This window comes from Pinus tabuliformis, chromosome Q (assembly GCF_031772625.1).
Source record: "Pinus tabuliformis cultivar Carrire ecotype Pingquan chromosome Q, CPIR1, whole genome shotgun sequence".
Classification (NCBI taxonomy): Eukaryota; Viridiplantae; Streptophyta; class Pinopsida; order Pinales; family Pinaceae; genus Pinus; species Pinus tabuliformis.
The window spans coordinates 8,054,920-8,127,008 of NC_142296.1; the positions used below are offsets into that span (position 1 = coordinate 8,054,920).

General features: G+C 39.5%; 1 protein-coding gene across 1 annotated transcript; it reads right to left on the bottom strand.

Moving 5' to 3' along the window:
* Window positions 1-8,158: 8,158 nt before the first annotated feature.
* Window positions 8,159-58,524, bottom strand: LOC149218005 (uncharacterized). The gene is made up of 3 exons (XM_089386456.1): window positions 56,703-58,524; window positions 56,148-56,542; window positions 8,159-8,254 (listed from the first exon to the last, which is right to left on the bottom strand). Exons 1-3 carry the CDS (start codon window positions 58,507-58,509, stop codon window positions 8,159-8,161), a joined length of 2,298 nt encoding a protein of 765 aa, XP_089242582.1. The 5' UTR covers window positions 58,510-58,524.
* Window positions 58,525-72,089: the final 13,565 nt, after the last annotated feature.

The following is a 72,089-nucleotide window of genomic DNA, read 5'->3' on the forward strand; positions in this document are numbered from 1 at the left end:
ATGAAGGGTCGCGCGGGGGGTGAGACCCGTTAATGGGAAAAACCTGCAAATTGCCTGAAAATGCCAAAATTCACCCAAAATTCTCAAAATTTCTTGGGATTTGTGCTGTGGCTAGGCTATTTAGTGCCTTGATCCTTTAGTGAAGCCTCAGCCAAGATACATAGGGGATTGGGCCTCTTTCTCCGTTTTAGTGCCTCGGTCAACCGCCTTTGAAACATTTTCATCTTTGCCTTGCACACATGCATTCTTGCCCAGTAATGGTTCTTCATGTTCCTCAGCAATTTCTTCTCTTGGTTGGCCTTAGCCAACAGCCTCTCCAATTGTGCATTTACTCGGATGAGCATGGACTCTCGGTCAGCGGGCAATGGATCACCGGGTCTTCTCCGGTTCAAAATGCGGTCACTACGAATCCTCCACAGCTCATCAAGTGCTTGCTCATCTTCCAACTGTTTGTTGCGCTGCTCGAGGTATTTGATGGTCCATTGTGCCCCCTCTAATCTCCTCTGCAAGGCATCATTTTCAGCTCTGAGATGCTGAATGATCTCCTTTGCCTCTCGGCTAGGAGAACTGGCCTCAAGATCAACAAGCTCAATATCTGGAACTCCTGATGGCCCCTCATCAATCATGGGCTGTTTTCCCCTCCCTGGTACCTGTGCTGGTGAAGAAAGCGAGGCCCCTTCCACCTGATGTGGAGATAACACTCGCTGAGCCGATGAAGAAGGCGAGACCCCTTCCACATGCTGTGGAGAAAGTACTCGCCGAGCTGCTGCAAATAAGGCCCTCTGGCCTCTCTGATAAGTAACCAATGGTGAGGAGCTGACATGTCTAGTGACGGGGATGTCATGCCGCTGTGATGGTCCTCCCTCCTCACGAATAACCCCAGGATGTGGCGGTGATGGTGCTGTGAAAAGCTCACGAGAGATGAACTCCTCCCATGAGATGCCCTGCTGAGCCAACTGATGCAATACTACAAGCTGAATCAAACCATAATGATAAAGGCTCCTGTACTGCTGTGCCGGGGTCTTCCTTTGCATCATGGACACCATTTTCTCAATGTTCTGATAGAAGAAAACATGGATGTTCATCATCCTCACTCGGGTGAAGTGCATCAAGAGGCGAATATGGTATGAATATACCTGTGAAAATCTGCCCTCACAGGTAAAATAGTGCATGATGAGCCTCATCATGGGAGCATACTCGCTCCTGAGAAACCTGAATGGAAACACACCTGCCAAATGTCTCATGAATGGTGGCCGGACAAAAGGCTCAAAGTGAACACTATCCAGCACCTTGCGCTTATTCCATATCTCCCCGGCATTTGGTATCCCTGTAGCCTGTCCAATCACCTCGGGTGTCAAAGTGAAGTCCACCCCGGCAAGTTTGACATGTCCATCATGCAAGTGTAAAACAAAAAGGTGAGCCAACTCTCGGTGGTGCTGAATCCGAGAGATCCTCTCACAAAATTCATAGCAAGACATGTACTGGAAACATGAGACTGCCATAGGACAAGCTTGTAACTCTGTCAAAGAGGTGGGCTCCTCTTGCCTATGATGATCACCCTTTCCACCCTTATGAGGCCTCCTCTATACCTCAATCTCTGAAGCTGATGACTGGTCATCACTTTGCTCATAGGTTTCGGTTTCTGACATTGTTTAAGGAGAAAAGTGGACAAACTGTGCTGCTGTTTCTGCCTGTAAAAAGCTGATTTATATGCTATTTCAAGGGAACAAGGAACATGAGGGAAATGTTAGGGGAGGGACATTTTTTACAAGGAAAATGGGAATACATGTATACAACAGGGAACTTAGGGAAAAACACTGCAAACATCACTGCACATGCATCATCAAATTCATGTGTTTACATGGGCATATGGAGAGGTAGGGTTAGGGTTTGAGTTTTAGTGTTTAGGGAGAGGGGTAGGGTTTGTATTTATTTTACAATTTAGCAAGGGGAAATTACATGGAAATACAAGGGAAGTGAAAAGGGGAAAGAGGAAAATAATTACAAGGGAAAAAACATGAACAGTAATAAACCCTAGCACATTTTAATAATCAAACATTGCAGCCGTATGGAGCCTCTTCCTCTTGCACAATTTGATCTTTAAACACATTCATGATGTCTTTTAAACATAACCAACAACCATTTTCAAGTTTGGAGAACCTACCTCAAGCAATTTGATGATTTGGAGGGTGCTTGAACGAATTTGCAATGAGTTTGGAAGGGAGGTCGCTGACGGGTCGCGCGCCTCACCCAACGGGTCGCGCACGCCTGACGGGTCGCGCGCCTCACCCAACGGGTCGCGCGCGCCTCACAGGTCGCGCTCGTTATGAAATTACACTGCGGGTTGAGCTATGACGGGTCGCGCGCGCCTGACGGGTCGCATGCCTGGCCTGACGGGTCGCGCGCCTGTCCTGCTCACAATTTCAACCAGTTTTCACTCAAAATCGCTTGGATGCTTGCCCAATCTCTCTTGCAAGTGTCTTGAATGCACAATGAGAGTAAAGGGAGGGAGATTGGGTCTTTATAAGCTTTATTTGAATAAATTTCATGCTCAAACCCACTTTCTAATGTTTCTCTTTGACACTTTATAAAACTGACTTTTTGGTTTCCTTTGTCCTGAAATTGACTCATTTAGTGCTTTGGCTTGATTCTTTTTGCAGGGAGATCATCTGAGGGATCTTGGCAAGGGGACCAGGGTTACATGCTGTCCGCTGAAGTATTTTGAAATTTCATCACTTTTTACAAAAATTTGAAAAATGACCTTGGCTTTAAAAACAGAGTTTTTAAATCCAAGGTGAAAATTAACTGTACAAGATAAAAAATTTCGAAGAAACATCTTTACAATCATCCCTCTAGCTTGCTGAGCACTTATTGACCTTCAGAAACATGACCTTGTAAACATACTTGACCAAAACCCTAGACCTAGGAATTTGACCTCAAGACAAGACAAGACAAGCTTGAAAGAGCTTAATGACTGAAATGACCTGATCTAGCAATGCCAAGAGGGGTATAAATACACCAGCTCCTCCATCAGGGTTATGGCATGCCTAATGGGATGCAAAAATTGACACTGATGAGACACCTACCTATGCAAATGCAAAGAGTTTTGATCGCTGATGGAGGGCTCAAGACCGACTCTAACACATTGCACTTGATTTATTGTCAAAAAGAAATTAATAAAAGCATTTATTCTTATTGTTCATTTTGTGTTCTAAATATAAATGATCTAACTGGTAAAAGTAACAATTGAAAAGAAATACTGATTCACCCCCTCTTAGTATTTCCAACACAAGCTCTTCATGGTTGCAAGAGCTCATCTCAAGCACAGTAAGGATTCACCACCCAATAATAACCCTCAAGTACAACATTCAAATATCTAACATTCAAATAAGCAAAAAGGAAATCCCAATGCATAGGCTCTTAAACATGTATAAATTGTAAGGATCAAACAATTAACACAATTCATAAATTTCACCTCTTGTACTTGAGGTTTCCTAGTTCTAATCCATATTAAGTTTCAACTTTAGGGATGATGTGAAATTTTAAATTATAGTGGCAACATTTCAATTCAACTCAATTTCTCCTAGTAACATAGGAGAATAAATACCATCTTAGCATACTTTAATAAAACAATGGCACATATTTTAGGGCACACCTTTTAAGACATATAATAAATCTAAAATGTCTTATTAGAATATATTATAGCAACAACAAATTTGCAACTTTATCTTTTGAATATATGGTAAAGAACTTAACCAATTCAATGATGTTTTATGTCAAATCAACATGAATTATAAGTGCTGAAATGTACGTAAATCATGAAGATAATTTTCAAATTAAATCCCCATGTACATAGTATGATGTTTTAGTTGTTCAAATATTGTGTACTTGTAGATTTAATTTTCAATTTATGTTGTCTTCATGATTAAGTAGATTTCAATGCCTATTTTACATAGTATGATGTTTTAGTTGTTCAAATATTGTGTACTTGTAGATTTAATTTTCAATTTATCTTGTCTTCATGATTAAGTAGATTTCAATGCCTATTTTTCATGTTTAATTGACATAAATTTCAATGCCTATTGTTCCTGTTGATTTGACATAAATAATTTTTGTACTCTATTATGTACTTATGTAATTAATTATGAAGATAATATAAGTTGAAATTAATTTTACTATTACACGATATTTGGACAATTGGAAAGAAAGAACACACACACACACACATATATATACATTCACTCTCAACTAATACTAGTCATGACACCAAAAATCCTCAACATCCTAATATCAACACCGACAAATTTTCCTTGGTAAATACTATAAGAATGTATCTAGCAAACTCTCTACACTAGCATTTTGGTCTTACTAAGGATTTACAAACCTGAGGCATCTTGTATTGTGCAAGTATATGTAAATACAATTATAGTGCTAACCTTCAAATTTACATGTCCATCCTAAGGTTTGAGTCTTCAAATCCTAGGTCTTCAACTCTTGCATCAATGTAAGCATAAATACTTCTATGGAACATCAAATGTACAATAAAAAAGTCTTCTTCCAAGCAAGGCACCACACCATGCTCAAGATTCATCAAGCTAATATCACTATGATCTAGCCCTAGCTGCACATCCCACAATAACAAGACTCCAAAATAACATAAGATCCTAGCTCCACACTACATCTCTTCTACTAGGTTTGAAAACCTAACGCTATAATAAGAGTCAGTATAACCATTATCATATTCAATATCATGTTCTTCTCTAGGGTTTACATGCATAGCACAAACCCTAACATCACATAAGGGAAATGTCTCCATTAGCATCCAGGACGCCTCACTCTCTCCTTGTCTTCTCCTCAAGTTTCCTCGTGAACTCTAGCATTTACCACCTAGGGTTTTATCATGAACCCTAGCATTTAATTTCCTACAAGACTTCTCCAAGCCAATACAAAAACTAGAGTGCAATGATGATAATGATTAGAAAATATTTGTTCTCCCTTTATATATACAATAGGTGAGAGAGACTAACATAAAAATAAGGACATGTGTCCATACAAGTAATCAACAAAGAAACCCAACATGGAGTCCTCTACATTACAAGCATACATGAGTCATGTAAGGGTTTATTCAACACCTAACTTCAAAATCCATCCATGTTTGATGCTCCTTGGGCTCAATGGCCTGTAAAATCATGCTCTTCAACATGTTGTTAGTCTAATGCTCCCTTTTCCATGGTGGTTCAATTTCCAAGTGTCCTCGTGCAAGGTGCTCCCCCTCTAAATGTGTGCCGCTTATCCTCATGTGCCCATCACTTCTCAACATATGTGCTAATGTGACCATGAAGTGTTAGGGTCCTACCCTAACCCCCTTACTTAGGATACGTTATGAGGACACCTTCTTTGCTTAAGGTCCATTAAATAATTAGTTAATAATTGCTCATTGTAAAAAGGGTTTTCTTTATTGAAAAGGCCCAAATTAGATAGTAAGCCCTCATTATTAGTGGGCTTGTAGATAGTTTAAGATTCTCTATTAATATTTATATTTTGAGTAGAAGGATATATAGTGCTTTGTGAAGACTTGTTATTTTATTTGGAAGTTTGTTCTAAGAGATTTCCCTCTTGAAGAGGCTAGTGAACATAGATTTCTATTTTTATCAGTAATACAAGAGATATATCTCAATGTTTATATGTTTTCTCTTGTGCTCTTTGATTTTTTATGTGATTTCTCTAAATTCATGGGGTAAAGTATATTAGAACTGGTTTTAGAGCTCTCTTGGACCAAAAATGGGAGAACCATTTCTCTTTTGTAAATTTAATTAAAAAAACAAAAACAAAAACAAAGAGGATGGCAACATTAAGATTAAAGAAATGTGGTGAGGATTTTATTCATTAATTCCTCATTAAAATATCTTCTCCACAAACTTTTAGGAATCAATGTTTATATTTCATCAAAATGGCACATATGATTTCTTTTATTATATGATAAATGGCTTATTATATATCTCCACAATTTTTTTTATTACATCAATAGGTGTGTTTATATCAGAAAGAGGGTGCCAGATTTTATACTTTTTTATTACAAATATTACATGTATTTCAAATATTTAATAAAAAAATATTATTCCTTTTTGTGATTAAATTTATTTACTTAATTTTTATAAATGGGATTTGTAATTATTTGCACTATTAAAAGGTTTTTAGACATGTGGTTGACCTCTAACTCTAACATTTGAATTCTTGTAGACTCTATTGCGATAGTTGTCTTTCTTGTTTACATAGATATCCTAAACCTATTGGCATTCATCACCCATTTAACTTATGACTGGATTAATATAAAATATATTTGAGAGCCTTTTCTTCTTTTCCTCACTTCAAATATGAGATACTTCAAATATGGGAAATGAAATTATCTTCATCATGATTTTTGGTCCAATTGTATGAATGAATTCTTTGGAAACCATAACCTCAAGAGTTACTTTCACCCATCTATTTTCTCCCTTCTAGAGAAGGCCAAACGATATTATAGACTCATCACGTTTAGATGTGACAACAATATCATTCGTTTTTTAATGAAGCCTTGAAGATGACCTGCATTATAACCATACCATGTGACATAATATTGGGAAAGACTTGTGGAAGCTTTTCTTGTAAGATCAGCCTATACTTCTCCAAAGTCATCCTTGTAACATACTCTTGCAACACTAGTTAAGGAACCATATCCTGTAGTCTTGATACATAATGTGCATCAAGCATGTTGGTTAAACTATGTCAAAGATGTGATGATGAACTTTCCAATAGTTCTACTCCCCTTCACATCACCTTGTTTCAACAACACCAAATTTGACATATGGGTAAGTGTAAGGTATGTAAAAATTTTATTCACCTTGACAAGTGCCTGGAACTTTAGAAGTTTTTAACATAGATTAGAGCATCCCATATTCTCCAAGAATTTAGATTGAACCGAGCTTGCAAATGTGTTACTGTACTCTTTAACACATTATTCTTCAAATCAATTTTTACAAGCTTTCCTTCCTCTCTAATCGCCCTGAAGGTGGAGTTAAAGTTACAACCATTTTTCACTTTCATTATAAACTTACATTCATTTTTCTTTGACATGAAGTTCAAAATAAATGTCATTTCATCCATTACTGCAGGCCATTCAGGCTTCGGTGTGACTGGAAGTTGTAATCATTGGTCTAGACTGGAAATAGTTGGGTAGAAAGAAGAAGTACTACATTGAGGTATTCAACCCTATGTGTGATCTACAACAAAAAGAGTTCATTGGAGCTAGCATTCCGTGGAGGGAAAAGGTTCTTATTACTCAATTAAGAACCAACTAGCATCAACTTTGGTGTGAAATAGGACGGTGGAAAAGGCCTAAAGAAGTTTGGGAAGAACAGGTGTGTACATTTTGCACATCTGGGGTAGTGGAATCGGAAAAACATTTCATTTTGGAATGTGACACTTTCAAAGACATCAGAGGAATTTATGGGAATATGTTAGTGTCATTTTCTTGGCATTGTCTTTTCAGTGAGGGGGTTGTTGGAAGGTCGGGCCAACTCATCATCAATTTGAATTAGAAAAGGATTGAATTGCAAAAGGTGAAAAGTAGGGAATTGATGGTCCCATAGACTATTTTTAGTCTCGTGGATGTTAAAATATCATTTCATTTCATATAGTTGGAGAGTGTTGAAATGCAAGTGCTTCTCACCAAATGACTATTATGACATACCCTTCTTTAGAGGCCCAGAGAGAACCATGAATTGTGTTTGGTGGGAGCTCCAATGTGACCAGATGGGTTGGGCTACCTCCCTTCCCCATATAATAATTGAATAAAGAGAAATTGATACCCTTCAACACTCTTCATATGCGTTTTTCTTTAAGATCCATATTATGTGCACTAGGAAACCGCCTTAATGGATGGATGTGATACAATTTCAATTTTAGAGATGTTTGAAAGTTGACTCCAATGGCCAAAAAATACAAGTGACCAAAGTGATCATCTTTTAATCAATGACCATCAATGAATTTGGGATTAGAGTTGCATGTACTTTAAAGTTAACTCCAAGGAACCAAAAAAAATTGTCCAAGTGGTGATTTAATCAAGGGTCATCTTCTTTTTTCATAGTAACAACCCTAGGGGGCCCACCCGAATGGATTTTTACCCAGATGGATGGATTTGACGAGGATTGAACCCACGCCTTGTGACACAAGGCCAACAATTTGGCACGAGGGCTTCGACCAACGAACTACCTATCTGGAATAATCAAAGATTAGCTATCAATGAATTGGGAATTAGAGTTGTATGTATTTTGATAGATATGTTTACATTGGAATAGAATTTCCAAAATTTTAATTTAATTATTAATAATTATTAGGTAGATGGTAGAGATTTAACTTCCATAAAATATTTGTAATAATTTTTAGAGAAATTTATCTTAAATGTAGTAATGTCTTTTTTGTTTTTTGATTTAATTAAAAAAATGTCATGTTCACAAGTGTAATTTAACTCTTATTTTTTATTATTGCTTTACTATGTTTTTTTGTTATGTGTGTGTTTTAATGAAATGGTTTTTTATATTATAAACAATTGGTTGCATGACCAAAATTGATTACATTCTTCTGAAAATTTAGAGGCTTTAGAATTCTAGTATATCTAGAGCAAAATTTTCTTGTCTATGTGGGATTTTTGGACTACAATTCTAAATTGATATCTTTCGTAAATTCTAAAAAAAAACACCCTAAAAAGAATGCATACTCGCAATACATTAATTAAACATAGAAAATTTAAAATACCCCAGAGTGACTAGATTCTAAAATAACTACCATACTATCCTCTAGTCCGCAAGGTGCATCATCTCCCTATGTCACTGCAACTTGAAGCTCAAAAGTTTGCAGATCTATGCGTACTACGTGGTCGTTCTGTTAATCGTCGGAATTTCTAGTTGAAGGGTCCATCATGTTGATTTGCAACTTCATTATTAATAAGCTATCTTCTAGAAACGTTAGGTTCTTGTCCATCTTACTCTACCCCACAATTCTTTTCCAACGGCGAAAACCTCGCCTCTTTTTCCTTCTTTGCCAATCCCAACCTCCTATTGGAGATTTCCAACACCCCCATCACTTCCTTGGATAGATTATCAACAAGATCATGACATTTCTCCTAATCGTTCATTTATGACTGCACCTTTGAAACGCGACTAACTCTTTCCTTTTCATGCTCATTTTTCCAGTCCATAAGGAAAGCTTCAACCAACTATTTTTGGCAGTGAGCTCCTGGAAATGCGACATGTGACCAAATTTGTCGATGCCCAAGGGGAAAGTTAATGCCATAGAAATAATGGCTCGACCTGAATTACAAAGCCTTGCATTTATGACCATAGTGCAGAGTTGTGAAGTTTAGATCACCATCATAATGTACAAGCTTATATCTCATTTACTCTATACATTCTTCCCCTACCAATTGTCAAATCAACACAATCATCTTATACTCGTGGAGAGATGGTTGTTGTACAGACCAAAACCATGTGTTGTCAATTTCCTTTGGCATTCTCCAAATATGAGTTGCCCAAGGCCAACGTCACCTCCATTGGAAAAATCATCAAGAACATTATTCTTCCCTTTTTGCAAAGAATGTTGGCCAAGTTGGCCGACATAATCAATTGAATGCAATAGTGGGAACCTCATGGAATTGAAGAAAAGGAGTTTTGATTTTGGTTTAGCTCTAATGTTCTTTGCCTCAACCTTGCTCCTTGATTGGAAAATTTTCCCGCCTCCATGTTTAGTTGCCTATATATGTGGATGAAGGCTATCTCTTCAAATTTATTTAGTTGCAAGGTGATCCTTTTCAAAATTGTGGAATTAGGAATTCCTCGCTCGGATTTTAATTTGAAATCTTGCCTTATGACAATCATTAAATCTCCTAATAGCATAATTTTCTTTATGCCTTTATTGATAGCGAGCTGCAAGCCTTTCCAAAGTGCCAAATATTCAGCTTGATTGTTAGATAGTGTACACAACCCCCAAGCGCACTTAATCTCGGTTTGTTCTTTGGGGTCAAAAATCACCCCTCCCGCTCCTACCTCCTCTTATATATATATATATATATATTAAAGTTATCATTAATTAATTAATTTTTATGACTTTTTTTAATTTTGGCAATGTGAGATGTATCATGAGGTAAGTATTTTGATGCATATTATAGGTTGATGTATATCAGCATTTACCAACCATTTAATTTATCTAATTGCTTTAATCTTAGTGATAGCTTCTAAATTAATCTGCACTGAGAGGATAGAGACAAATCACATAAATTTTAGCATCATGTACCTTATTACATGAATAAGCATTGTTGTTGTACACATTAATGAACTAAAGCTTGAGAGAAAGCTTAGTCACAATTCCCTTTTTTTCCTATCGTGGTGGATAGGTGCCAAACAATTTTTTTTGTCATTAAGTTGTCAGGATTTAATGGTCTACTTCCAAGATTAGGTTTATGTATTCTCCTCTGTAGATTAAAGTGTATCCGCTTGTCAAAATATTAAAACATTCTTCAAAGAGATTGTGAGACTTTAGGATTTCATTGCATCACTTCCTTTGTTGAAAGGCTAGCCTTTTTCAATTCCCACATTGCTTGTATATCTGAATGGAGAAAGTGTGGAATTAAAAAACAAAACAAAACAAAAACTCCCACAAGAATTCCTATATTTCAAAGAAATAAAACTTTTTTGAGTATGGTGCATTCTTCTCTAATATGAAGCACAAATTCCCATTGTGAAAACATTTTTCCTTTTCTCAATTCCAATGCTAGTGCTAAATTAGACCCATCATTGACTTAAGTGTAATTGCACTAGTGATTTTTCATGAATCGACCATGCGTCCACTTGTTTTATACTGAGATTTGTGTTTTTAACTACATGATTTTTTTCTAATTGCATGAACTGTAGTGGTAAGTCCAGGAGATACCTATGGATATGCACCATGTAGGGTCCACTCAATATTCATAATTAAATGAAATTAAATTAAATGAATGATTTTAATGACGTCCATGAGGTTGAGCATCCTAAGGGACCAAAATAATAACAACCTTAACTCATCTTCATATTCCTTTTGATGTTGGATCTTATGCTATGAGTCTTGACTAGAATGCTAGCAATTTGATTGATCTTATCTTTTTCAAATAGATGGTGCATGTTGTCAACCTTTATATTGTTTTCATACTAAATGTGGATATCCTTATATGTTGCACACTCCATGACAAAGTGCTATTCCGTCTCCACCACACGCTTATCACAAAAAATTAAAGTTCTCTCTTCCCAAACTTCCTTGGGGATCTTCCACCTACCAGTCTCACATCTAAGGTGATGTGACACTATCCTCAACTATGCCACTAGCATCCTTGTTTTTCCTTTAATAGTTGCTCCTAAATATGTTTTCTTACCATGGTCACAAGTTGGGTTGAACTCTTTGGTGTAGTATGCTTTTTTATGACCATTGTGATTGGTCCACATGGAAGTCCTAAATTTTTCAATCATAAACTTTTTTATTTCTTCGTTGGTGCTAGGGAATTCATGCAGCTTGATATTCCACTTACTCAACCACTTTTTGTTTTGCTTCATCCAAGTTTTCTTCCTACGATCTAATTCCTCTTCCATAGCTATCTTGGGTCAGCGTTGGTTATCTATGTTTCTAGCCTTATTTAAATAGCATATTAACGTTATTATCGTTGTTTCCTCCAATGGAAAAGTACATGCTTCAGCCAAAAGGATTTTGTATGAGATTGTGGCTTTAACTTTGAGATTGCTAGTAATTAGTTTTTATGTATTCTTTCTAATTGCCTCTAGCTGCAAGTTGACATGCTACTTCCCCATACTTCACAACCGTAGAGAACAATCGGTGTAACCAACAAACCAAAAAGGGTTTTCTTGGTTTTCCAATCCCAAAGTTCAGCTTTTCTGCACCTATTTTGGAGTAAGTATGAGGCTCTCCATCCTCCCTGAATTCTTTTCATCCTACAAGTCTCCCAACTGAGCTTCTGGTGGAACTCAATCCCAAGATATTTGTATTCTTTCACTATCTCCAGAGGACTACCTTCGAAAACAAAAGTTCTTGGTTTGTCTTTTCTACTTAAAGAGAAAATCGTGATATTGGTCTTCTTAATGTTCACTTGCATCCCAACCTTCTAACAAAAGTGTTCTAAGGCCTTTAAGTGTTCTCTTAATCCATGCATTTTTTTTAAGATTAGGATAAGATCATTTGCGTATAGAAGCAACTTTACCACATAGCTTGCTAGATGAACCGCTTCTCCATTCGCTTTGCTTAACCAATCTTCCAGCTTATCAATATATAAACCGAACAAAGTGGGGGATAGATGACATCCTTGTTTAACACCAATATCGCTACCAAAACATTCATACATTCCTTCACTTGTTCTGATTTTAGCTCTAACCTTCTCATAAAGCCTATGAACTACTGCTCTATACTCATCTGGGATACTCAACTCTTTCATCCTATTCCATAGTTTTTCTCTAGGAACTTTGTCAAAGGATTTCTTAAAGTCCACAAAACAACAATAGGTTGTTTTGCCTTGATTTTCCCAAACTTTCTCTATCAAATGTCTAAGGGTGACATAATGGTCAATGGTAGAGTGTCTAGGTCTAAAGCATGCTTGTCCTTTTGCCCTTTTTCCCTTACTTTTTTCCCAACTATTGATTCTTCGCTCTATCATGCTCCCAAAAATCTTTCCCATGAGGGGGTTGACCATAATAGTGCAGTAGTTAAAGGGGTTATCGATATCTCCACTCTTAAAGAGAGGAATGACCACACTAGTAGTCCACTCTCCCGAAAAGTCATCCTAGAAAATCCCATTGAAAATTCATTTTATATGATGAGGAAGAAGCTAAAATACCAATTGTAGGAATTTATAGGGTAAGTTCCTCAGACAGAACACCAAAGGACACCGCTCACACACATATCACAGATCAATACACCAGTATTTTGGCGTGGTTAAAACCCTCAAAGAGGGAAACAGTCCACGGCCTGAGCCAATGCGGCCACTTCAGGCAATTTATTAATAAAAGAATGAAAATTTACATATGCTTCTCTCATAGACCGATTACCCTACAAATGACCCTCCATGCTCTTTAAATAGAGATCATGGACCAATCGAGTGTTAAGCCACGGATCAAGTGTCGGTAATACCGAGGAGAGAATGAACCGTCGGATCACTACATATCGTGACCGTTGGATTGTAAGTTACAAAATGTACATGGTAAAGAAACACACTTTACCTAACTCTATACTAGACCAAGTTGTACTTAACTATTTCCTATGTGTCGGAATATCCTAACATCCCCCCTTAAGAACAACTTGGGATAGGATTGAAGGATTTACAAATATGACACAATAGGAGAAGGAAGGAGGCACTAGAGCCTATCCCCCCTTGGTGACAACTTCTTGAACTCCAACCATAAATCGAAGTTTAGTGAACTTCGCCTCTGTGAGAGCCTTTGTAAAGATGTCTGCAACTTAATCATCTTTTGAACAATATTGCACTTCAAGAACATGGTCGTGAATGAGCTTTCCGATGAAGTGCATGTGCAGTTCAATGTGTTTGCTACGCTGATGTTGGACTGGATCTTTGCATAGCTGAATGGCACTTTGATTATCACACCAAAGTGTAGTCGGATGCTGCTGCTGAAAGCCAAACTCTAACAGGATCTGACCAAGCCACAAGGCTTCCTTACTAGCTTCTACGGCACCACGATACTCTGCTTCTGCTGAAGAAAGATAAATGGCACCTTGTTTCTTGCAAGCCCATGTAATAGGTCCTGAACCAAGAGTGAACACATAACCTGCAGTAGACTTCTGATCATCAGGGTCTCCAGCCCAATCGGAATCAGTGAATCCAACCAATAGAGGAGCTGCTTCGGCACTGTAATGAATCCCAAACTGAACTGTACCTCGAACATAACGAATTATTCTTTTAGCTTCTTTCCAATGAATTTCACGTGGGTTTTGCATAAACCGAGCAACAAGGCCAACAACAAAGGAAAGGTCATGACGAGTATGGGTTAGATACAAAAGTTTTCCTACAAGTTGACGGTATAAGGTAGCATCAACTTCAGGAGAAGTACAAGTGACTGAAAGTTTGACTCCAAACTGAAAGGGAGAAGGGGCTGGCTTACAGTCTTCCATGTGAAAATGGCGTAGAATATCACACGCATACTTGGATTGGGAAAGGGAAATACCTTCCTTGGATTGCAAGACTTGAAGACCAAGAAAATAATGTAAGTGTCCTAAGTCTGTCATTTCAAACTTCCTTTTAAGGCTAGACTTCACATGGTTTATAAGGTTGGGATCACTACCAGTCAGGATAAGATCATCAACATAAAGAACAAGAATGATAAGAGACTTGCCCACTTTCTTGGTGTAGACAGTATTGTCAGAATGACACCTAGAAAAGCCATTTTCTAAAAGAAAGTTATCCATTTTGGCATACCAAGCTCGAGGAGCTTGCTTGAGACCATAAAGGGATTTCTTAAGCCGACATACAAGGCTGGAGTCTGTTTGTATAAAGCCAATAGATTGTTCATATAGATTTCTTCATGCAAGTCCCCATGCCAGAAGGCAGATTTAACATCCATCTGATGTACTTCCCATTTGAAAGAGGCAGCAAGGGAAAGAATAAGGCGGATAGAGTTCATTTTGGAAACAGGGGAGAAGGTTTCAGTATAGTCAATGCCTTCAACTTGTGAAAAACCCTTAGCAACAAGACGAGATTTATGTTTATCAACTTTCCCATCTGGTCCATACTTGGTTCTGTAAACTCATTTGCATCTAACAAGTTTTTGTCCCTTTGGTAGAGGAACAAGATCCCATGTATCATTTGCCAATAATGAATGATATTATTCATTCATAGCTTCTTCCCAATCTGGATGGCCTGAAGCTTATACAAAGGTGTCAGGATCATAATTCACTGAAGCTTGAGCCAGTAAAGAAGAGGCTCTCTCGAATTGAGAACGTGTATGTCGCTGATCTATAGGATCACCGGCAAGATCACCTGTTGCATCCCGAGTAGCATAGACCCATTTTGGAAGCTGAGGAGCTGAAGGAGGATCCTGAGAAGTTGGGAGAGGATTTTCCTCCTCGCTTTCATCATCTGAAGAAGAAATATTTTCAAAAGTAGAAGAGATAGGGAGAGGTGGCACATCCGCCGAACTAGGCTCATAGGTCAATATATTTTCAGCAAACTTTACATCTCTTCTAATGATAACATTTTTGGACTTAAGTGGAATAAGTCTATATCCTTTGACATCTTCAGAATATCCAACAAAAATACCATTTTCACTCTTAGGTTCTAAAGCTTTATGTTTCTCATCTGGAATATGGGCCCATGCTTCACTTCCAAAAACACGAAAGTGACTTACATCGGGTTTGATTGAGCTCCATGCTTCTTCTGGAGTGATATTCTTTAAAACCTTAGTAGGAGTGTGATTTATTATGTAATTTGCACAGTTAATTGCTTCTGCCCAATAATTAAGACTAAGTCCTTTAGATTGAAGCATACAATTAGCCATTTCCTTTAAGGTGCGATTCTTCATTTCAGCTACACCATTTTGTTGTGGAGTATATGGAACAGTATGTTGCATTTGAATTCCATTCTTAGTTGATGAATGTGTTTTTAACATATTCTCCACCATTATCAGATCTTAGCTTAAGAATTTGATGTCCAGATTGCTTTTCAACAAAGGCCTTAAAGGCCAAGAACATGTTAAATACTTCACTCTTGAGTTTTAAGAAGTATACCCAAGTGCGTCTGGAGAAATCATCAATGAAAGTTAAGAAATACTTGTAGCCAGAGAATGAAGCAACTGGAAGTGGACCACATAAATCACTATGCACGAGCTGTAAAGGGGCTGAGGCATGCCAAGAGGCATGTTTTTCAAAACCGTCCTGATGATGTTTTCCGAGTACACATCCGGAACAAACACCATCTCTGCAATATACCATTGGAAGACCTGTCACCATGTTTTCTTTACATAGATTCTGAAGAGAGCGATAGTTTAAGTGACCAAATTGCTCATGCCAAAGTTTGCTCACTTCATCATTATGAGCAACAAATACTGAGGGAAGATTTGATGACCCAAAGTTGTGAAACTTATACAACCTTGTAGAATCATCAGCAATGCCAGTAGTTAAAATCTGTCTAGGATCTCTTAGGTCCTTAATTACAACATCGTGAGGTGAAAATTCAACGATTTTACCTTCACCTGAATGAGTTATCTGATATACAGATAGAAGGTTGCAGGATAAGGTTGGAACACATAATACATCATTAAACTGACCATTGTCTATATGAACAGTTCCAGTCCCTACAACACTAAGAGATCTATCATCACCAAAATATATATTTTTGGTGTTACAATCATTTTAAAGAAGAAAACATGGCTTTGTTTTTGGCCATGTGATAAGAAGCTCCAGAATCAATGAGCCACTCATGAGAATGAGAAGAAGAAGATACATTTAGTGCATAGCGAGACCGAGATGCTTGACAACCACATGCAGAAAGTGCCATTCCTGAAGATGAAGTTGAAGTTGAAGAGTGCTCCAAATGGATGTTATGCTTCTTCATTGCTGCTTCCAAGGCTTCCATCTTCTTAAAGCATTTGGATTCTAAGTGGCCATCTCGATTACAAAAGTTGCAATGTCTATCAGTCTTCTTCCTTTTGTTTTTATTTGTCTTATCGTTTTGTTGAAATGATTTTTCATTTTGAGGCTGAAATTGCTTAGGACCCTTGTTTGGTTTAGGACCATTCTTTTTAGGATACAACTTCTTAGGATTCTTTGGATTTGGTTGCTGCTGGGTGGCTAACGCTTTCTTAGAAGAGTTTCCAAGATGAAGAAGACCAAGGTGTAAGATTTTTTCTTGTTCTCTTATTAAAGAATCACAAAAGGAATCAAAGGAAGGGGACTTGTAGGTTTGTACTTGAGAAATGAAGGCTCCTCTTGTAGAATGGAAGGTGGAAACAAACACAGAATAGGCTGGTCCCAACTTAGTAAGAATGGAGTAGATAAGGCTACTATCTTCTTTCTTAACCTTAACACCTTCCAAGAGAAGTCTAAGGGTCTTGAACTTGGACAAAAAATCTTCAATGCAAGAAAAATTATTGAGGTCCAATGTAAGAAATTCATTTTCAAGTTGATGGGCTTTAAGTTCATTTTTAATTCCAAAGACTTTAGTAATTTGTTTTATTGCTTCATCAGGAGTATCAAGTTTTGCAATATGGAATCTAAGATCTGGAGAAATAGACATTCCTATCAACCCACATGCCTGGTCTTGCCTATTTTCCCGTTTAGCTACCTTGTCTTCATCTTTCAGTTTGGTCTCTTGGCCTGTGGCTATTCTGTAAAGACCTTTACTTCTAAGTAAATCCACAATGTAGGACCACCATTGGAAGTAGTTGGTGCTGTCAAGAATAACTTGGCATGGAATTTCCATTTTTTTTTAAAACTGAAGTTATAGATGTTTAAACTAAGTGTTGCAATGGAAAGATCTCGAAAAATTAGGCTGTTTAAAAAAAACGGTTCTGAAAACGGCTTCTGGATGAAGAAGTTATGGCTTTTTGAAGAAAATTTGATGAAGTCGCCGACAAAGTGCGGGAATGAAAAAATCCGCCCTCACAAAATGGAGACTTGAACCCAAGACCTCTACTCTCATAACTTAGCTTTGCACCATGTGAGCTGTTAGCGCTTGAAATTTCACCTCAGGCTGAGAAAGGTAAACCTCAAGGCAACATCAAACCACTTAGCCTCGTAGCTAGCCCTACGGGGCTGGAGAGGGCTCTCTCCGGTCTATCTCGGTGAAATCTTTAATGGATGAGATGACCAATAGGGTAACACTGATTTTAGGCTAGTAAACTGATCAAAAAGGTTGATTTGGGGTTTTTAGGGTTTTTGGTGGCAAATTGAGGGGATGGCAATTTTGGGTGCGGGGATTGGACACAGTTTCTGCAGGGGGTTCTTTGGGGCGAGGTAGGAGACAGTATTGATGCCTTTGATTGAGGTGGATGGTCAGGAATGACAGGTGAGGAGCTAAGGAGAGCAAACAATAACTTTGAATTCTCCTTAAACAGTAGAAAACATTGAAATTAAATAAACTTAAAAGCAGAGCATGACAGTCATGAATTCTTACTTTAACACTTCGTTTGTTTAATGTGCAGAAGGAAAAGAAAGGAAATGATTCACATAACACACTTACAGGTACATAGAGAAACACACCATCAATACATGTAACCACAAGAATCCCAAAAAGGACTGCAAAACCCTGGTCTTCCTTAGCCAAAAATTGCAGAGATACAGTGAATAATACAATGATAGATTCTCCCTCAAGAGTCCAACCTTTCAACCCAACTGGAATTTTTCAATTTGGAGTTGATTTGACCTGTCAAAAATCAAATCTCCCAAGACTGGTCAAAATGTGCCAAATGAGGCTGCTTCAAGGAAGAGTGTTGTTGCAGTCAACTTTTGAATGCCTTCCTCAACCCCAAATTGAGCTCATGATAGCTCATTGGAAAGCTCTTTGTGTCTAGTTATCATTTTACCCATCAAGAAAATCATTTGGCCAACCAATCTAGGAGAAAACTGGATTTTCTAAAGGTCACTTCAGAGGTGTCTTTGATTCTCCTGAGGCAACGGTATTCTTGACATTTCTCTCAAACCATGACACCTGTGAAAAAAGTGAAAGAGGTTTTTTTTCCTTGGCATGTTTTAAACAAAAACCTCTCTCATTTTTCCAAAATTCATCTTTTATTGCTCTGAAACATCTTTTGAGTGAAACTTATCCCGATGTGTGAAACAAGGAATTTTGTCGAAATGAAGCGAAATGAAGGGGATAGGGGGCTTCTAAATTCTTGGGGAAATTGTTGGGAGTGGGGAGGGATGTTAGAAAGTAGGGGAAAGTGGAATCTCAAAGATTGAGCGAGGGGAAGGGGTCCAAAATGGAAAAACACAGGCCCAACCTAGAAAATTGCCAAGTTGTAGCTAGAAACTAGGGTTTGTGCAAAAATGAGGAATTTGGGGGATCTCAGTGATGGGAAGCATTTGGTAAGGTAATTTAAGGATAGGGGAAGGTGTATGAACATCAGGATACAAGTTTTGCCGATGATTTGACCGTCCAAGAGAAATTGCCCTCAAAACCCTAGGAGAGGAAAATGACCTTACCTAGGCGCAACTGAAGCATGGACAAGATGTAAAAAGACTCATTAGACACTGAGATGATAATGAAAACCCTATGAATGATGATAGACTCAGATGAATGATGACATGGACCGCCATTTGGACAACTTTAGAAGGAGTGAAAGCAAACCCTAGACCTAATGCCTAGTGACCAAATTTTGCTTGAAAACTCTTTGAAATGACAAAATTTGACCTTGACACTTCAAAATCACTTTGTAAGAGCATGTTTGATCATTGGAGGAAGGCTGGGAAGACTAACACTAACATGAGCTATACAAAAAGTTTGTGAGAGAGAGAGAGAGAGGGGGGGTTGATGCTTTGGGTTGCGTGCTTGCTTTGAGAAAGCTCTTTTTCCCTACAAAACAAAAAACACAAAACCCAACATGGAAATACAAAAAAAAAGAACCTTGCGGCTCGAAGTTAGCTTTAGCCGGAAACTAAATACTTTCCTCAATGTTTCTAATTTTCCGAGATCACACTAAGGCGCAGCAGAAAAGAGCATACGCATGAGAAAAATCCTTCCTTTCTGTTTCTGATTTGCCCAGATCACACAGAGTCGTAGGGCAAAGAGCATACGCAAAAATGAAAGGTATAGATCCAGTAATAAAAAAAAGCTAAATAAACCGAAAACCGAAATAAACAGAGAGAAAATAACTGTAAACTGCAAATAAACACTGTATACCTCCAGATCTTAAAAATGACGCAGCTAGGGCTACCAAAAAACTTTTCGCGTGAAACGAAAGGGGTTCCTCACTGGAACAGATGCTCCCAACACAACAGAGCAGTCCTCTCGGCCCAAAAGTAGTCAGAAACAATAGATCTAGGAGACGGTAGACGGATGCATTTCTACCGGCTTCAGATTTGGATCACCAACGGACGCGGCCCTCAAATAGCTCTGATACCATGTAGGAATTTACAGGGTAAGTTCCTCAGATAGAACACCAAAGGACACCGCTCACACACAGATCACATATCAATACACCAATATTTTGACGTGGTTAAAACCCTCAAAGTGGGAAACAGTCCACAGCCTGAGCCAATGCGGCCACTTCAGGAAATTTATTAATAAAAGAATGAAAATTTACATATGCTTCTCTCATAGATGGATTACCCTACAAATGACCCTCCATGCTCTTTAAATAGAGATCATGGACCAATCGGGTGTTAAGCCACGGATCAAGTGTCGGTAATACCGAGGAGAGAATGAATCATCGGATCACTACATATCGTGACCACCGGATTGTAAGTTACAAAATGTACATGGTAAAGAAACACACTTTACCTAACTCTATACTAGACCAAGTTGTACTTAACTATTTCCTATGTGTCGGAATATCCTAACACCAATTTTAGGAATTCACCTTTAATCCCATCTATGTCTTATGCTTTATTGCTTGATAAATTATGTATTCCCTACTTGATATCATCCTCTATGAATAGTTCCACTGAAGTGTTCACTGTGGGGGGGGGGGGTATTTTTTTCATGCACCCGCTCATAGAGGGGCCTTGCATACTCCAACCATTGGCCACCTGTGATATTCTTTTCTTTTTGTTTTCTCCTTTGTTGTAGCTCTTTCCAAAATCCCTTGGGGTTGTGCTTTCCAAGAGAGATTAACTTCTTTCTTCTTCCATTTACATATTCTTTTTATTTTTTTAATTAATTTTTAACATTTCTTCTTGTTTTCTTTGCTTCGCTTTCTCTCTTGTAGAGATCTCTTGGATGCCTTCCATTCTTCATCATACCATGGATTTGTCGAAAAAGTATTTGCAGTTCCCTTGTTAAGGTGGGACCTTTTGCATGCACTTAAGACCTTATGAATTGTTGGGATCAGCAAACTACAATGAACATGACAACCCACCTCATTGGTTGTCTTATCTTCCATGCCATGCTCTATAGTCTGAAATTGTTGCTTAAGAGCAACACTAAACCTTTCCCTGTTTTCCTGATTTATGAGGATTTTTCCTTTATAGAGAGCTTTCTTTTGTATTCCAAGAGTTTTCCTATTATGTGGACTACTATGGGAAAAATCCAGCTTAACAACAAAGGGGCATGGTCATATTTCATTTTGATAGGACAACCCCCAATATCGAACTTCAATAGTCTAGAGGTGAAACTTTGAGAGCATATTACATAATCTACCACACTTTGACCATTATAAGTTTTGCATGTGATACCTCTTGAAGCTGGCCACCTTCTCATTCCATTGCAAATAACCATGCCAAACAAACTACAAAGCCCCAGTAATTCTGCCCCAAAGTGCGTCACACCCCCATTTTCATCTTGTGAATCCCTTTCCCAACATTTACCACCCCCCTCTTCCAACCATAGGGTATTGTTTTCTCCTCTTTCTTCGTTACTCAAATGGAGGGATTGATTGTTAGTTGTCCTTGCCTTAAAGTCACCTATTAACAATATTTCCCCAAGAGAGTTCAATAAAGGTATATCTCTCTTCAATGAGGCATACAAGTCTTCGTTGTCAAAATTTCTTCTTTTATAGATCTTATAGTTTTTTGGGGCAAAGTTACAAGCTGCCAACCTGAAAGTAACCTTCTTCTCTGTTATTTGCAGCCAAATATATTGTTTATTTGGATTCTATTTTTCTAATTTTACAATTCCACCCCATTTTTCAAGTATTAGCACTATGACTCCCTCGTGTCCTTTGCCTGTCTCATTCCCTTTGTTCCAAACTAAAATCTTCTTGTAACTCTCCAAATTTGGAACCTTGCATCCATCATGTTCATGTGTTTCTAAAAGAATGATAATATCCTTTCCCTCTACTATGGGCCTATTAGGCCTTATAAATGTTCTAATTCTTACCTAAAAACCCTTGCCTTAACCTCTATTTTACAAGTCAAATAACCCTCCATGCATATATTTTTGACCTTTTCTATGTTTCTTTGGGTTAATGGATAAAATGTTGCTTATTTATACTAAAAGGGTTAATTATATTGATATTTTAATTAAAATATTACCTTTGTATTACCTAAAGAACTTCTTGCAGTAGTTGTCACTAATCTTAAATTGAAGGATTGTGGTACAAGAAGATATCTCGAGATTCCTGCACTAATCTCGGTTCCTACACTAAAGGAGGGAGACTGTTGGATTCGAGAAGTTGACTAAGGATTTGATGTGATTTGTCAAGGAAGAACCACGTTATTCTACCCCTGGTCTTTAGCACGATTTTGTTTATTGGCCTCTTGCAAGTGGTTCAAGAAAAACAAAAGAACGCAAGGGTTTCTATTGATAGAAGTCAGTTGGTAACCAAATATATTGTTGTAACTAGTTTGATATGGTCGAGAGCCTGTACAAGATGTATATATACCTAGTTGCAGGAATAGATAGGTTAGCGATATTGTGGATAAGTATTAGTGTTGATATTTTTGAAGGCTTGTATCGCCATAACCTCCTCTAGAGTTGGATCTATCATTTTACTGAATGTATTGAGCAGAGACTTTTTATCAATAAAAGGAGCTTAATGTTAGGTTCATGAAATTTTTTTGTTCTTTTGTAGATGTTTAATTTGTTTCATATAAGTTAATTTATTTTTCAAAGGGAAACAAGTTGGTTGGATAGGGCCCAGCCAACCCAACTCGTTCTCCCTCAAATCGTTTCATTATGTGGTGTGTTATGTGTTGAAGCTGGAGTGAGCTATTTTTCTTTTGATTGCTTTTGTTGGGTGCGCATGTAAAACAAGAGACCTTGTGTATTTCCTTTTTTTGAGAAACGAAAATAGCTCAGATCTGAAGTTTGTTTCTTTTTGAAGAGTTATTTCTTGAATGAGATGTTCAGAAATTATGTATGTTTCTTACAATGATTCAGCTCTGAATGTGAACTTTATTTCTAAAGTTGTTTCTTGAACCAAGTTGTAAACCCTAGCTTTTAGATTCACAACAGTTCTTTTTATTTGATAACAAGTCGGGACTTGGAGATTGGGTTGTTATGAAGAAGATTCTCTTTGCATTAAAAAACTTGTTTCACAACTGAGTATACAAGTTTAAGTTTGATCGACTTATATCGAGTATTGTTTTTGGTGCATGATTGATGGTTATGGGATCGTGTTAAAAACCCTAATGACTTCTATGTAAGATCAAACATTGACAAAGGGTTATTCTTTCCATGAAAATATAATGATTTAAATGATACATGGTGATATTGGTTTTGTGAAACCTAGAATAAACAACTTGGATGCCTTGAGGTCTTTAGTATAGGAACAAAGTTTCCTCTTTTGTTAAGCTATCAATCTAAGCTCGGGGTGATTTATAGTATAATTTCATATAAATTTCGATTGATTTTGAGAGAGGGTTTCGATTAAGAAAAAATTAGTCAATGATTAAATTTGGTCAGTATTTATTTATTTTACAAATATAGATGTTGGACATCTTTATTTATTTTGTGTTCATTGTTTAATGCAATTTCCTTATGTTGAGTCAATGTTTGATTGTTGAGTTATCAGATAGTTTGTGTTGAATATGAGAATACACCTTTAACTTGAGCAAACTTTCTATTTTCACACCAGAATAGCAAGTGTGTCACACAGTGCAGGAATAGATTTTTTTGGAAGTGCAAGAACAAAGTCTGCTTTAAAGTGTAGGAACAGAGTATTTCAAATGGATTCCTAGTACAGGAATAGAATTTGTATTTGATTGATTATGCCATTAAAATCCTGAGTTATTTTTCTTTGATGTGAGATGTTTTTGAAGAGTCTTTGATTATTTTTGTGAGGAGATCTATTTTATGGGAGTGGTTTTGGTGTTACTATGTAAGCAGTGCAGGAATAAAAGACAAGGATTTTACCTGATGATGAGTCTTGTTGTAGACTCGAAATGTCGACACAAAAATGGTTACTGTGGAATTTTTGAGCACTAAAAATTCTGAAGATACCCACCATAGAAATCTACAAACAAAGAAGGATTTTATTTGAATCTTGTTAGAACTTGATTAATTGAATTTTTGGGATAGAGATAGGATTTACAGAATTTCTCCATGACCTTTAGCATAAATTTTTCTACATCTCAAAGTCTACGAGGCCCTAGTTTGACAAGTAAATGTTGTGAATTGAATTTACAATTCCATCAACCAACATTTTGGAGTCATTGTCAAGGAGGCGTTGAAAGGAATTCTAGTAAAGTTCTAGATTTTATTTTCTAGAGTAGAGGTAAGTCTACTTTGTTTTTTAGTGGAGTGTGCTTCTATTGCTTGAAGGATTTTTTTTGCATTAATTGTGTGTTGTAGACATATTTTTTAATTAGTTGCAACATTTTATTTTGAACTGATTTGTTCCAACAAGAATTTTTACAGTTTTGTTGATTATTTTTTGCTTGATTTCTTTAAAAAAACATGACTAGGAGAGGTCGCAGCCTGAAGCCCAAGAAGGGAAAAGGAAATATTTATAAATCAATTTCTTTGTCTCACAGTGGGCCTTCTATTGTAGGAAATAATTTCAAGCAGACGCAAACTAATCACGCTGGTACCCTTTACCTAGACTCTGGTAACAGTAGTCCAAGAATCTCATAGCCAATAGAAGGGAAGAAAGAGATTGTTTGGATTGAGAAGCTAAATCAGAAAAATAGTCAGCCCTCACAGTCTGTAGAATTGGTTGTTTTGGTAGAGGAAATATGGAAGATAATGAAGAAGTGCATGGTGAATGGATGGGCGAGAATAAGCCACTAGAAGAACAATACACTTTTGGGTTTCCAATTGTGGAACCAAATGCAATTGTTCAAATGAAAAATATTCCACCTTCCGTTCTTCCACACTTTCACGGTAAGGTGCATGAAGATCCCAACTCTTTTCTTTTTGAGTTTGATATACTTTGTAGAATTTATGGCTAATATTTGGATGCCTAGAAGGTAAAGTTATTCCCTTGCAACCCTTAAGGACTAACCATTACGTTGGTCCATGGGGTTGGGAGGAAACACTATTACTTCTTGGGAACAAATGAAGAGGATTTTCTTGACTAAATATCAGGAATATTGCAAAACATGAGAAATGCAAGATGAAATCTTTACCATTTCACAAGGTGATGATGAAACTTTGGAGGATTATTTAGAGATATTTTTATACATCCTTCAAAGGTCAAAGCATAAGTTTGATATGAGCATTGTTAGAACCTTGTTTCTACGTGGGATTTCTGATGATTCTAGGAATAATTTGAACCTATTAGGGAAAGGGGACATTGCTCAAAATTATTTTGATCAGATTTGTGAGGGAATTAGAAGCAATTATAGGAATAACATATTTGGATTGATGGATGTTGTGATTATTGGTTTGGAAAATAAAATGGATAACATGAAAACTGAAATTATGAATATTGTTAGTAAACAGATAGATTCTTTAAAATTTCAACAGAAATTAGTAGAAGAGCAAGAAACATTATCCATTTATTGTCCAAAATGTAGAAAAAACATATTTTATGTGAGTGTCATGCAGATGTTAGAAGTTTTGATAGTTGTGTGATATGTGTAGGAAAGCATCCTACCGAGGAATGTCCATCCATACCAGGATTGAAGGCATCATTTGAGGGAGAGCATTCATTACCTAAGCCTTGGCATTCTATGGGGGCATGAAATTCATGGCTACAGGTAAGTACAGGTATGACTTTTGAACTTGCTGTTGGCTTATGTTATATTCTTTCCATGACTAGCTGACCTAGTTAACCAGGGGGTTAGAGGGGGGGCGAAGCCCCTCCTTCGTTGTGACAATTGCGCAGTGGGGGGGTCACAAGGGGGAGCCCTCTGTCCAAGGGGGTTGAGGGGGGTGGGTAGCCCCCCTCTACGGGGTCTGGGGCAATGCCCCGGGGAAAAAAAAATTGGACCCTATATTAGGTTGGGCGGACCTACATATGGTTTTGTGCATGGATTTTGGTCCACGGTATTAGATGCTTCGGCATGTATAAATATGTATTGTAACATTGAAAGGAACATAATGAAAAATCAATCTGGTAGTCCCGGTTCTGGGATCCAAGGGAAAATATTTGTGTATATGTGTTTTATGTGTTATGCTCTCGCAATGTTTATTTTCTGTGTTTTAGAATTTGTATGCAAGTAATTTCTGTACAGGGTTAAAACCTACATTTGGTATCAGAGTTGTTTTGGTTTCAAGGGGATGCCTATGTTGCTAAGGGGTTTCACTTGGGCCTGTGGTAGACCCTGTTCAATAGGAGATCTACGAGATCGATTCTGGTGGTGAAAGAAGATGGCGAGCAGTGGAAAGATAGAGATTGAGAAATTTAATGGTCAGAGTTTTGAGTTATGGAAACTCAAGATGGAGGATCTGTTGGTAGATAAAGATCAGTGGATCGTGGTAGATATAGTTACTAAACCAACGAGAGTGTCTGATAAAGAATGGAAGAAGTTGGATCGGAAGGCAAAGAGCACAATACGATTGTGTGTCTCAGATTCAGTATTTCTTAATGTATCAGGGGAAGCTATGGCTAAGGCTTTATCGCTGAAGTTAGGGACTTTGTACCAATCTAAGTGTTTAGTGAATAAATTGTTCCTACGGAAAAAGCTGTATAACCTGAGGATGAAAGATGGAGACTCAGTGACAGAGCATCTGAATGCATTTAATACTATGGCAAGTCAGTTATTATCTGTTGATATTAAAATTTCAGATGAAGATAAGTGCATTAGTTTGTTGTGTTCTCTCCAGATTAGTGGGATAGTCTGGTTATTACAATAGGTAGCAATGCAACTGCCTTGCAGTTTGATGAAATAGTCTCATCCTTGCTGACGGAGGAGATGAGATGGAAAAATATGGAGAGACGAAATGGTGATGCCTTGTCTGTACGAGGACAGTCCCAGAATAGAAACAAAAATAAGTCATCGCTTTGGAGATCTAAATCTAGAGGGAGATCTAAATCTCCAGGAAAACCTGTAAAGGTGGTGTGCTGGAAATGCGGAAAGGAAGGGCACTACAAAAGAGACTATAAATCTAAAGCTCCTGACAAAGGAAAGGGAGCTGATGGTGCTCCTTCTACAGAGGTGAAAGCCACCTCAAATGAAGGTGGGGATATGTACTTGGCTTCTTCAAGTACACACGTAGATCATGAGGCATGGTTGATTAACTCAAGTGCATCCAATCACTTCACTCCCCATAGAGAGTGGTTCTGTGAGTATGAGAAATATGATGGTGGTGATATCTTCTTGGGGGATGACAAGAAGGCTAGAACCATTGGTCGTGGAAAAGTCAAGTTGAAGTTGTAAGGTGGAAGGATTAGAACGCTTTCGGGTGTTCTACATATTCCTGCATTAGCTATAAATCTGATTTCTGTAAGCAAGATGGATGATGCAGGTGTAAAAACAGTGTTCGAGAAAGATACCTACGAGATGGTTCAGGGAGCACTAGTATTGGTGCGGGGCATTCGGATTGGAACTCTTTACAAGCTACAAGGTAGCACTATTACTGATGGGTGCAATAGTTTTGTGGTTCCTGAAAGTGGAGTAGAAAATCTAGTGGTCTCTGCAGAAAATACCATGTGGTGGCATCAAAGGCTTGGACATATTAGAGAGAAGGGCCTTCGAATACTTCATGGTAAAGGTATGGTAGAAGGTATGAATAATAGCTCTCTCGATTTTGATTTCTATGAAAATTGTGTATATGGGAAGCAGAATGGGGTGAGTTTCCCTTCTAGTGGTAAGAGGGCGAAACATATATTAGAGCTTGTGCATAGTGATGTGTTTGGACCTGTGAAGGTTCCATCACTGGGTAAGTCTGTGTACTATGTATCATTTATAGATGACTTCTCAAGAAATACATGGATATATTTCCTCAAGAAGAAATCTGAAGTCTTTGACAGGTTTAAAGAATCTAATGCTTTGGTGGAAAACCAGACAGAGAAGGAGATAAATGTACCGAGGACAAATAACGGTGGAGAGTTTTGCAGCAAGGAATTTGAAGAATTCTGTAAGAAGTGTGCTACAACACGATATAAGACTACTCCATACACACCTGAGCAAAATGGAGTTGCAGAAGAATGAACAAGACATTGATGGAAAGAGCAAGGAGCATGCTCAGTGGTGTTGGGTTAGGATAGGAATTCTGGGCAGAGGTGGTGAAGACAGCATGTTACCTGGTCAATAGATCACCTTCATCAGCATTGGAGGATAAGACTCCATAATAGGTATGGACTGATAAGAAACCCTCTCTTTCACAACTGAGGGTATTTGGATGTGATGCATATGTACATGTTCCAAAGGAGAAAAGAACAAATTTGGATAGTAAATCTGAAAAAGTGCATCTTTATTGGCTATAAGGATGGTTTAAAGGGTTATAAGATTTGGAGCCTAGTAACAAGGAAGATTCTGTACAGCCGATATCTGGTGTTCAGAGAGGTTAAAAATGTTATTAAACATGAAGTCCCATCAAAGGAACCTGAGAAGATAGAGTTTGAGCTAAGGGAGGAAGAATTAGACTCTATAGCAGAAGAGGAATCAGAAGATGAAGAGCCACAAACTCCGGTTGTGAGAAGATCAATTCAAGAAAGAAGGCAGCCAGAAAGGCATAGTCCATCTACTTTCAGTTCAAATTTTTCTCTATCTATTACTGATGATGATCCCAGAACTGTGAAGGAAGCAGTAGATTCAGAGGATGGAAAACTCTGGAAAGAGGCCATGGTTGATGAAATGGCATCTTTGCACAAAAAGGAGGCTTGGGATTTGGTGGAGTTTTCGGCTGGAAGGAAACCCATTGGAAGCAAATGGGTGTTCAAGAAGAAGACAAATGCAGAAGGAAAGGTGGAGAAATACAAATCTCGGTTGGTAGCAAAAGGTTATTCCTAGGTGTCGAGAATTGATTTTGGTGATATTTTTTCTCCTATTGCCAAGGTAGCTTCTATTAGCTTACTTTTATCTATTGTTGTTGCTTTTGATTTTGGGGTAGAACAAATGGATATGAAGACAACATTTCTCCATGGGGATTTGGAAGAGGAGATCTACATGAAGCAACCTGAAGGCTTTGCGGTGAAGGGTAAGAAAGAATTGGTATGCAAGTTAAAGAAGTATCTGTATGGGTTAAAACAGTCACCAAGGATGTGGTATCATAAATTTGATACATTTATACGGGGACTTGGCTTCACCAGAAGCAAAGCAGATCACTATGTGTATTTTAAATTAATTGGTGACCGTGTTATTTATTAGGTCGTATATGTGGATGATAAGTTGTTGGTTGGAAATGACAAAGAAATTATCCAGGATTTGAAGACCCCGTTGTCCTCCAAATTTGACATGAAAGATCTTGGTGCTACAAACTATATTTTGGGCATGGAAATTAAAGAGACTAGGCAAAGAGGAAGCTTTGGTTAAACCAGTTGAGACAATACTACAGAGGTTTAATATGCAAGATAGTAAACCAATGAAGGTTCCTATTCCTGTAGGTGTAAAGTTATCTACCGAACAATGTCCCAAGAAACAAGAAGAGGAAGAGAACATGTCTCGTGTTCCATGTGCAAGTGCATTCGGTAGCTTGAAGTATGCGATGGTATGTACTAGATCAGACATTGCACATGTAGTGGGAGTATTGAGAAGGTTTGTCAAAACTAGGGAAGGAGCATTGGACAACAATGAAGCGGGTTTTCAGGTATTTGTGTGGCACTAGTGATTATGGTTTGTGCTACTAAGGAAGACTAGGATTGGATAGAGTTTTGGTTATTTGTGGCTTTGTTGATGCAGACTGGGTTGGAGATCTAGATTAGAGTAGATCTACAAGTGGATATGTGTTTAACCTATTTGGAGGTGTAGTCAGTTGAATGAGTAAGAAACAATTTGTAGTGGTACCATGAACTACAGAGGCAGAATACATGGCAGCCACTCATGCAAGCAAGGAAGCAGTTTGGTTGCAGAGATTGTGTTCAAGTATGGGGTTAGTGCAAGGAGTTATAAGGATAGACTGTGACAGCCAAAGTGCAATTTTCTTGGCAATGAACCCTACTTATCATTCAAAGACAAAGAACATTGATGTTTAGTATCACTTTGTGAAGGATATGATAGAAGACAAAAAGGTGTTGCTAGTAAAGGTGGACACTTTGAAGAATACTGCAGATGCATTGACAAAATCTGTGAGCTCTGAGAAGTTCTCTTGGTGTAGAGAAACAATGGGCATTGCAGGGCTGGATAAATGACTAAGTTCTCCTATGGCCCCTTGTGGAAAGAAAACAATAAGTGGGAGAATGTTGGGTTGTGTTATATTCTTTCCACGACTAGTCGACCTAGTTAGAGGGGAGTTAGAGGGAGGGTGGAGCCCCCCCTCATTATGGTGATTGCATAGCTGTGGGGTCACAAGAGGGCAAGTAGCCGACCTCTGCGGGGCCCGGGGCAGCGCCCTGAGGAAATTTTTTTGGACCCTATATTAGTTTGGGTAGACCTACCTATGGTTTTGTGCATGGTTTTCGTACATGGTTTTAGACGCGATGTTTTTCGGTCCATGGTATTGGATGCTTCGACATGTATAAATATGTATTGTAACATTGAAAGGAACATAATGAAAAATCAATCTGGTAGTCCCGGTTTTGGGATCCATGCGAAAATCTCTGTGTATATGTGTTTTATGTGTTATGCTCTTGCATTGTTTATTTTTTATGTTTTAGAATTCGTATGCAGGTAATTTTTGTATGGGGTTCAAACCTACACATGAACTGCATTTTCCTGGTTATAATGCACCACAATATTCTTATTAAAACACAAATTATCCTTAGCCTTGGCAACATGGTTATCATTCTCAGTATGGGTAGTCTCCTCCTCCCCCTTAGAAATAAGGATGGAGGGGACCACCACACTCTCATTATTCTTATCCCATGCCTACTTTGTCATATCCTACATAATATGCACCTTATCCCATGGCACAACCTACACTACTAGTTGTGTTGCCTCAATAGACTCGGCCTATGCCACCACCACTTCCATTTCCACATCCATTCTCACCACTTTAGTTGCCAGCACAGCCAGTGCCCAACCCAAATAATAAATCAGTACAAATTATTCACTCCATTGGACCACTCCCTTTCCTTATTTATCGGACCATGCCAGTTGGGGTCAATGACCTCCAGCTAAGATCGGGAAGGGTAATAAATTCATAAAATCAAAAATAGAATAAAAAACAACTGACAATAATCATTGAGGAGAAAACTAAGGAAACTCCTAATATTTCCAACAATGATGTTGTCTCTCAACCTATTCCCATACACTCAAAATCCTTACTTTATTCTTCGAACCAACCCCCCTTTCCATAGAGGCTGGTTGTGGAGAAATTTGACCCCACCCCGGAGTATGACCTAGCTTTCGAGTTGAAGAATCTTTTTATAAAGGTTCCTCTACTGCATGCTATAAAATATATTCCTAGTTGTACCAAAATTGTTAGGGAACTCTATCTTAAAAATCTAGGAAAGAAGATATTTGAGCCCCACACTATCCAGTTTGTTGGGAGAGCAGCTGAGTTGATGACAGGATGTGTTCAAGTTGAAAAATATATTGATCTTGGAAACCTAGTTGTTTCTGTTCATATAGGTTACACCCTCATTCCCAATGTGTTAATAGATCTTGGAGTGGCTATTAATGTCATGACTAAGCAAACCATGGATAAGCTTTGATTAACTCACATTCTTCCTACCCCCATTGTGCTTGAACTTATTGGTAGATCTAAAGTCAAGTCGGAGGGTGTGTTAGATGATGTGGTTGTCTCAATTTATTCATGGGAGTTGTTAGCGCTTGAGATTTCACCCTAGGCTGAGGAAGGTAAACCTTCAAGGCAACATCAAACCATTTCACCTCGTAGCTAGCCCTACGGGGTATGAGAAGGCTCTCTCCGGTCAAACTCGGTAGATCTTTCAATAGGATGAGCTGACCCAATTAGGAACACTGATATTAGGCTAGTAAACAGATAAGGAGGGTTGATTTAAAGTTTTTGGTGTTTTTGCTGGCAATTGGAGGGAGTGCAATTAAGGGTGCGGGGATTGAGCTCAGTTTCTGCAGGTGGGTCTTTGGGGCAAGGTAGGAGTTTGTGCTGATGCCTTTAGCTGAGATGGATGATCAAAGAAGAAAAAGAGAAGCTAAAGAGGGCAAACAATGACTTTGAATCCTCTCTAGACAGTGGAAAACATAAACATTAAACAAATTTGAAAGCTGAGCATGGCAAGCATGAATTCAAACTTTATCACTTCATTTTGTTTAATAAGCTGCAGTAAAGAAAGAGATGGAACACATAAACACACTTACAATTACAATAAGAGAACACACCATCAACACAATAGTCCACAAGAATCCCAATGATGTCTGCAAAACCCTGGTCTTCCTTTTCCTCAAATTGCAGAGATACAAGTAAAATATACAATAGGAGCTTCTCCCTCAAGAGTCCAACCTCTCCAACCCTGAAAATGATTGAGAAAATACATAATATAGGCAAGCCAACCTCTTCCCTTGCCTCTAGGGGTCGAGCTCATCCTTCTAGGAGCTGTTTCAACCAATTCTAAACTGAGCCCTAAAACCTAGGCAGTCAAAACAACTTGCCTCTAAAACTTAGGAAACCTATCCATGCATTAAATTTTTACCATTTACATTCAAGAATCTTCTAGAAGTGACCAAGGAGAGTAAAAAAATCATAGAGCCATGAAAATTACACAAAAATCCATCATTTACATGCCCAAAACATTAAACCAAGTGAAAATAGTGTTTTTCTGGCCGAACTGGTCAAAACAGGCAAAATTCCCTAACATGCAGCGCACATGTGCCTGACACGTAGCGCACATTGAGAGGCCTGTTTGAGGGCCTTCCCGGTGTCCAAATCAGGTGCAAGATAGCTCATTGGAAAGGTCTGCGAGTCTTCTTTCCAACCCCACCGGAAATTTTGAATTTGGAGTTCATTTGACCCCTCAAAACTCAATTCTCCCAAGACAGCTTTCTGCAACTCAAAATAAGGGCAGAAAGTCAAAATTTGCATGTGTTTTGACCTTTTGGAAGCCCAAATCTCCATAAAAACTGAAGTCCATCCATAGGTAGGTGTAACTTTGCATGAAAATTCCAAAAATGCTGAGTTTTTCCCGTTCTGAGTTGCCCCCATGTAGCGTAGCGCACGGGGCGCTGCATGTCAAAAGGCCAAACCCTGTCAATTTCCCAAAAATGCCAAAAATGCCTCAAAACTTTCAAAATTTCTTGTGCTGGCTGCTAGGAAGAGGCTAATGAGTATCATGGTGAGTGAGAGAGGCCTCAGCCAAGATACGGAGTGGGTTGGTCTTCTTCTTCCTCTTGAGGGCCTCGGACAACCTTCTTTGGACTTGGGGGAGGGATAGGGTTTACATATTAGGCCATGGGGGGAAATTTACATTTCTTTGCAAATAATAAGGGCAGAGACATAAGCATGACTTTGTGAAGAAAAGGGGGAACAAGGGAGGGAATCAAATGGGACCAAAAAACCTTGAAACAAACAAAAAACCCTAACATTCTGCCCACATTGACAAACAGTTACAAATATCTTTCCCTTGTATTTTTGGAGGCATAATCGCAAGCATGTAGACCCATAACCATCATCAACCCATCAAACAACATGTATAGAGCCTACCTCAGCCCAATTTGAAAATTTGAAGAATATTTGAGTGAGTTTGAGGTGATTCTGGCTTTTACAGCTCAACGGGTAGCGCACCTCCCAACATGTAGCGCCAGTTCAAAATTAACACTGCGAGCAGCCTCTCAACGGGTAGCGCACCTCTCAACGGGTAGCGCACATTCACATCCTTGTTTGAGGGCCTTCCTATTGTTGGAATCGGGCGCAGGATAGCTCGTTGGAAAGGTATTTGAGTCTACTTTCCAACCCAAGTTGAATTTTTCAATTTGGAGTTGATTTGACCTATCAAAAATAAAATATCCCAAGATTGGTCAAAAAGTGCCAAATGAGGCTGCCTGAAAGAAGAGTTCTGTTGCAGTCAACTTTTGAATGCCTTCCTCAACCCAAAATTGAGCTCATGATAGCTCATTGGAAATATATTTATGTCTAGTTATCATTTTACCCATCAAGAAAATCATTTGGCCAACCCAGCTAGGAGAAAACTTGATTTTCCCAAGGTCACTTTACAGGTGTCTTTGATTCTCCTGAGGCAACGAAATTCTTGACATCTCTCTCAAACCATGACACCTGTGTAAAAAGTGAAGAAGGTTTTTCTTCTTTGACATTTTTTGGACAATAACCTCTCTCACTTTCCCAAAATTCATCTTTGATTGCTCAGAAACAGCTTTTGAGTGTCACTTGTCCCGATGTGTGAAACAAGGAATTTTGTCGAAATGGAGCGAAATGAAGGGGATAGAGGGCTTCTAAATTCTTGGGGAAATTTTTGGGAGTGAGGAGGGATGTTAGGAAGCAGGAGAAAGTGGAATCTCATAGATTGAGTGAGGGGAAGGGGTCTAAAAGGGCAAAACACAGGCCCAACCTAGAAAATTGCCAGGTTGTAGCTAGAAACTAGGGTTTGTGCAAAAATGAGGAATTTGGCGGATCTAAGGGATGGGAAGTGTTTGATAAGGTAATTTAAGGATAGGGGAAGGTGTATGAACATCAGGAAACAAGTTTTGCCGGTGATTTGACCGCCCAAGAGAAATTACCTCCAAAACCCTAGGAGAGGGAAATGACCTTGCCAAGGCACAACTGAAGCATGAACAAGGCGTGAAATGACTCATTCGACACTGACATGATAATGAAAACCCTCTGAAAGATGATACACTCAGTTGAATGATGACATGGACTGACATTTGGGCAAACCCTAGGCCTAATGCCTAGTGACCAAATTTTGCTTGAAGACTCACTGAAATGAAAAAATTTGACCTTGACACTTCAAAATCACTTTGTAAGAGCACATTTGATCACTGGAGGAAGGCTGGAAAGGCTGACACTAACATTGGCTCCAATGGGGATGGTAGCTCCTTGGAGGTACCAAGAACCATAGACCTCTGGGAGAGCAGACCAGTGCCTTACAATCATTGGGCAATGGATTCATAAACTCAAGCTGAAATGCATGACTGAAAATTGACACAAACTAACTTAACAACAAGACTAAAAATTGACTCATAAAAGACTCATGACTCAACTAAAAACTGACTCGATACTTAAACGCAACCGACAAACTGAAAATGATGCTCAAAGTGGAGCTTATTCATCAAAACCTACTCTAACGGTTTCATTCATCACTTGATCAAGTGAAATGAAACAACCAATGCAACCAAGTAAGCATCCCATCTGCTGTTCGAATTCTCCACAAGTGCTTGCTTATGAACAACAAAAGAGAACTATTCAAAGGCAACTCCCATGACAACTTAGAAACAGACCCATTGAATGATATGAATTCTCTATCCACCTCCAAAAACACTGCATAAGGATCTTGAAATTCAAGCACACTGGAACTTAGCTCATCGAATGGATTACTTCTCTTTTCCTCATACCATAAATGCAAACTTTGATTTGAACCTTGTGACGAGACCTCTGCTGAAAATGACAAAGAAACCGGCTGCCGGATCAAATTCATATCAGCACATGTTTCAAGCTCACATGTAGTCAATGGAGAAAGACTTTGACTGCAAACCTCATCCAAAACATCAGCTATTGGATCATGAAAAACTTGAAAAGACTGCTGCAATCCCATTTCTATTGGTTCCATTGTGATTACATGATTGCCTACATGCTGCTCATCTTGTTCTTGAGAAATTTTACGAGAATTCTGCCTTATAAACTGAAATGCTTCAAAACAAAAGGGTATAGAATCTTCCTGTATCATCAAATCAGGTATTTCGGCTGCCACACCTTCATCTATAATCTGCCTTTCAATTTCATTTGGTAACTGCAAATCTGATGTTACAGGCTGCTCAAGAATTTTGTCATCTGTCTCATCCTCAACATTAAATGATTTACTTTGCAATCTACCCTTCAAAAACTGAATTGATTCAAAACAAAATGGTATGGAGTCACCTTGAATCATTTGATCAAATATGTCAGCTTCCATGCTTTCATCTGCAACTTGAAAACCAATGGCATTTGGGGGCTCTAAATCTGAATATGAGAAGCCTGGAACAAGGTTTTTATTGCCTCCAAGATGGTCTAGATCAAGACTTGTTGACAGCTGATTTCTAATTGCCTGGAAGTTGTCTTTAATGAAGTGACATGAATCAAAACAAAAAGGCAAAGATCCTTCACTTACTTCAAAATTTGCTGCACTTTCCTCGTCACTGTCATAGCTGATATGTGGTGGCTGAACATTGTATTCAAGCTGCTGAAAATGAATTTCTTCCGCGCACAAACTAGCTGCTGATTCATCTGCAAGATTAGCGTTTGTTTGGAGAACATAATCATCATCATACTCATCATAATGAGGCAAATCATCAGTATAAAACATATCATCAAGCATGCAGGTCATATCAATAGATCTCTCTTCTCCAAGGTGATCTACAAAACAATCATTATTAGATCTATGACAACTAGGATGGGAAACAAAATGTTTTGGATCAGCAACTTGTTCTTCTTCAATCAGCGAGCCATGAACATCATAATCATTCCTTGTGGTGATCTTCTTCATCATCTCTTCTACTGCACTTACCAAAATGTCAAGTTTCACCTCTAAAGATGTTGATTCGGCCGGATCTATGTTTTTCATCTCTTCTTCCTTCATTCTTGCTCGTCGGATTAGCAGATGTGCCTCTACATTTACTGCACTGTTCTGCATCTCGTGAAGTGTTGCAATATCCCTTTCTCTCAGCTGAAACTCCATCTCCAGATCAAAGGCACCCGGATAGTGCAAGAGAGCTGATCTAGGAGTAGGCCTTATATCAACTGGCAGCGAATAATAAACTTGGTTAAATCTGGCCGAAAACTGTTGTACTGTCTCCCCTGGCAATCTTTTCAGCTGGTTATACTCTTCTACAATCAAGAGAAGGTTTTGCCCGATCATCCACCTATCGAGAAAAACTTTGACAAACTGCTGGAAATCTGAGATGCTTGCATCAGGCAGGGTTTTGAACCAACTCTTCACTTTGGCTTGCAAAGAAAGAGCAAAAAGCCTTATACTAACATCTTCTTCATCAACTTCAAAAAGATCTAGAAAATTCTCAAAATTCTGGACATGTTGCTCAGCGTTGACATTCTTACTTTCACCATCAAACATCGGCAAGTATAGATCATAGTTTTTGGGGAAAGCATGAAGAAAAGAAGGTAAAACAAGAGGTTTATACCGATCTGGAATTTTACAAGGTGTAGGGGTATGTACAGCAGGTATAGAATTGGTCTTTTGAGGCTCATCAATCTGAAGATGGTTGTCACAAAATTCGGAAGAAAGGTCTTGATCAAGCTCAAAGGTATGCAAATCTTTGGTATTCACAATCTTCAAAGGGAAAGAATCAACTGCAGGCCTGGGATCTCTTCTCAAACATAGTATACTTTGCAACGCAGTCTTGACATTCTTGGGAAAAGAGAAGAAATAGTTTATGACAAAGAACAAAATATCTTGGATGAAATTCCAACTTGAGTACCTGATCTTGCCATATTCTCCTTTCATGTTTCTGCTGGTCGGGATCATCCTCCAGTGGAGTCTTTGGATCTGATCTTCGAAACTGATTTAGAGTCGCCAAGTGAATGATTTCAGCCTCTCAAGTGTCTGATCGTTGCTCACCATCAACAATCAGATCTGAACTTGATACATGTACTGGGGTAAAGTGTCAATGAAGCGCTACGTTCACAAGCTCACGGAGATTGACTGAAGCAGCGTTTATCTACTAACGCTGATGTAAAACAAGAGCGTTTTCGAAGGCTACCTGGCGTAACTTCAGGCTCCGTCTAAGACTTGTGAAATAACACGTCAATGAGCAAACGATCAGTTGTTCTCCCCAGTATGGTCGCCACTATGTTAGCGCTTGAGATTTCACCCTAGGCTGAGGAAGGTAAATCTTCAAGGCAACATCAAACCATTTCACCTCGTAGCTAGCCCTACGGGGTATGAGAAGGCTCTCTTCGGTCAAACTCGGTAGATCTTTCAATAGGATGAGCTGACCCAATTAGGAACACTAATATTAGGCTAGTAAACAGATAAGGAGGGTTGATTTAAAGTTTTTGGTGTTTTTGGTGGCAATTGGAGGGAGTGCAATTCAGGGTGCGGGGATTGAGCTCAGTTTCTGTAGGTGGGTCTTTGGGGCAAGGTAGGAGTTTGTGCTGATGCCTTTAGCTGAGATGGATGATCAAAGAAGAAAAAGAGAAGCTAAAGAGGGCAAACAATGACTTTGAATCCTCTCTAGACAGTGGAAAACATAAACATTAAACAAATTTGAAAGCTGAGCATGGCAAGCATGAATTCAAACTTTATCACTTCATTTTGTTTAATAAGCTGCAGTAAAGAAAGAGATGGAACACATAAACACACTTACAATTACAATAAAAGAACACACCATCAACACAATAGTCCACAAGAATCCCAATGATGTCTGCAAAACCCTGGTCTTCCTTTTCCTCAAATTGCAGAGATACAAGTAAAATATACAATAGGAGCTTCTCCCTCAAGAGTCCAACCTCTCCAACCCTGAAAATGATTGAGAAAATACATAATATAGGCAAGCCAACCTCTTCCCTTGCCTCTAGGGGTCGAGCTCATCCTTCTAGGAGCTGTTTCAACCAATTCTAAACTGAGCCCTAAAACCTAGGCAGTCAAAACAACTTGCCTCTAAAACTTAGGAAACCTATCCATGCATTAAATTTTTACCATTTACATTCAAGAATCTTCTAGAAGTGACCAAGGAGAGTAAAAGCATCATAGAGACATGAAAATTACACAAAAATCCATCATTTACATGCCCAAAACATTAAACCAAGTGAAAACAGTGTTTTTCTGGCCGAACTGGTCAAAACAGGCAAAATTCCCTGACATGCAACGCACATGTGCCTGACACGTAGCGCACATTGAGAGGCCTGTTTGAGGGCCTTCCCGATGTCCAAATCAGGTGCAAGATAGCTCATTGGAAAAGTCTGCGAGTCTTCTTTCCAACCCCACTGGAAATTTTGAATTTGGAGTTCATTTGACCCCTCAAAACTCAATTCTCCCAAGACAGCTTTCTGCAACTCAAAATAAGGGCAGAAAGTCAAAATTTGCATGTGTTTTGACCTTTTGGAAGCCCAAATCTCCATAAAAACTGAAGTCCATCCATAGGTAGGTGTAACTTTGCATGAAAATTCCAAAAATGCTGAGTTTTTCCTGTTCTGAGTTGCCCCCATGTAGCGTAGCACACGGGGCGCTGCATGTCAAAAGGCCAAACCCTGTCAATTTCCCAAAAATGCCAAAAATGCCTCAAAACTTTCAAAATTTCTTGTGTTGGATGCTAGGAAGAGGCTAATGAGTATCATGGTGAGTGAGAGAGGCCTCAGCCAAGATACGGAGTGGGTTGGTCTTCTTCTTCCTCTTGAGGGCCTCGGACAACCTTCTTTGGACTTGGGGGAGGGATAGGGTTTACATATTAGGCCATGGGGGGAAATTTACATTTCTTTGCAAATAATAAGGGCAGAGACATAAGCATGACTTTGTGAAGAAAAGGGGGAACAAGGGAGGGAATCAAATGGGACCAAAAAACCTTGAAACAAACATAAAACCCTAACATTCTGCCCACATTGACAAACAGTTACAAATATCTTTTTCCCTTGTATTCTTGGAGGCATAATCGCAAGCATGTAGACCCATAACCATCATCAACCCATCAAACAACATGTATAGAGCCTACCTCAATCCAATTTGCAAATTTGAAGAAGATTTGAGTGAGTTTGAGGTGATTCTGGCTTTTACAGCTCAATGGGTAGCGCACCTCCCAACATGTAGCGCCAGTTCAAAATTAACACTGTGAGCAGCCTCTCAACGGGTAGCGCACCTCTCAACGGGTAGCGCACATTCACAGCCTTGTTTGAGGGCCTTCCTATTGTCGTAATCGGGCGCAGGATAGCTCGTTGGAAAGGTATTTGAGTCTACTTTCCAACTCAAGTAGAATTTTTCAATTTGGAGTTGATTTGACCTATCAAAAATCAAATCTCCCAAGACTGGTCAAAAAGTGCCAAATGAGGCTGCCTGAAAGAAGAGTTCTGTTGCAGTCAACTTTTGAATGCCTTCCTCAACCCCAAATTGAGCTCATGATAGCTCATTGGAAATATATTTATGTCTAGTTATCATTTTACCCATCAAGAAAATCATTTGGCCAACCCAGCTAGGAGAAAACTTGATTTTCCCAAGGTCACTTCAGAGGTGTCTTTGATTCTCCTGAGGCAACGGAATTCTTGACATCTCTCTCAAACCATGACACCTGTGTAAAAAGTGAAGAAGGTTTTTCTTCTTTGGCATGTTTTGGACAATAACCTCTCTCAGTTTCCCAAAATTCATCTTTGATTGCTCAGAAACAGCTTTTGAGTGTCACTTGTCCCGATGTGTGAAACAAGGAATTTTGTTGAAATGGAGCGAAATGAAGTGGATAGAGGGCTTCTAAATTCTTGGGGAAATTTTTGGGAGTGAGAAGGGATGTTAGGAAGCAGGGGAAAGTGGAATCTCAGAGATTGAGTGAGGGGAAGGGGTCCAAAAGGGCAAAACACAGGCCCAACCTAGAAAATTGCCAGGTTGTAGCTAGAAACTAGGGTTTGTGCAAAAATGAGGAATTTGGCGGATCTAAGGGATGGGAAGTGTTTGATAAGGTACTTTAAGGATAGGGGAAGGTGTATGAACATCAGGAAACAAGTTTTGCCAGTGATTTGACCGCCCAAGAGAAATTACCTCCAAAACCCTAGGAGAGGGAAATGACCTTGCCAAGGCACAACTGAAGCATGAACAAGGCGTGAAATGACTCATTCGACACTGACATGATAATGAAAACCCTCTGAAAGATGATACACTCAACTGAATGATGACATGGACTGACATTTGGGCAAACCCTAGGCCTAATGCCTAGTGACCAAATTTTGCTTGAAGACTCACTGAAATGACAAAATTTGACCTTGACACTTCAAAATCACTTTGTAAGAGCACATTTGATCACTGGAGGAAGGCTGGAAAGGCTGACACTAACAGGAGTATCCCGTAGATTTCATTATTTTACAACCAATGAATCCTATTAGGGACACCCTTTGATCTTGGGATGAATCCTACAGCATATGCCCATATAGGTTGTCACTCCAGTGACATGTATATTGACCATGGGGATGCTAGGAAGAAGGTGACCTTATACCCACCTACCAGATCTATCGAGGAGTTTCCTCACACCTTGTGGGATTATGATAGTATCGACGATGACGCTCAGTCCTTTTCTATGATTCATCAGTACACTGAGTCGAATGAGGAGAGTGTGATCCGGTATTTTCTAGATAACTCAGACACTATACAATATTTTGAATCACTTCATCAAATTTTTAGTCCAAGTTTCCAGGAGAACTGTGATCCGAAATCCTCATCATCATCCTTATAGAGTTTGGTAGCCACTATAGATGTTCATGATCCTAACACTACTCTTGTTGAGGTAAGTCCAAGGAAATCCCTACACATTGGTTTAGACCTACACCCATCCAAGGAGGAGCAACTTGTGGGCATGTTGTGAGATCATCTTGATGCCTTTGCTTGGAGTTACGAGGACATGAGAGGTATTTCTCCTTAAACTTGCGCTCATTATATTTATATTTAGGAGGGTTCTTGACTTTTCTGACAACCCCAGAGGAAAAAGAACCCTACACTAAGAGATGTTGTTAAAGAAGAACTCAAAAAAATCTTAGATGTTGGTTTATCTATCCTACATTTGATAGCCAGTGGGTTTTTCCATTGGTAGTAGTCCCGAAAAAGGATGGTAGATGGCACATTTGTATTGATTATAGAGAACTAAATAAGGTCACTCTCAAGGATTACTTTCCCCTTCCTTCATTGATCAAGTGCTAGATACCCTTACAGGTAAAAAGTATTACTCATTTTTAGATGGCTTCAGTGGATATAACTAAATACAAATCTCATATGAGGATCAGGACAAGACTACCTTTACTTGTCCTTGGGGGGCATTCGCTTACCGAGTGCTTCCCTTTGGACTCTGTAATGCTCCTGCTACTTTTCAAAGGGAATTCTTGGCTATCTTCGCTGACCTCGAGTGTGTAGAGTTTTATATAGATCACTTTTCAGTATTTGGTGATTCTTTTCAGGAAACCCTTCAAAATTTAAAGAAAGTACTAAATAGGTGCCAAGAGGTTCACCTTGCTTTGAGTGATAAGAAATGTAGATTAATGTACAAAGCAGGGGTTGTGCTTCCCCGTCTTTTTTCTAATAAGGGTATCCATGTAGATATGGCCAAAGTAGATGTCATTATACACATTCCTTCACAAAAAAAACAAAGGGAAGTGAGAGGATTCCTGGGTCATGCGGGTTACTACCAAAGATTCATTGAGAATTTTTCTAGGATAACAACCCCTCTTTTTTTTATTATTAGCTAAGACAATGATTTCTCTTGGACCGAAGCTTTCCAACAAGATTTTGAGAATATGAAGGAGAAATTAGTACATGCACCAGTCTTGAGGGGGCCTAATTGGTCCCTTCTGTTAGTGTCAGTCTTTCTAGCCTTCCTACAGTGATCAAATATGCTCTTACAAAGTGGTCTTAGAGTGTCAAGGTCAAATTTTGTCATTTCAGTGAGTCTTCAAGCCAAAATTTGGTCACTAGGCATTAGGTCTAGGGTTTGCCCAAATGTCAATCCATGTCATCATTCAGCTGAGCCTATCATCATTCAGAGGGTTTTCATTATCATGTCAGTGTCGAATGAGTCATTTTATACCTTATTCATGCTTCAGTTGCGCCTTGGCAAGGTCATTTCCCTCTCCTAGGGTTTTGAAAGCCAATTTCTATTGGACGGTCAAATCATCGGCAAAACTTGTTTCCTGATGTTCATACACCTTCCCCTATCCTTAAAGTACCTTATCAAACACTTCCCATCCCTTAGATCCGCCAAATTCCTCATTTTTGCACAAACCCTAGTTTCTAGCTACAACCTGGCAATTTTCTAGGTTTGGCCTGTGTTTTGCCCTTTTCGACCCCTTCCCCTCACTCAATCTCTGAGATTCCACTTTCCCCTGCTTCCTAACATCCCTACCCACTCCCCAAAATTTCCCCAAGAATTTAGAAGCCCCTTATCCCCTTCATTTCGCTCCATTTCGACAAAATTCCTTGTTTCACACATCGGGACAAGTTTCACTCAAATGATGTTTCAGAGCAATGAAAGATGAATTTTTGGAAACTAAGAGAGGTTTTTGTCCAGAACATGCCAAATAAGAAAAACCTCCTTCACTTTTTGCACAGGTGTCATTGTTTGAGAGAAATGTTAAGAATATCGTTGCCTCAGGAGAATCAAAGACACCTTTGAAGTGACCTTGGGAAAATCAAGTTTTCTCCTAGCTTGGTGGGCCAAAGGATTTTCTTGATAGGTAAAATGATAACTAGACACAAATATCTTTCCAATGAGCTATCATGAGCTCAATTTGGGGTTGAGGAAGGCATTCAAAAGTTGACTGCAACAGCACTCTTCCTTGAGGCAGCCTCATTTGGCACGTTTTTACCAGTCTTGGGAGATTTGATATTTGACAGGTCAAATCAACTCCAAATTGAAAAATTCTAGTTGGGTTGGAAATTAGACTCACAGACCTTTCCAACGAGCTACCCTGCACCCAATTCTGACACCTGCAAGTGCCTCAAACAGAGCTCCCAATGTGCGCGACCCGTTGAGTAGATTTTGCCAAATTGCATTGTATAGCCCAGAAAACGCAGATTTGACTCAGTTTGACTTTTTGGGGTTGAAGATGATTATCTTTGATGTAATTTTTGTAACTCTAAGACACTTTTACTCTTGTTTAACACTTCTAGAAGATTCATTCATTTCAAGGGTAATATTTAATGAATGGATTGGTTTCCTAGCTAATAGAGGCAAGTTGTTTTGACTGCCTAGATTTTAGTGCTCAGTTTAGAATTAGTTGAAACAGCTCCTAGAAGGATGAGCTCGACCCCTAGAGGCAAGGGAAGAGGTTGGCTTGCCTATATTATGTATTTTCTTAATCATTTTCAGAGGTTGGAAGGTTGGACTCTTGAGGGAGAAGCTATCATTGTATTATTTCACTTGTATCTCTGCAATTTTTGGCTGAGGAAGACCAGGGTTTTGCAGTCATCTTTGGGATTCTTGTGGACTCATGTGTTGATGGTGTGTTTCTTCATGTTCTTGTAAGCTTTGTTATGTGATTCATTTCCTTTCTTTACTGCTGCACATTAAACAAATGAAGTGTTAAAGTATGAATTCATGCTAGCCATGCTCTGCTTTTGAATTTGTTTAATTTCAATGTTTTCTACTGTCTAAAGGGAATTCAAAGTCATTGTTTGCTCTCTTTAGCTCTTTGTCTTTCATTCCTGACCATCCACCTCAGTTTAAAGGCATCAACACTGTCTCCTACCTCGCCCCAAGGAACCCTCTGCAGAAACTGTGTACAATCCCCGCACCCAAAATTGCCCTCTCCTAAATTTGCCACCAAAAACCCAAAAAACCCCAAAACAACCTTTTTGATCAGTTTACTAGCCTAATATCATTGTTTACCTTGTTGGTCATCTCATCCCATTGAAGATCTGCCGAGAGTGACCGGAGAGAGCCTTCTCCTGCCCCGTAGGGCTAGCTACGAGGCTAAATGGTTTGATGTAGCCTTGAGGTTTACCTTTCTCAGCCTGAGGTGAAATTTCAAGCGCTAACATACTGGCGACCATACTGGGGAGAACAAATTAATCGTTTGCTCATTGACGTGTTATTTCATAAGTCTTAGACGGAGCCTGAAGTTACGCCAGGTAGCCTTCGAAAACGCTCTTGTTTTACATCAGCGTTAGTAGATAAACGCTGCTTCAGTCAATCTCCGTGAGCTTGTGAACGTAGCGCTTCATTGACACTTTACCCCAGTACATGTATCAAGTTCAGATCTGATTTTTGATGGTGAACAACGATCAGACACTGACAAGGCTGAAATCATTCACTAGCGACTCCTTCACTGAAAACTTCAGAGATCAATGCTTCATGGTGACTTCACTGCAGGAAGATCAGTGGCTTTGAGCTTTTCAAGATGGACCAAATCACAAGAAGATATGCTCCCTTGAGCCGAGATCACATTCCAGGTTTTCCAAATAAAATTCCAAAGGTAGATTGGTCAAGGAATTTGCCTACATTTAATAATGATGGTAAGAAAGATGCTGCTTTACATCTTGTTAGATTTCATATGCATATTCACAAGTTAAAGGTGGATTTTCCTGAAGATTGCTTGATGAAGATATTCTTGGCCACTCTGGAAGGTAAAGCCCAATCATGGTATGAAAGTTTGCCGCCTTCTTGTATTTACTGTTTAAAGGATTTTCATGCTATGTTCATTGAACGATATAAGGACTCTTATCCATCATTAAATTTAGTTCAAGGCTGTTGCAAGCATGCTTATAGTTTTATTGAAAGCCTAGAGAAATATTATGAAGATGATAATTTTATGGATGTTGAGATCATGGAAGCATTGTATGAACATCCAATTCAGCAACATGAAGAGAATCTAGTGGATACCCATCAAGATGATCAGGAAATTTTGCAGCAGAATCAAGATCAGCAAGCTGAAGATGGTCATATGGTGGAAGATGATGAAAAAGAAGAGCTTGTTTCAGATTTGCCAACAGAAGAAGACAGCATGCAGATTGTAGATTGTGATAATGCCCAGTCAGCTACTTTAGAACTAGATTCCGATTGTGATGACCAAGCATACCTTGTGCTGAAGCCCATTAAAGAGAGCTCTACTGTTGAGATCATAGACAGAGTTTTGGATTCAGCTGTTCATGAACAGCAAGGTGAGATCTTTGTGCAAGTAAGTGAATCTCCTTTCAATAGCTCAGTAATAAATGATAGTTTGAATGCCTTGTCATATGAAGATAATTATTGTTTAAGCAGAAGAAAACAAAAGGCATTGTCTCCTTTGTCTGAAGAGGAGATAGATCAGCTTTTGAAAGGTTTTGTTACAGCCCAAGCTACAGCAGATTTGCGGTGCACACATAGTCAGGAAAGTGTTGAGGAAACTCCTTCCTCTATTGAAGAAGATGATTGTCTTGTAGATCAGCAAACAGATAATGTTTTTCTTCACAAAGATGATAATCCGGCTGTCATATCATATGAAGATCACCTACCATATTGTCTGACTACCGAAGATCATAGCATACAGGATTACCTTTCAGATTCTTCATATGTTTCATGTGCTGAAATGCTTTTCCAAGAAGAGATCTGCCCATCCATTTGTTCAGAGTTTTTTGAAGCCCATGAGCATTCTTTTTCTAAAGCACATGATGAAGGAAGATCAAAATTTGAAACAAAAGACACCTTGTTCTTTCAGCAGGAGGTGGCAGTGGAAAATCTTCATGTTTCCCACGATCCAATGGCAGATTTGTTACAGTCGGCAGTGAAAGTGATTATTGCAGTGTTCAGTGATGAAGGAGATCATGGTCAGCTATGTTTTTGGATGCCTAGTTATCAGTTTGTATTGTTGACCAGAAAATCTGATCAGGAGAATCAGTCAAGAAGCCATCTTCTTGATTGGTTGCATTGGCATTTTGATATAGTTTGATGTATATTGTCTTGTAAGAAACAAGGTGGTTGTCATCATGATTCCAAATCTTGATGGATTGCTGCCGTTTTTCCAAAAGCTTTGTAAAGTTCTGTTTTAAGTTGGTCATGAGTCATTTGTGTTTGGTCTGTTGAGTGAGTTTTTTCAAGTTATTTCAGTTTGCCATCGAGTCGGTTTGAGTCAAGTTTCAGTTAAGTTTCAGTCAGTTTTCAGTCAAGTTTTCATTCAATAAATGAGTCAAAGTCTTGTGTCGTTTGCCGAAATAATGACTCCATTGCCCAATGATTGAAAGGCACTGGTCTGCTCTCCCAGAGGTCTAAGGTTCTTGGCACCTCCAAGGAGCTACCATCCCCATTGGAGCCAATGTTAGTGTCAGTCTTTCCAGCCTTCCTACAGTGATCAAATATGCTCTTACAAAGTGGTCTCAGAGTGTCAAGGTCAAATTTTGTCATTTCAGTGAGTCTTCAAGCCAAAATTTGGTCACTAGGCATTAGGTCTAGGGTTTGCCCAAATGTCAGTCCATGTCATCATTCAGCTGAGCCTATCATCATTCAGAGGGTTTTCATTATCATGTCAGTGTCGAATGAGTCATTTTATACCTTATTCATGCTTCAGTTGCGCCTTGGCAAGGTCATTTCCCTCTCCTAGGGTTTTGAAAGCCAATTTCTCTTGGACGGTCAAATCATCGGCAAAACTTGTTTCCTGATGTTCATACACCTTCCCCTATCCTTAAAGTACCTTATCAAACACTTCCCATCCCTTAGATCCGCCAAATTCCTCATTTTTGCACAAACCCTAGTTTCTAGCTACAACCTGGCAATTTTCTAGGTTTGGCCTATGTTTTGCCCTTTTCGACCCCTTCCCCTCACTCAATCTCTGAGATTCCACTTTCCCCTGCTTCCTAACATCCCTCCCCACTCCCCAAAATTTCCCCAAGAATTTAGAAGCCCCTTATCCCCTTCATTTCGCTCCATTTCGACAAAATTCCTTGTTTCACACATCGGGACAAGTTTCACTCAAATGATGTTTCAGAGCAATGAAAGATGAATTTTGGGAAACTGAGAGAGGTTTTTGTCCAGAACATGCCAAAGAAGAAAAAACTCCTTCACTTTTTGCACAGGTGTCATTGTTTGAGAGAAATGTTAAGAATACCGTTGCCTCAGGAGAATCAAAGACACCTTTGAAGTGACCTTGGGAAAATCAAGTTTTCTCCTAGCTTGGTGGGCCAAAGGATTTTCTTGATGGGTAAAATGATAACTAGACACAAATATCTTTCCAATGAGCTATCATGAGCTCAATTTGGGGTTGAGGAAGGCATTCAAAAGTTGACTGCAACAACACTCTTCCTTGAGGCAGCCTCATTTGGCACTTTTTGACCAGTCTTGGGCGATTTGATTTTTGACAGGTCAAATCAACTCCAAATTGAAAAATTCTAGTTGGGTTGGAAATTAGACTCATAGACCTTTCCAACGAGCTATCCTGCACCCAATTCTGACACCTGAAAGTGCCTCAAACAGAGCTCCCAATGTGCGCGACCCGTTGAGAAGGGGGGCGCGACCCGTTGAGCAGATTTTGCCAGATTGCATTGTACAGCCGAGAAAACGCAGATTTGACTCAGTTTGACTTTTTGGGGTTGAAGATGATTATCTTTGATGTAATTTTTGTAACTCTAAGACACTTTTACTCTTGTTTAACACTTCTAGAAGATTCATTCATGTCAAGGGTAAATATTTAATGAATGGATTGGTTTCCTAGCTTATAGAGGCAAGTTGTTTTGACTGCCTAGATTTTAGTGCTCAGTTTAGAATTAGTTGAAACAGCTCCTAGAAGGATGAGCTCGACCCCTAGAGGCAAGGGAAGAGGTTGGCTTGCCTATATTATGTATTTTCTTAATCATTTTCAGAGGTTGGAAGGTTGGACTCTTGAGGGAGAAGCTATCATTGTATTATTTCACTTGTATCTCTGCAATTTTTGGCTAAGGAAGACCAGGGTTTTGCAGTCATCTTTGGGATTCTTGTGGACTCATGTGTTGATGGTGTGTTTCTTCATGTTCTTGTAAGCTTTTTTATGTGATTCATTTCCTTTCTTTACTGCTGCACATTAAACAAATGAAGTGTTAAAGTATGAATTCATGCTAGCCATGCTCTGCTTTTAAATTTGTTTAATTTCAATGTTTTCTACTGTCTAAAGGGAATTCAAAGTCATTGTTTTCTCTCTTTAGCTCTTTGTCTTTCATTCCTGACCATCCACCTCAGTTTAAAGGCATCAACACTGTCTCCTACCTCGCCTCAAGGAACCCCCTGCAGAAACTGTGTACAATCCCCACACCCAAAATTGCCCTCTCCTCAATTTGCCACCAAAAACCCAAAAAACCCCAAAACAACCTTTTTGATCAGTTTACTAGCCTAATATCAGTGTTTACCTTGTTGGTCATCTCATCCCATTGAAGATCTGCTGAGAGTGACCGGAGAGAGCCTTCTCCTGCCCCATAGGGCTAGCTACGAGGCTAAATGGTTTGATGTAGCCTTGAGGTTTACCTTTCTCAGCCTGAGGTGAAATTTCAAGCGCTAACACCTTCCATTCCATATCTCCTCAGATGCCTCAAATACTACTATTAGTGCACCATTGGGACTGTTAGCGCTCGAATTTGCCTCAGGCTGAGGAAGGCGAAACTCAAGGCAACATCAAACCAAGCTCAGCCTCGTAGCTAGCCCTACGAGGACAGGAGAGGGCTCTCTCCGGGTCTATCTCGGCAAAAGGTCTTAAAAGGGGCTGAGATGACCGATATGAATACTGATTTTAGGCTAGTAAATTGATAAGATAGTTTGATTTAAGATTTTTAGGGTTTTGTTGGAAAACAGGGAAAGGCAATTTTGGGTGCGGGGATGTGACACAGTTTTTGCAGAGGTCTTTTTGGGGTAAGGTAGGCAATCGTCTTGATGTCCTTAAAGGAATTGAATGGATAGAAATGACTGGTGAGGAGCTAAGGAGAGCGAGAAACTTTCAGGAGTTCTCCTTAAACAGATGAAAACATAGATATTAAACAAACTTAAAGGCAGAGCATACAAGATTATGAATTCTACATTAACACTTCATTTGTTTAATTTGCAGAAGAGAATAGTAGGAAAATGATACAAATAACAAACTTACAAGTACATGAGAGAAACACACAATCAACACAAATAACCACAGGAATCCCAAAAAGTGTTGCAAAACCCTGGTCTTTCCTTTGCCAAAATTGCAGAGATACAATGTGTAATACAGTTTAAGCTTATCCCCCAAGAGTCCAACCATGAAAATGACTTAGAAAATACATAATATAGGCAAGCCAACCCATTCCCTTGCCTCTAGGGGTCGAGCTCCTCCTTCTAGGAGCTGTTTCAACCAATTCTAAACAAGGAACTGAAAACTAGGTAGTCAAACAACTAACCCCTATATGCTAGGAAACTGATTCATTCATTAAATTTTTGCTATTTTGTGAATGAATCATCTAGAATAGGTAATATAGTGCCAAAATTACATCGTATATATCAAATTACATCAAGGAAAACCAAAAATTACATCAAGAGGTGAAATTGGTCAAAACTGGCCAAAATTCTGAGCTGGAAGGTGAAAAATTGGCCAAAATCCTCAATGCGCAGCGCCCTGATCTCTACGCGCAACGCACTTTTCAGGCTGATTTTGAGGCACTTCCCGGCATCCAAATTGAGCTCAAGTTGGCTTGTTGGAAAGCCCTGGATGTCTACTTTCCAACCCAAGTGGAATTTTCCCATTTGGTGTCCATTTGCCCCTCCAAAAGTTCATTTTCCCAAGACTGCTTCCTGTGTGTCCAACAAGGGGCAGTGAGGTCATTTTTTGCATGTTTTTTGACCCTTTGGGGACCCAAACCTTGATGAAATGCCTTGGCAATAGCTGATCAGGTATATTTCATCATGAAAAATCCAAAAATGCAAACCGTTTGTGATTTGGAGCTCCCAATCTTACGGGCAGCGTGCTGCGCGCTGTGCGTTGAACCAAAAAGCCTGTTTTTAGGACAAAATTTTCAAAAATGACAAAATTTTCTCCAAATTTGCCCAAATTTGGAGTAATGACCCTCTATCATGTATGTTGCCCCACCAATGAAGCCTCGGCCAAAATTTGGAGTGGGTCGGGCTTTTTCTGCCGTTTCAGTGCCTTGCTCAATCGCCTCTTAAGGATCTTCATCTTCGCTTTGCAAACATGCATGCGGGCCCAGTAATGATTTTTCATGTGACGAAGCAAGTCTTTGTCTCTATTGGCCTTCGCCAGCAACCCCTCCAAGTGTCGGTTGACCCTCTCAAGCCAAGTCTCCCGGTCAGCTTCTATCTCCTGCTCAATGGGTGTCATCTCATGTATCTGTCTTCGGGCAGCTTATCGGTCTTCACGGATTTTTCGCAGCTCCATAAGTGTGTGTTGAAATCAAAACTTCAATGCATACTCAAAACCCAAATATGTTTACCAAAGCATCATGAAAACCAAGCCATAATGGTAATGCTCCGTTTCAATGAATTGGCATAAAACAGTCACTATTTGACAAATGAGCAAAATACAATGTGTGCTCTTTGGAATGTTTGACTAGGGTGCACAAATGAACAAGGAGCTGGTTTTTTCATCAATGGAGGATGAGGGACATCTTACTAAACCACCCACACATTTTTTAAAACAATTTAAGGGATGCCTCTGTTATGAACCTAGGGTTTCATTTTCCCAAAACCCAATACATTAAATCCCCTCTTTGAATCATATATTTAACACCCTAACATTACTAGGCAGCAAGAACATACCTATTTGCAAGCTAAAAGTAAGTTTGGTTGAGTTCTGGACGCATAGACAAATGGTTCCTGTGGCTGAGATCCAACGCGCAGCGCGCAACCCCAATGCGCAGCGCACCACCCAACGCGCAGCGCCTGTGTAATTTTGCACTGGCTCAAACTGCCCAATGCGCAGCGCACCACCCAACGCGCAGCGCACACTTCCTATGCGCAGCGCACTTTTGCAGGAGGCTTTTGGAGGCCTTCCTGATGTCCAAATTAGGCATGTGATAGCTCGTTGGAAAGGTCTTTGAGTCTACTTTCCAACCCAATTGGAATTTTTAAATTTGGAGTTCATTTGCCTTGTCAAAAATCAAATCTCCCAAGACTGGTCAAAATGTGCCAAATGAGGCTGCCTCAAGGCAGAGTGCTGTTGCAGTCAACTTTTGAATGCCTTCCTCAACTCCAAATTGAGGTCATGATAGCTCATTGGAAATATATTTTCTCGTAGTTATCCTTTGACTCATAAAGAAATTTATTTGACCAACCAAGCTAGGAGAAAAATTGATTTTTCCCAAGGTCACTTCAGAGGTACATCAATTCTCCCAGGGCGATTGTATTTTTTGACATTTCTCAAAAAACCGTGACACCTGTGTAAAAAGTGAAGAAGTTTTTCTTCCTTGGCCTGTTTTGGACAAAAACCTCTCTCAGTTTTCCCAAATTCATCTTTGATTGCTCTGAAACATCTTTTGAGTGAAACTTATCCCGATGTGTGAAACATGGGATTTTGTCGAAATGAAGGGGATAAGGGGCTTCTAAATTCTTGGGGAAATTTTGGGAAGTAGGGAGGGATGTTAGGAAACAGGGGAAAGTGGAATCTCATAGATCGAGTGAGGGGAAGGGGTCCAAAAGGGAAAAACACAGGCCTAGCCTAGAAAATTGCCAAGTTGTGGCAAGAAACTAGGGTTTGTGGAAAAATGAGGAATTTGGGGAATCTCAATAATGGGAAGTGTTTGATAAGGTACATTAATGATAGGGGAAGGTGTATGAACATCTGGATACAAGTTTTGCTAATGATTTGACCATCCAAGAGAAATTACCTCCAAAACCCTAGGAGAGGGAAATGGACCTTACCAAGGCACAACTGAAGCATGAATAAGCTGTAAAATGACCCAATGGAACTTGACATGATGATGAAAACCCTCTGAATGATGGTACATTCAGCTGAATGATGACATGGACTGCCATTTGGACAACTTTGAAAAGAGTGAAAACAAACCCTAGACCTAATGCCTAGTGACCAAATTTTGCTTGAAGACTCTTTGAAATGACAAAATTTGACCTTGACACCTTAAAATCACCTTGTAAGAGCATATTTGATCAATGGAGGAAGGCTACAAAGGTTGACACTAACATTGGCTCCAATGGGGATGGTAGCTCCTTGGAGGTGCTAAGAACAACAGATCTTTGGGAGAGCAGACCAGTGCCTTCATCCATTGGGCGATGGAGTCATTATTTTGAACGGATAACACAAAAATTTTGACACATTTAAATGATGAAAACTTGACTGAAACTTAACTGAAACTTGACTCAAACCGACTCGATGACAAATTGAAATGATAGAAAAAACTTGACTCTAACAAACTAACTCAAGACCTGAACTTAAAACAAAAGCTTGGTTGCAGTACATGGCAACCTGTGTTTCTTACAAGACAATATATCCTCAAAATATATCAAAATGTCAATGCAACCAATCAAGAAGATGGCTTCTTGACTGATTCTTCTTATCAGATCTTCTGGTCAACAGTACAAACCTATCACTGGGCATCCAAAAACATAGTTGACCATGGCTGCAACAAAACACTGTAATAAATACTTTCACTGCTGGCTGCAACAAACTTGCTAGAGGATCGTAAAAAACATGAAGATTTGCCATTGCCACCTCCTGCTGAAAGATCAAGGTGTCCTTGTTTAAAATTTTGATCTTCCTTCATCGTGTACTCCAAAAATAGTATCTTCCTGGTCCTCAAAAAATTCTGAACAAGTAGATGAGCAGATCTCCTCTTGAAATAACATTTCAAAACATGAGACATATGAGGAAGAATCTGAAATGAAATCCTGAATGGTCTGATCTTTTGTAGTTTGAATATATGGTAGGTCATCCTCATATGATATGACAGCCAAATTCTCATTACATTCATCAATCATGAGAAAAGAAATTTCAGATGTTTCGTGAAACCCAACACTAACATTTCTATCAGCTACAATAGATTCATTCAGAGAAACCTTTTCACTTACTTGAACGAAGATCTTGTCTTGTTTTTCACAGAGGAAATGAACTACCTCCTCATGAAGATCTAGTGCTAGTGAGATGAGAGCATTTAGGTTTGCTACTCCGTTTTCTTCATTTGAGGTAGCCGTGATAATACAACTCTCTTTTATGAGGTCCAGAACAACATGTTTTGCCTCATCACAATTTATCTCTTGATCTGATTTATCATCATCACTTTCTGAGATTGGAACATTACTTTCCTGTGTTACCTGCATGCTGTCTTCTTCTATGGACAGATCTGAAACAACATTTTCTCTTTCCTCATTTTCAACCATATGGAAATCTTTAGCCTGCTGATCTTGACAAGTATCCTCTAAGATTTCTGTGTGCTGCTGAAACGGATTTTCATACAGGGCTTCCATGATCTCTTCATCCATGAAATTATCATCTTCATAAAACTTCTCAAGGCTTTCAATAAAACTATAAGCATGCTTGCAACAGTCTTGAACTAAAGTTAATGATGGATAAGAGTCCTTATATCTTTCAATGAACATAACATGAAAATCCTTTAAACAGTAAATACAAGCAGGCGGCAAACTTTCATACCAATATTGGGCTTTACCTTCCAGAGTGGCCAAGAATATCTTCATCAAGCAATCTTCAGGAAAATCAACCTTCAACTTGCGAATATGCATGTGAAATCTAACTAGATGTAGAGCAGCGTCCTTCCTACCATCATCTTTAAATGTAGGCAAACTCCTTGACCAATCTACCTTCGGAATTTTATTTGGAAAACCAGGGATGTGATCTCGGCTCATGGGAGCGTATCTTCTTGCAACCCGATCCATCTTGAAAAGCTAAAAGCTACTAATCTTCCTGCAGTGAAGTCACCATGAAGCATTGATCTCTGGATTTTTCAGTGAATGAAGTCGCCAGGTGAATGATTTTAGCCTTCTTATGTCTGATCGTTGTCCACCATCAACAATCAGATCTGAACTTGATACATGTACTGGGGTAATTAACAAGTTAGATGTCACGTTTACAAGCTAGACCGGAGATTGACTGAAGCAGCGTTTATCTACTTGCGCTGATGCAAAGCAAAAGCGTTTCGAAGACTACCTGGCATAACTTCAAGCTTCGTCTGTAGCTTATAAAACAAATGACATCAACAAGTAAACCATTTTCTTCCCTAGTATGGTCGCCAATATGTTAGCGCTCGAATTTTCCTCAGGCTGAGGAAGGCGAAACTCAAGGCAACATCAAACCAAGCTCAGCCTCGTAGCTAGCCCTACGAGGACAGGAGAGGGCTCTCTCCAGGTCTATCTCGGCAAAAGGTCTTCAAAGGGGCTGAGATGACTGATATGAATACTAATTTTAGGCTAGTAAATTGATAAGATAGTTTGATTTAAGATTTTTAGGGTTTTGTTGGAAAACAGGGAAAGGCAATTTTGGGTGCGGGGATGTGACACAGTTTTTGCAGAGGTCTTTTTGGGGCAAGGTAGGCAATCGTCCTGATGTCTTTAAAGGAATTGAATGGATAGAAATGACTGGTGAGGAGCTAAGGAGAGCGAGAAACTTTCAAGAGTTCTCCTTAAACATATGAAAACATAGATATTAAACAAACTTAAAGGCAGAGCCAATGTTTTACAACTCGGACTCGGACTCCGACTCGGTCGAGGATCGACTCCGACTCCGTAATGACTTGGCCGACTCGATTTCAATGACTCGGTCGTTGTAAAAAATACATTAAATATTTATTTTTTTCATAAAAAAACATAATTTTAAATATTTTAAACATAATTTTAAAGATTTTCATTCAAGTTTCCAAACACACAACATTATAATATACATGGAAGACAACATATGATCAAAGTAGGCTCATGAACCAATCCATTATATCAAAATGGTACCCAATGGCAATAGTAAATACATAGTCAACTGTAGTCTGTCATACATGATCAAAGACTCAAGAGTCAAAACAAAATACAAATAACCAAGGAGGCTAGTAGCTACTGCCAGAGGAGCCAAGATCATCTCGACCAATCTCTGGATCATCATCATCAGAGTCAGACAAGGGGCCCCATGGCTCCTCCTCCTCATCATCGTCTCCAACTGCAACTGTAGAAGTGGTGCCAGTACCACTAGGTTGTGCAGCAGATGCAAGCTGAGATAGAGTACAAATGCGGCTGCGCTTCTGTCGTGGCTGAGCAGAGGAAGGCGAAGCACCTACAACTGGAGTCCTACTAGCTGGCTGTGAGACTGAGGCTGGTGGATCGGGATCTGCATTCAACTGAACAGGTTGCAGTGGATGTTGAACATCAAGTTGATCAATCTCAAGATCCTCATCAGGATCAAACTCTGGTAGACGACTCTCCACTACCCAATCTGATGTTGGATCAATGTCTTCCAACACAATGGGATCTGAATCAGGTCTTTTGTTCAGCAATTGGTTCCGTCTGAGCCGAAGGTTGTATTGGACAAAAACTAGATCATTCAACCGTTTTTGCTCCAAACGGTTTCTCTTCTTTGTGTGAATCCTCTCAAATACAGACCAATTGCGCTCACACCCAGATGCACTGCAAGTTTGACTCAAAATACGAATTGCAAACCTTTGCAATTCAGGGCACTGGCCACCAAAGGCCTCCCACCATTGTGCTGCAAAAAACATAGGAGTGTAATGAATTATGAGTTAGATGAAGGCTGAAGCTCAACAAAATTACAAATTATATCTAACTTTCAAATTATAAATGATTTAACAAACTTTAATAAAAAAAGTAAAACCATTAAGAAATTGAAAATTGAAATTTTTGTTTACCTGGCTCATCTGCTTCTCTTGCAATCTTTGCTAGGTTCTTCCCAAAGGTACCTGTTGCATTGCTGAAGGATGTGACCTGCTGATGTATCAGCAGCTGATCAGACTCCGATGGGACCATGCGCTCAATGCAATCAACCAGTCCATCTCTGACCTCCCCCCTCAAAGCTCCTGACTCCTTAGCTTTATAATGATACCGTGGGTTCAAAAAATACCCAGCTACATGTATAGGGCGATGGAGTTGATTGTTCCATCTTTCATCAATGATTGCCCAAATGGGCCCATACTTTGCCACTCTATCCTTGTATGCTGTCTTTATTTGCTCCTTTGCTTGATCCATAGCCTCATAAATGAAGCCCATAGCCAACCTTTCCCCATCCACCAACCGCAACACCTTAACTAGTGGCTCAGCAAGCTTCACAATCTCTGCTGCCTTTCTCCAAAAATTTTCATCATGGACTTTCCTTTTCAATTCTCTGCCTTCTGGTTTGTTAGACCAACTGCTTTGATTCCATTCATCACTGGAAAACATCTTTTGCAAGTTTCTATGTTGGGAAAGCATAGATTGCAATGTCAAAAAATGTGTAGCAAATCTAGTGATGGCAGGCCTAATAATATCCTTGCCTCCAGTGTGTTTCCTCATGAGACTCAAAACCAGTGTATGATTGTAGATAAATTTTGTTATGCTTTTGGCATTATCTACAGTGTTTCTGACCCAATCTAATTTTCCAATATCCTCAAGCATGAGGTCTATGCAATGTGCAGCGCATGGGGTCCAAAAGATGGTCTTGTGTTTTTCCTCTAACAGTCTACCAGCAAGAACATAGTTAGAGGCATTGTCTGTGATGATTTGAACAACATTAGCCACCCCCACATCCTCAATAACCTCATCCAATAGCTGAAACAACAAGTGGCCATCTTTTACCTTATCAGATGCATCAACTGATTTTAAAAACATGGTTCCCTGTGGGCAGAAGACAAGAAAGTTTATGATGGTACGGTTTCTTTGATCAGTCCATCCATCTGACATGATGGTACACCCTGTTCTTGCCCATGATTCCTTGAAATCTTGCAAATACTCATTAATTGATTGAATTTCTTTCTGCAAACGAAACCCCCTTAGCTCTTGCATAGTAGGGCCTTTGAAGCCTTTTCCAGCAGCATGTATGGCCTCAAACATAGGCTCATAATATGGTGAACGAGCAGCATTAAAGGGGATATCAGCATCATACCACCATCTAGCTATGTAGTCACAAGCAGTCTCCCTCAATTCTTTCTTCCAATGGTCATCTAAAGTGGGCTGAGCAAGACCTTTACTAATACTAACTTCAGGACCATGTGCATCTGATGGAGAGGAGCCTGAGTGAGTGAAAAAACTTTTGATAGTCCCATCACCCTTCATTCTACCCTTTCCCTTATCTTGAACAGAAGCAAAAGAGGGAGGAACATAACGGAAAGGGTTTGATGCATCAGTTTGAGGGATAGAGGAAGAACCCTCAAACTCATAGTGGGGGTTGGCAGCCATCCTTCTTTGTATCTCCCTCTTCCTCCCAATTTCAGCCTGTATCTCTTTTTGCCTAGTCTTTTCTTCTTTAAATTTTTCAAAGCTTTCCAGCAAATTCTTTCTAATCTCCCCAATTTGATCAGAGGGACATGCAGTAATATTGCCTTTAATCCCTGCCAAGTGTTGTTTCAGCCTATGAATCCCCCCAGGACCTGACTTAATTTTCCTATGGCAAAACTTGCAACACATCTCACTATCAACCATTTCAACATATGCCCAAGCAGGATCTTTTGCTCTAGGTGCCATTTTTTGACTAGGAAAACAATCTGAAAATGAAAAAAAATAAAAATAAATTGATTCAATGTTCATTTATTTGACTAAAAACACTCTCTAAGTTATCTTGATATGCACCTAAAATTTACTAAGTAAAAACAGATTTATAGAGGTGGAAAAAAATACCTCCAGGCACAAACTGCCTCCTCAAGCTTGCTCCAAGAATCAGCTCCTCAATGCTACTCCAAATGGCTGCCCAAGAAGCTCCTCACTCCAGCTACAATGCTCCTCCAAGACTCCTCACTGCTGCTCCAAAACAAGCTCAAGAACTGCTCACTAACTCTCAAAGAAGACTCTCACTCAAATGCATAAGACTGCTGTGAGTGAAATGAGAGCATTTGGCTGTCTTAAATAGAGTTTGGGAGGGGGAAATGGACCCAAAAAGCATTTAACAATATTCCATTACCCTTTGGAATCCACAAACCCTACTTAACTTTACCAAATATCAGCAAAAAAATGAATTTTTTTTATAAAAACCGCTGCCCAGCCGTCCTTTCCATGACTCGGCCGAGTCAATACGGACCCGGCCGGGTTGACCGAGTCAGCTATGACTCGGCCGAGTCATAGCTGACTCGGTCAGCCGAGCCGGGTCATGGGCCGGGTCATTGAGCTGGCTATTGAAACGGTCCGAAACGGCCGTTTCGGTTTCAACTCGGCCGTTTCGTAAAACAGTGGGCAGAGCATACAAGATTATGAATTCTACATTAACACTTCATTTGTTTAATTTGCAGAAGAGAATAGTAGGAAAATGATACACATAACAAACTTACAAGTACATGAGAGAAACACACCATCAACACAAATAACCACAGGAATCCCAAAAAGTGCTGCAAAACCCTAGTCTTTCCTTTGCCAAAATTGCAGAGATACAATGTGTAATACAGTCTAAGCTTATCCCCCAAGAGTCCAACCATGAAAATGACTTAGAAAATACATAATATAGGCAAGCCAACCCATTCCCTTACCTCTAGGAGTCGAGCTCCTCCTTCTAAGAGCTGTTTCAACCAATTCTAAACAAGGAACTGAAAACTAGGTAGTCAAACAACTAACCCCTATATGCTAGGAAACTGATTCATTCATTAATTTTTTGCTATTTTGTGAATGAATCATCTAGAATAGGTAATATAGTGCCAAAATTACATCATATACATCAAATTACATCAAGGAAAACCAAAAATTACATCAAGAGGTTAAATTGGTCAAAACTGGCCGAAATTCTGAGCTGGAAGGTGAAAAATTGGCCAAAATCCTCAATGCGCAGCGCCCTGATCTCTACGCACAGTGCACTTTTCAGGCTGATTTTGAGGCACTTCCCGGCATCCAAATTGAGCTCAGGTTGGCTTGTTGGAAAGCCCTGGATGTCTAATTTCCAACCCAAGTGGAATTTTCCCATTTGGTGTCCATTTTCCCCTCCAAAAGTTCATTTTCCCAAGACTGCTTCCTGTGTGTCCAACAAGGGGCAGTGAGGTCATTTTTTGCATGTTTTTTGACCCTTTGGGGACCCAAACCTTGATGAAATGCCTTGGCAATAGCTGAGCAGGTATATTTCATCATGAAAAATCCAAAAATGCAAACCGTTTGTGATTTGGAGCTCCCAATCTTACGGGCAGCGTGCTGTGCGCTGCGTGTTGAACCAAAAAACCTGTTTTTAGGACAAAATTTTCAAAAATGACAAAAATTTCTCCAAATTTGCCCAAATTTGGAGTAATGACCCTCTATCATGTATGTTTCCCCACCAATGAAGCCTCGGCCAAAATTTGGTGTGGGTCGAGCTTTTTCTGCCGTTTCAGTGCCTTGCTCAATCGCCTCTTAAGGATCTTCATCTTTGCTTTGCAAACATGCATGCGGGCCCAGTAATGATTTTTCATGTGACGAAGCAAGTCTTTGCCTCTATTGGCCTTCGCCAGCAACCCCTCCAAGCGTCGGTTGACCCTCTCAAGCCAAGTCTCCTGGTCAGCTTCTATCTCCTGCTCAATGGGTGTCATCTCATGTATCTATCTTCGGGCAACTTGTCAGTCTTCACGGATTTGTCGCAGCTCCATAAGTGTGTGTTGAAATAAAAAATTCAATGCATACTCAAAACCCAAATATGTTTACCAAAGCATCATGAAAACCAAGCCATAATGGTAATGCTCCGTTTCAATGAATTGGCATAAAACAGTCACTATTTGACAAATGAGCAAAATACAATGTGTGCTCTTTGGAATGTTTGACTAGGGTGCACAAATGAGCAAGGAGCTGGTTTTTTCATCAATGGAGGATGAGGGACATCTTACTAAACCACCCACACATTTTTTAAAACAATTTAAGGGATTCCTCTGTTATGAACCTAGGGTTTCATTTTCCCAAAACCCAATACATTAAATCCCCTCTTTGAATCATATATTTAACACCCTAACATTACTAGGCAGCAAGAACATACCTATTTGCAAGCTAAAAGTAAGTTTGGTTGAGTTCTGGACGCATAGACAAATGGTTCCTGTGGCTGAGATCCAATGCGCAGTGCGCAACCCCAATGCGCAGCGCACCACCCAACGCGCAGCGCCTGTGTAATTTTGCACTGGCTCAAACTGCCCAATGGGCAGCGCACCACCCAACGCGCAACGCGCACTTCCTATGCGCAGTGCACTTTTGCAGGAGGCTTTTGGAGGCCTTCCCGATGTCCAAATTAGGCATGTGATAGCTCGTTGGAAAGGTCTTTGAGTATAATTTCTAACCCAATTTTATTTTTTCAATTTGGAGTTCATTGCCTTGTCAAAAATCAAATCTCCCAAGACTGGTCAAAATGTTCCAAATGAGGCTGCCTCAAGGCAGAGTGGTGTTGCAGTCAACTTTTGAATGCCTTCCTCAACTCCAAATTGAGGTCATGATAGCTCATTGGAAATATCTTTTCACTTAGTTATCCTTTGACTCATCAAGAAATTTATTTGACCAACCAAGCTAGGAAAAAAATTGATTTTTCCCAAGGTCACTTCAGAGGTACATCAATTCTCCCAAGGCGATTGTATTTTTTGACATTTCTCAAAAACCATGACACCTGTGTAAAAAGTGAAGAAGGTTTTTCTTCCTTGGCCTGTTTTGGACAAAAAATTCTCTCAGTTTTCCCAAATTCATCGTTGATTTCTCTGAAACATCTTTTGAGTGAAACTTATCCCGATGTGTGAAACATGGGATTTTGTCGAAATGAAGCGAAATGAAGGGGATAAGGGGCTTGTAAATTCTTGGGGAAATTTTGGGAAGTAGGGAGGGATGTTAGGAAACAGGGGAAAGTGGAATCTCAGAGATCGAGTGAGGGGAAGGGGTCCAAAAGGGAAAAACACAGGCCTAGCCTAGAAAATTGCCAAGTTGTGGCAAGAAACTAGGGTTTGTGGAAAAATGAGGAATTTGGGGAATCTCAGTAATGGGAAGTGTTTGATAAGGTACATTAATGATAGGGGAAGGTGTATGAACATCTGGATACAAGTTTTGCTAATGATTTGACCATCCAAGAGAAATTACCTCCAAAACCCTAGGAGAGGGAAATGGACCTTACCAAGGCACAACTGAAGCATGAATAAGCTGTAAAATGACCCAATGGAACTTGACATGATGATGACAACCCTCTAAATGATGGTACATTCAGCTGAATGATGACATGGACTGCCATTTGGACAACTTTGAAAAGAGTGAAAACAAACCCTATACCTAATGCCTAGTGACCAAATTTTGCTTGAAGACTCTTTGAAATGACAAAATTTGACCTTGACACCTTAAAATCACCTTGTAAGAGCATATTTGATCACTGGAGGAAGGCTACAAAGGCTGACACTAACAGGGACAAGAAGAAAATCAACAATCCTATGTTATTTACTTCGTGAGTAAAACTTTTTGTCTGTTGAATTTAACTATATAGTAATAGAGCAAGAGTTTCTACTTGTGGTTTTTGCTATCAATAAATTCACACACTATATTACAAGTTATGAATTATTTATACATACAGATCACTCTGCCATAAAATATTTGATGAATAAACCTTTAACTAGTGGTATGATAACTAGGTGGTTGCTTTTAGTACAAGAATTCAATGTTCCTATAATTGATAGGCCAGGAAAATCAAATGTAGTAGCTGATTATATCTCTGGATTGAACAATCCTAGTCAAGCAATTCTTAGATGATTCATTTCCTTATGAGAATTTTTTTCTATTTCAACAAACTCTCCTTGGTTTGATAATATAGCATATTACCTTGTCATAAGAAAAACACCACCACACATATCCACTAGAGAAAGGAAGAGGATCATTCAAAAGAGTGTTTCATACTCCTCGATCCAAGGAGACCACTTCTACACTGGACCTAACCTTATTATCTGTTGATGTGCAAGAGAAGAGGAAGTGATTGATGTCTTGAGAGTTTCCCACAATGAACCTTATGGGGGCCATTTTTCTGACAAAAGAACAACATATAAAATTCTTCACGCTAGGTAATTTTGGCCTTCCTTGTTCAAGGATTCCAAATAGTATGTTAAGAGTTTTGATAATTGTCAGCGAATGGGCCAACCTGGTTAAGTCGATGAGATGCCTTTATTCCCTCAAGTCATGTTAGAGCCCTTTGAAAAATGGGTCATTGACTTTGTGGGACCTATAGCCCCAACATCTTTAAATAAAAGACATATCTTGGTTTGTACAAATTTTGTAACAAAATGGGTAGAAGCTAGAGTTGTTCCTTATGCTACTGAAAGAGTTGTTGTTGATTTTTTATTTAATGAATTTTTTACTCGATTTGGTGTTCCACGAGAAATTGTTACTGACAATGGACCTCAGTTTGTTTCTAATCTGGTAAAAGGAATTGTAGATCAATACAGGATTCGACATAGGAAGTCTACACCGTACCACTTGCAAGAAAATGGCCAAGTAGAATCTAACAACAAGGTGATCGAGTCCATCTTTACAAAAACAGTAAATCTTCATAAAAATGATTGGGAAAATAGATTACCAGAGGCATTATGGGCTTACAGAACTACTTGGAGGAACATCATAGGTCATACACCTTATGAGATGGTGTACGGGAAACAAGTATTGTTACCAATTGACTTCCAGATTAAGACCTTTAGAGCTTCCGTCCAATTGGGATTAGATCTTTCGGATGCACAACAACAACACCTTTTGTAATTGAATGAACTTGATGAGATGATAAGGGATGTTTTTCAACGGACTACTCTTATGCAAAAACAACATAGTAAATGGCATGACAAATTAATTAAGAAAAAACAACTCCAACCAGGTAATTGGGTGTTCCTCTATGATTCAAAGTTTAAAATTTTTACAGGGAGGCTTCATACATGCTGATTAGGGCCTTACGAACTGGTCGAAGTTTTTGAGAATGGAGCAATAGAGATAAAAATTGTTGATGTATAGGGAATTTTTTTCTTGGTGAATTGGCATAAGCTTATAATATATCTTCAACCCACCACTAAGGAAGATTTCATGCAACAAGTCCAACAAAATTCAGATTTGAAGATGGTAGGTAGGGGAGAGTACCAACCTATTATGAGTACCTTTTGATTTTCTCTTTTCCTAGAGTAGTTAATATATGTGTGTGTGTGTGTGTGTGTGTGTGTGTGTGATCTAGGTGGCTTCAAAGATACACACAGGATAAAAGGGCTTATGAATGCTTGAAAATCAAAGTGCTCAGAATGACCTCGACTTAGGACCAGAGTGTAGATCTCGTCATCCTGATCGTAGAGGTGTGAACAGTTTGTCAAACTGAACTCGTATGAGGGAGAACAGGCTAGTCAAAGTTTTGGTCAAAGTTGGGTTGTGGACCAGGTTTAAGTGTCCTACAATTTGACCGACCCCGAGGCATAAACCTAGCTCCCAAAATCGGTCGAAATTGTTGCCTCGTTAATTTTCCCAATGACCCTTATTTTCTGAAGATTTAAAAAAACACCTCTTCTTTATAAAAATCAAAGAAAATAATTATTATGAGGTGGCAGGCCACCACCCCCCCGCCACCCCAAAATTTCATAACCAAAATCATTATAAGGCCGACAGCCATAACCCCGCTGACCTAATCGCCCCAACCCTTTAAACAAATCACAACAATAAACAAAATAAATATTTGTTTAGGGGTCAGCGGCCATTACCCCCACCGAGCCCTCCACATAACATCTGCAACTATATCGCCCCTTTTTAAATGCCGCATATATATTTTCAGGTCGGTGGCCATAACTCCTGCCGAACCCTCCAAACTATATATGCCATATATTAAACATTGTATATCGAGGTGGGCAGACCACCGGCGGTGGACCGGTGTTATAGAAATTTTTGGGCACTGCAACTCCAAGCATAAAATGTCCATAAACCAAGGGCTCCTAAGTCCCTAAAGGTGTTGTTCCAACCCCTAAAAGAACAAGGTCAACTGATTACAGCATCTCCCAGAAGTTCTCCATGAAAAACTACTCAGAACTGGTCAAAACTGGACCATTTCACCTGCTCCATAGGCAAAGTGCATTGCATCCCACCTAAATACACATAGTAGGTGCGTTGCATTTCAAAAAGCCCTTCTATGGGGTGCGATGGGCGAGAAGGGACAAATGGCAGGGTCAATCCGCAAGGTGGAGAAGCATGGAATCTTCCAGAAACTTCTCTTGTGACACTTGCCTATCTGAATTCGACCAGGGATGAGTAAGAGATCATCAATCTCCAAGTGGAATCAAGAACTATCAGAGGGAAGACACTAATCAAATCACAAGCTGACTCATCTCCCTTGCAGACATCTATATATGGATCCCTCATCCCAGAGATCCAGAGGTTGGAATTTTGCATCTTGTAAGAAATTGCTGTTGGTTTCTTAAGGCAACATCATAGTGTTGGGTGATCTAAGCTTTTCATGAGGTGAAGAAGGGCTTACTTACTGAGAGGATGATGCTGGGTCAAAACAATTGGTTGTAACTCTCTTGGCTCTTTCTTGATTATCAATAAAGCTATTCAAGTTTTCCTCCATACTCTTGTATGATTTATGTTTTATGCATTTGTATGGTTAATATACATCTGATCCTATATTGTTTATGATAATAGATCTATGTTCTCGTATAGTGTTATGCTGCTTTGATTCTACAGGTACTCTGTGAAGCTGGGTATACAAGAAAGCAAGCGGCAAAGGACTATCAGAAGAGAGAGGCATCGAGCAAGGAACCAAGCACAAGACAGAGGTTGGTCTCCTTTATTCTTCTCTCATCTATATTTCATAAAGGAAAACGAAAGTAGTTTTACTTTGTTTGTTTCTAAGGTAGCTACCAGCCTTAGTGGGATTAGCAGTTCTGCATAGACACTATTCCCGGTAACAAAATGGCGACTCCACTGGGGAACGAGTAGATTGTTTGTTCATCTACATTTGTTTACTTTATAAACTTACAGACAGAGTCTGAATTCAAGCCAGCTAGCCTTCGAACTGCATTTGCTATGCAAGTGCAAAGTAGATCAACGCTTCTTTAGTCAATCTCCGGGTTTTGTTTATGAATTAAACAAATTGATTTACAAACTCTCTAATTGCCCTTGTGGTGGCTCTAGTAACCTCCTTAGATCTACCCCTGTGATTGATTTACTGATTATCACTTGCTCGGCCAAAATCCCTGAACTGAACTGCAAACTGTGACCCGGAACCCAATCAAAGTCTTTTCCCTGGTCCAGCGCAATGTCTGTTCTGTAAACCTCAAATTCAGTGCACTTCCCGAGTGTAGTAGGTCCGTTGCATTTCAGTTTCACTGTGTTACAGGTGCGCTGATCAGACTAGGCATTGTTCCTAAATTTTGGTTTTTGTGTTCACTCTTTTCAGATCTATTCAAGAGTTTTGTTGCCTGTAGTCAGTACACCTCTGTTGGAAACCCCTTTCCTTGCTGTTATTCTGCCTCCATTGTGCAAAGAACTGTAAATGTTTTTATGTATTTTTTGAGTCATTTTCAGTTCCCCTTTACAAAGAAGTAACATAATTGTACTGTCGTTTCTTGATTTGGAAGTGTCGCAAGTGTCGTTTTCAGTCATAGAAGAGAGTTTGATTGCTCTTGATAGTTGATTACCCTGTTACTATTGTATTTGATCTGAATTAGTAGTTTTTCTAGTGTCGAAAGCAAGTTTTCAATTCCAAATCGCAAGGTGTTGTCATTGTCCTCATTTTGTTTTGAAAAGAAACTTGTTAGTAATTGTTGCTTTGAAAAATAATTTAGATTTGTGCATTAGCTTTCTTTTTACCATTTACACATTAAGAAGGCTGAAAACAAATACATGCATGTGCATTTGCATTTAGATTTTTTGTTGGTTTGATTTAGGACAGTGCATATAGTGTGTGCTCTTTGCTCTTTGTTGAAAGAACGCCATCTCTCTTTCCTTAGTAGCTAGGATTTTCATTTGCAAAAAAGAAGATCAAACGACTGTTTATCATCTTAGTTTGCATTTTAGGAACTGTACATCTACATCACACGGTGAACCTGAAAGGAAAATTTCTTAAGCAAGATCAACTATAAAATAAATTTAATGAATTTAACAATGCTTTGGAACCTAACGCACAACATCTAGAAGTCTAGGCTAGAGACGTATTCCGGCGTCGTAAAGCTTGGTAACTGTTGTTTTCATTGTTGGTTGGGTGATTCCTCCACTTTGAGACGATAAGTGCCAGTACGGACTTGAGCTCCCACGTACCGTCGAGTATATTTTGGGAGACCACAATAGGCTTTATCCTTTATCCATAGGAAGCCGTGTCTGCTGCCCTATCGATCGCAATGCACTGAACACAACATTCGGGAAGATTGACTGCCGTACCGTAAAAAGTATTTTGCAGTTTTGCGATTGGTTTGGTAATCCCTCTGCCTAGATTTCCAGAGCAATCCCTTTCGTTCCTTTTCAGACTCCTTAATGTAAAAGGTCCATCTGAGCACTTGTCACTTCTGGCTCATTAAAAATCGAAGGCGACTAGAGTCATCTTTTGTTTTTTCTCGACTCTTTAAAATTGAAAAAACAAGTTGTGTCAAAGCGTCTAAAATTTATTTTAAGCGGAATAATTATCACCTTTCCTACGTTGGTCTTGGGTTGAAGAAAATGGAGTCCACCAACCAAGGAATTCCTCTTGGAGGAAATCCTAGTCCCTTCTCCTCTTGGGGAGATGTTGGTGCGCCCCATATGGCCACATTGTCGCTTCCAGGATTGACAATTGGTTTGCCCGTATGGCTCTTCTCAACCTTCGTAGTTCAGAACACCGCGATTCCTGAACAATCAAGTCAGCAACTAAATGATACCGGAGTTACCCCCCAACCCTCTACTTCGTCCAATTCTTCCTCTCCTCCTTCCTCTTCACTTGATGAAGCTGGTAAAGCCAAAAATCAAGTACCTAAGAAGAAGAAGGAGAAGAAGAAGAAAGAGAAGAAGAATAAGGAGCCAAAGGCGAAAAGGGGAAACCAAGCATCGTCTAATGAAAATCCACACACTGCACCGACCAGGCCTAAATCGCCGTGTGTCATTTGCAAAGGAGACCACTATCATAGAGATTGTCCTTGCATCCCTCAGATCCTAAGGGACTAGTCTCCTCGTTTGCACAACCCAGTGTCGTCAACCTCTGGTGATCATGTTGAAAGTACACCGTCAACTAGTGAAAGTGAAGCCCCTGGACAAAAAGGAAAAGGTAAACTTCCTTGTAGACTGTGTGAAGGCGATCATGCCATTCACCGTTGTCCCTTCTTAGATGAGGCTAAAATAGTTTTGGACAACCGTCTGGTTTCACCGTTACGGCTCCCTCCTGGATATAAGAAACTCTTGCCAAGTCCGTCACTAGTTGAAAATTCAGCTGGCCCGCCCTTGTGGTCGGCCGAAGCATCTATCATTGAAGATAAACCATCTGAATCCATACCAGGCAAAAGTCAAAAGGTCGAGGTGGCAGTTGACCCGGTCTTGCCTTCAAAGGTTCCGTCTTCAGATGATACAGTCATCGAAGAGAACAAAGATGACACCGTCCAAATTCTTTTCGTAAACACAGACTCCGATGAACATGGGGGCAGTTTACCCGTTCCTTTACCACAGGAAGGAAGTTCGTTAGAGTCATACCCGACCGTCTATTCGGTCCCACCTCCAAGCAACCTGGTCATTTTCTTTGACTGGAATCTACTAGGCAGACCCCGTTTACCGGCTAGTATACCATTCCAAATCATCACTCAAGTATATAGAATGGTTATGGCCGGTACCATCATAGATGAAGGGGCTTCTGTGAGTATCCTTTCCTCAACTGCTTGGTTCACCATCGCTTTTGCCTGAAATGAGAAATATAACAGGCTTTGACATAGGAACCAGTCGACCGTCAGGGATCCTTCCCATTGTGCCCATTACATTGAGAGGGAAAACCGTTCATATGAATGTAATGGTTCTCCAAGGACCCCTGGATTATAATCTACTCCTTGGACAAGACTATATTTATTGCATGGGAGCCATTGTCTCCTCACTCTTTAGAGTAATGTGTTTTCCGCACGAAGGAAGAGTGGTCAAGCTCGTAGACCAGCTTTCATTCCCTGGTTCACGCATAGCAAGTAGTCATATACCATCCCAGAATGGTATTTTCACGCAAGGAATGTCTCATCAATCCCCAGTCTGTCCACCTGATGGGCGCGAGTGATTCGGGGGAAATGACTGAAACCCAGGGGGCATGCATCCTGGTCTGCTTCGGCAGGAGAACCTTGGGTATAGGGTTGATTTCTGCGAGGGATATATGACTAATCTGGCGAGCCCGTCCTTATAGGAAAATGGGAACAGACTGGAATAAGATACCTTCTTTAAGGTTATTTCGGGTGACACCACTCCTCTTTTCCTATTTCTATAGGCATCACCGAGAAATAATTTTATCTGCTACGCGGATGAAACTTTCTTGGTAACCTCGAAATTTTTCTCTATACCTGGGGACATGCAAACCTTTTGGCGTGCAAGCGAAGAGTGACTATTTATTTTTTAAATTTGTAGGTCCTCTAACCCTTTAAACTCGTAGGTTTAGTCGTTTCCTAACTTGCATAAAGAAAGGATCAGGAGCAAAGCTTTGTAAGGTGCAAGCTCCACAAAAATGGCATCTTAGATGAGACATCCTTATTATACGACTAGATCGAGCAGTTTTATTGCGGAATTCAAGCTCGTTAAAAAATAAACATAAGCAATGAGAAAGTGTTTCCCCCACGTTTAATCTCATTAAAAAATGAACTAATTTCCGGTAAATAACCATCGTGAATGTAGTACTTCAGCCTTTAAAGCCTTGGTCATGTTCTCATCATCACCTCCACTCTGTATTGGCCGATCATTCACCCCCACTTGATTGTTTACCCCTTTTGAGGAATAGCTGCGAAGAGTGATCTTGTTAGCCATCCTTGTGACACTGCCGTGATTGGAAAATTCCAAACCTTACCTGGAATCAGCTACTACCCGAATTTATCGCTCGTTCCTAAAAAACGAGTCTCCTTTAAGCTCTTTTCAATTGACTCGTAAAATATGAAAATATTGCCGAGACATTGGCCTCTCCAGTTCGTTAAAGTGACTAGAAGTGCTATCCCTCCTTTAGATTTTAATCTTTTTGGACCTGAGGGATTATTACACAAAAAGATCGAGCGCTTGTCTTGTTCCGCTCATTAAAGGTACCAAAAATTCATCCCTTCTATATTATTTTATACTTTTTCAGACTTAAGGGATTAGATGACGAAAAAGGATTAATTAGAGTTTCCTTTACGTTCCTTTTTAGACTCTCTAAAATTGAAAAGGATCGAGTTATCTTTGTCGTTAAACTCGTTAAAACCTAATAGCGACAAACTTGTCCATAACAGACAAGAACGAGTTTCCCTATCGCTAGGCTCGTTAAAACATAGCGATGGGTTTGCCCGAAGGGAAAATTATAGAAAAAGCATATGTTATCCTCCTCAAGCTTGACAAAAATAAAGAGGTACTGGTCAGCAATGACTGCGGAAAAATTGGGAAGAAAACTTGAAGAAACTTTGTTGGTAGCAAGTTGCTCTTGAACATGACACTTTCACTCCGCATCCTAGTCGGGTTGGGTTGTTCCATTCACTGGTCATATCACCATGGTTCCATCGCACCATCCACATTTGGGGTTAATGCTACCAATCCATCATGCCAGTGTCGCTGATATGTTCAAGCGAATTCATTCAGAGAATTCACCTGTATCTCACCCACTATAATACATTTTCGCTCCATTCTTTCATGACCGCCACCCTAAACCGTATATCACCAGATTGTTTTCACCTCCATTAAAATAATTTGCTCCGTTCCATGTCATTGATGTGGGATTCATTAAGGCCCTCCTATGATGGATCGCTTCTTGTCGACATCAGCTCATTATCCAAGAAGTCGATCTAGGAACAACCCTTTCAATACTTTGAAGCTTGCATGCCTCAATGGCAAGTTTCTCACTTCCGGCGACAGGTTTACATCAATGGCCTTCGACCGAAAGATTTTACGTGGTGTTCGACGCCAAGTCCCTTATTCACACCACGTGAATTGTACTACAGTACCTTGAGGATCATTATCATTATCGGTGATTCCTCTCACGCCTGTTAACAACTTACATCATTGGTTGGTAATCAGGCGATGTCTTTCCATGTTCGACTCCAGAACATCTCTCACATGGATCAACTTGTACTTTGAGTGAAGATTGAACGAGATTGAAGACCCCGGATCTAGTTTCATCCATCCGGGCTGCGATATATATTCAGGAAAATAAAGACATCAAATGTACATCATTGCTGCACAGATAATCATCCAATCTAAGGGATGATGGCTCTACCAGAATCATCAGTCTACACTCAGACGATTGTCTGTCTCATGTACATGAAAAATGAATTTATAAAGCTGAGCATGGGAATGCCCGCCTCAGCTAGATCATGAAAAAATTATGAAGATAATGTATTGTATTGTATCTTATTACAGGTCTCCTTCCAGCTTGAAAGAACTTCGGATCCTCATGATAAAGCATTTCACCCGACATCAAAAGATTAACGACCTCATGCTTTAGGGGGAAACTGTTATAGACATTTTTGGGCACTGCAACCCCAAGCATAAAATGTCCATAAACCAAGGGCTCCTAAGTCCCTAAAGGTGTTTTTCCAACCCCTAAAAGAACAAGGTCAACTGATTACAACATCTCCCAGAAGTTCTCCATGAAAAACTACTCAGAACTGGTCAAAACTGGACCATTTCACCTGCTCCATAGGCAAAGTGTGTTGCATCCCACCTAAATACACACAGTAGGTGCGTTTCATTTCAAAAGCCCTTCTATGGGGTGCGATGGGCGAGAAGGGACAAATGGCAGGGTCAATCCGTAAGGTGGAGAAGCATGGAATCTTCCAGAAACTTCTCCTGTGACACTTGCCTATCTGAATTCAACCAGGGATGAGTAAGAGATCATCAATCTCCAAGTGGAATCAAGAACTATAAGAGGGAAGACACTAATCAAATCACAAGCTGACTCATCTCCGTTGTAGACATCTATATATGGATCCCTCATCCCAGAGATCCAGAGGCTTGAATTTTGCATCTTGTAAGGA

What these genes read in the sequence shown, in the direction of transcription:
- LOC149218005 (XM_089386456.1), bottom strand. Translation starts at nt 58,509, where the DNA reads ATGGCACCTAGAGCAAAAGATCCTGCTTGGGCATATGTTGAAATGGTT. An exon ending in AAGAGAAGCAGATGAGCCAG is followed by an intron (nt 56,543 to 56,702) that starts GTAAACAAAAAT and finishes TGTTTTTTGCAG; the next exon opens with CACAATGGTGGGAGGCCTTT. An exon ending in ATCCCGATCCACCAGCCTCA is followed by an intron (nt 8,255 to 56,147) that starts GTCTCACAGCCA and finishes TGATTATTCCAG; the next exon opens with ATAGGTAGTTCGTTGGTCGA.